This window comes from Gymnoscopelus microlampas, assembly GCF_963454915.1.
Source record: "Gymnoscopelus microlampas genome assembly, chromosome: 12".
NCBI lineage: Eukaryota > Metazoa > Chordata > Actinopteri > Myctophiformes > Myctophidae > Gymnoscopelus > Gymnoscopelus microlampas.
The window spans coordinates 14,214,413-14,274,598 of NC_139949.1; the positions used below are offsets into that span (position 1 = coordinate 14,214,413).

A 60,186-nucleotide genomic window follows, 5' to 3' on the forward strand; every position below is an offset into this window, starting at 1 on the left:
AGTGCTCTCTGCTTCTGTATCAAGGACAAATCAAACCCCGAGGAGAGGGAGGGTAGAAAGATGCCGAAGCCATGCATGCACGTTCTGATCGCGGTCGAATATTAAGGTAGGCCACGCAGTTTTCTGTATTTCACAAACTTATCACCACACGAACAATACGCTGTGAGAAAGGCTACTTGGGGAAAATGTGCTTTATATTTCTTTGTGCATTACAACTATAACAAAAGAAAAACAGATCTGATCTTAACTGTGCACTGCCTCCGTTCTGCAATCAATCTAAAGCATTAATCCTATAGCGTTTACCTACTACTACTACTACTACTACTACTACTACTACTACTACTACTACTACAGTACCACTATACCACACCTCTTCCTCCATACTGTAGGTGTGTTGTTGTTGTGAGACATGGCCATGGAGACCATGGTGATGGGGAGGCAGAGGCTGGGGCAGCAGGTGTTGAGCGTGCAGAGAGGCATGACCTTCCTCCAGCAGCAACACCTGCTCATGCTCACTGGTCTGCATGTGGAGATCTCACACCTGAAGAAGCGCTGCCATGGTCAGTCTGTGTGTGTGTGTGTGTGTGTGTGTGTGTGTGTGTGTGTGTGTGTGTGTGTGTGTGTGTGTGTGTGTGTGTGTGTGTGTGTCTCTCTCTCTCTCTCTCTCTCTCTCTCTCTCTCTCTCTCTCTCTCTCTCTCTCTCTCTCTCTCTCTCTCTCTCTCTCTTCATCCATCCATCTATACCAAGGGTCTTCAACGTTTTTCCCTCTAAACCTCTTTGCCGAAAATAGACGATCTACAAGCTCACAAGCCTTGCAGCGCCAGGCGTTGTGAGCTTGTAGATCTGCTATTTTCGACCTATGTTTTTTTTACTATCACACCAAGATTTGGGTATTGACTCTGAGGGGGTCTCGGACCCCCTGTTGAAGACTCCTGATCTACACTATTCTATATCGTATCGCTCTCACTCCATGTCTTTTGTCTGATTATTATTTCCTCTTTGCAGACCTTAGCGGTGAGCTGATCTCCAGGTGTTCTGATCAGAGCGCTGCAGGTATGACTTCACAACTCATCTTCTGATGCATCAGGCAGGGAAGACAAGTGGAGTTTTTTTTAATCAAATGGTATTGAGACAGAGGGAGAAACACTGATCAAAGTAACAAAACGCTGATAGGTCTATTAATAGAGATAATTACCCCACATATACATTATGGTGTGTGGTTTGAGGACACTAGCTGGAGCACTCCAATCCAATGTAATTTTGACTATGCATGCACCTCGTGGTAATCTAGCACCTCAAAGGCATTAAAAGCAAAACTTCAGACCTCAAAACAAACTGATCAGGTTACTACTAAACCTCACACCTAGGACTCACTTGACCCCTGCTCAGGACAGAGTACAGCCACTTGCAATGGGCCTGGTCTTCAGGATACTCAAGGGACCAGTGCCCATGTACCTGTCTGACTACTACAAAAAGGTGAGTGATGCCCACGGGCACAACACCAGAGGGAGTTTCACTGACTCATTCCCCCCGGATTCGGCACAAACATGGAGATTAATTCATTCTACTGTTATGCCACCAATATGTGGAATGCCCAACCACCAGCCATCAAAAAGTGCAACTCCCTCTCTTTCAAAACTGCCATAAAAAAGCAAGTCTTCTAGCTTGCCAAAAGAAATTACCCCCCAATGTTTTTCTGTAAATATACTTTTACTGCTCCTAGTATATACAGTAGTGATGATCTCTTGTATAGTATTGTATGTCTTTATGTCTTGATGAATTGAATACACAGGACCACAATGGAATTAAGCCCTCAGGGCATTTTGTGTTATGCTTTTAGCATTATTGTATAACTGTACCTCTGTACTTTTTGCGAACTGTTAATAAAGTATTCAATCAATCAATTAATACATGTTGTGATACTCGAGAAACCTTACTTGAAAATGTGAGTGTGTCTCGCTCTCTTTTTTCTCTCTCTGCCTTGGTGTGTGTGTGTGTGTGTGTGTGTGTGTGTCTGTGTGTGTGTGTGTGTGTGTGTGTGTGTGTGTGTGTGTGTGTGTGTGCCACTCTGTCTGCATGTACACACGTGGCTAACACCTCTCAGACGAGGAGGCGAGGAGGCTGTCCATGCGCTGCGAGGCAGCAGAGCACCTGCTGTGGGAGCGGCAGGGTGCCGTGGCGGCCGTGCGCGGGGAGCTGCGCGCGGGCCGGGCGCGGTCGTCGGCGCTGGGCCGCAGCCTGAGGGAGGAGGAGCGCCACTTCCTGGACGAGCTCAAGCGGCGCAGCCACAGGATCACGTCCCTGAGCCGCGACCTCCAGCGCCAGACGTCGGTGGCCAAGGCGCTCTCCCAGGAGCTCCACGACACTCGCATCCAACTCTTCGAGCAACACCTGAGCAGCGTGGAGGAGCCTGTGGGGGAGGAGGCCAAGGGAGAGACAGATGGAGGAGTAGTAGAGGAGGAGGAGGAGAAGGAGGAAGGCACTGACTCCCGGCTTCTGTCCCTGCCTCCTCCGGCATCTCCTGGGCAGCAGGAGGGCAGACACGCAAGGAGTGTTAGGGAGGAGAGGGTCAGGGCCTGCGTTCCGCAGGAGAGCGTGTCCTCGCCACAGAGGCCACGCGCCATGCCCGACCCCGCCCTCTTCCTGTTCCCGCTCCGGTACAGGCTCCTCCGCTGGAGAAGACAACAGGTCCAGGCGAGGGATCAGGAAGAGGAGGGTCTGCCGGAGGACGAGTGGGAGGACATAGACGAGGGGAGAGCCCCGAGGAGGGTGGACATGGGCGCCGGCGAGGGCGAGACGGCCCTGTGAGCCGACGCCGTCTTCCAATTAGATCCCACTGCCTGTTTTGATCTATAGCTGTTCTCAGACATGGGTTTGTAAGACAGGAGATCAGAGAGGTGGGTGTTTCAGGTATACAGTAGTGGTAGTTACCTACAGTACACAGCAAAATCCTCCGCGTTCCTTTACTGTAACAGAACACTGAGGATTTTGTTGCACAACGGCATTTGATGTCAACAGTAAAAACCCACATTGTAGCCAGGTACCTGAATTTAGTTCCTCAATTCAATGATATATACTGTACACGAGGATGTATGATTAAACGTTCACAGAAGCACAGATTGGTTTTTAGTGTTGTCTTAGAAAAACCCTTTGATTTAACACGGTTTGACACCTTTCTTTGCCTGTACTGTAGGTAGTAACCTTGCCTGTGTGTGTGTGAGCAGTTCATATACAGTATGTTGTCCAAAACTGCCTTCACAAACGCAGAACTAGCCTTATTTCAGGTATGAAACATGACTCTAGGAAGTTTAAAGGGTGACATTTTTATGTATGATTTGCACTTTATTAAACTCTTGCAATGTGCCTAGCAGTTGGCAAACGAAAGCAACTCCTGTCGTATTTTTTAAAGACATTGTGACATACTATTACAGCTACCGAATGGAGATTTGTTTAATGTACCATAGTCATTCAATTCCCAGTGCATCAGATCAAATAATATTAATTTCTCACTTTCATTGTCTATAAATATAGGACATTGTTTCTGAAACCGTGGGTCAAGGCACAAATGTGTGTCGTGACTCGTGAGATGTTACAGTACAAGTTCTCAGACACTTCCATTGACCATAATGGTCAATGCCAAAATCAGCTCTCAATGGGAATCTAGTTGAGAAATACTGTATCTAGGCCACTGGTTCTCAAAGTGGGGTCTGGGAACCCCCTAGTGGTCCTTGGGGCGGTTCCAGGGGGTCCTCAGCAGAATTTGTTAATATAGCATCAAAAACAGTTTAACCACTTTAACCCTATTTTTACTTAAGCTATGTAATAATAGCTGATTTGCAAGCTCACAACATGCCGTGGTGAGGCGCGTTGTGAGGTTATAGATCTGCTATTTGTGGAATATATAAAAAAAAACATGAAACATTGGGATACATTTTGAACAATTTTAACAACACAAATCTGGTGTCAGTGGGATTTTATATCAATGGCAGCCATTAGATGGCAGTAAAACCAAATCTACACTTGGACCACCATGTGTTTATCTGGGTTTGACTGTCAATGATTGTCAAGTTATTTAACTGGAATAAAACCTCAACCTGCATAAAACATACAACATACAGAAACAGGGAAACAAACAAATGGATTCATTCAAAAGGACAGACTGGACACATATTCTGTCCAAGCAGGGCAGAGCAGATCAATGATCAAACTTGAGAAGTGCATTGCTTTTCCTGGGGCTGCTGAAGTAATCCTGCTAACCATTTGGGGGGAAAAGCCTTATGAATGCATAGATGTACTGTATATGTGACATGTAACTGACTCTATTGACAATGACCTTGTCAAGGTCCTCTGCAACTGGTCCCCTCAAAAAAAAGTCCGCTAGAATGTTCCCACGATGGTCTCACTGCCACTGCTCAGAATGCTAATGTCTGCTGCTGCAGTGCTGCCATGGCAACCCGATGGCAGCTCCAGCTGAGAGACAGAGGGTTTGTAAGGGGGCGTAGCTGGTTATGGCCCCCTTGTCCTCTTACCATAGAGGACGAAATGAAGAGGTGCCAGACTTCTGCCAGGGAGCTATTTATACACTGGAATCTCTCTCTCTCTCTCTTTCTCTCTGTGTGCACGTGCTGGTAAAACAAGGTAGATAGAGAGTGCACGCATACAGGAAGTTAATCACTGCATGTTGGTGAGGCCGCCCTCTTATGGATCGACCCAGGTATTGACGATTGTGGTATTGTGTGACTGTATATGCTCAGAGAGAGAGAGAGAGAGAGAGAGGGGCTGAATGCAAGGCCTAGCCCGGAAGGCTCAGTCGCAGGTCTCTCCTCAGCCGTCTTCACATGGTCAGCAACATCCATGGGAAGGGCAGAAAAGGAGACACACACACTCACACACTTGTGTAATGTGGGGTGTCACAGCAGTGAGAGGGAGGGAGTCTCCTGCTCTGCAAGCAAACCTGGGAGAACTTAGCACTGTCATTTTGGCTGGATGAGGAAGAGGGGAAACCTGAAGATGATGAACGGAACGTGCCGTAAACCACCACACATCACGCCAGCTGGTAAGGGGCCTGTAGACCATAACAATCATGTTATATTTGTTGTGGCATTTTACTGTTTGGAATGTACCCATTGATTTGTGTGCTCCTCCATTTTGTGTTATTGTTAGTCTGACTAAAGTGCAGTAAAATCTGTTTTTATGTAACTCTGAGAGGATACATAACCATTGGGTCCATTTCTACACTGAGTTATATGAACACTGAGGTTTTTATTATGTAGTATATCTTTAAAGGTTTTATGATTTTCATATTGAATATATACCATTATCAGGCTTTATGACTTCTAAGTTGTCGCTGATTAAATCAGCCTGTGATATATTTTTGTATATCTGTCTTCTATTCTAAAACAGCATAACAAAGCAAACTGCGCCCGGGCTACCTTTCCGATTGTTATCCAGGATTCCCAAAATTCCAACATCATTCCAGGGATCTTCTGTTGAAGTCCAGAATTCAAGGTATTCCAACTCCACTCTGTAAAGTGACACCACTGCACAGCCTGAAAATGCTTTTGAAAATGCTAAGGGACATCATTTTTTATGATTACAGCTGTTTTGCAGACATGCAGGCATTCATCATACACACCCAAACAGACACTGACACACACCATCAGAAACCACACAATATATTCCTTGACCAACATAGCGACTTTGTTTTTGTGTATTAAACGTTGCATGCTTGTTTTCCATATTTCTCTGTAGAAGTTTGTATAAGTAGACGTTTTATTTATTCTTAGGAAGGATTGCTGTGTTGCTGTTCACCGGGGCGCCATGGGAAATGTGGTCCAATGCTGTCATGTCTTATCAAACTACATCAGACATAAAGATGTGCCAGCGCGAGGGGACGCTGAGAGGTCCCCGCTGCTCTCCCGGGAGGGTAGCGAGTGTGACTCCTTCACCCCGCTGGACAACCTGGACGAGGAAGAAGAAGATGACGACGACGATGACAGTGACCTGTCGACTGTCCCCGCCATGGCGGCGAACCCCACCCTGGAGCAAGGGCGCTTCCTGTTCCCGGACATCATCCTGAGCAGCAGCCTCGGGGGGGAAGTATCCGTGGTGGAGCCTGTGGTCTGCCTCCTGGTGTCTGAGGAGGAAGAGGAGGGGCTGGGAGAGAAAGGCCCGGAGAGCGGTGACAGAGGGAGGAAGAGGCTGTATACTGAGTTTGGGACCCAGACTGGAGCGTGGCTACAGACGCAAACACAACCCTGCCATGCAGAGGTGCAGACACAAACAGAGACGCAGACACAAACAGAGATGCCGACACACAGCAGCAGGGTGGCAGACACACAGAAATGCACCGAAGCAAATACACAAACTAAGGCAGAGATGATAAAAGAGACAATTACAGAACGGTTTGCAGGCTGTGAATTACAAACGCAGGCTGATGTACTCAGCGAGCTGCAGCCACGTGCAGACAAAGAAACACCTGTTTTAAGCACAGAAATAGGCCCTCTTGCAGAGACTATGGCATTGTCAGGAAAACAGCCTGCATGTATCCAATCGCTTGTACAAGTATCAGCAAAGGTTTGTGGACAGAGAGAGAGATGCACTCTGATCTCAGGTGAAGTAGTCAAAGATGTGCAGGTTGAACAGAGAGAGACTGGTATCCAAGACAGACTCACGGACATTAAGTATGATAAAGACACATTTCTAAAGGAACACAGTCATGACCCAGTGGAAGAGGTGATCACTAATACCAAGCAGATTGTGCATGAGATAACTACCACAATGGACCTGAACACGGCTAGTGAAGGTGAACAGTTAGACTGGGAGGAGCACAGCACTTTTCAGACACAGATGCATGTCAGAGGACTAGTACTGAACTCTGGCTCACCACAGCAGGGTGCTTTGATGCCGACCGAACACAATGCTGACGACATGGAACAGATCCCTGATCTGCTGCAAAAGGATACCAACAGATCACAGCAGAATGTGGACCTGCCTGAACACAGTACCGGCAACGTCCAAATCACGGAATGCGTTGACTATGCGGCTCCTTGTGTGAACCAGACACAACAGGAAACCTTCCAGGTGGCTGAGAAAGTTGAGGAAACTGTTGGACAGAGGGCTGTCTGGATACCTGAGAAGGTCCCTGGGGAGGAAGATTATGTGGTCTCTGCAAAATTGGAACCGATTGAACTTCTGACTGCTGAGTGCACAGATCAGAAAAATCCCAATGCAGGAGAAAGTGTTGATCAGGCACACCAGAACAGCATCCAGAAAGTTCAGAGCACTGTTAATCAACACGATGTTAATCAAACACATCAAAATGCCGTCCAGACAATTCATAGCACAGGTGAGTTAAATGACACTGCTGATCATGAGTCGGATCTGAATATTGTACAAACAGTTCAGGACATTGTCCAAGCTGAGCACAGCGCTGATCAGGCAGATGGAAACATTGTCCCGTCAGAAAAGAATGTTGATGAGATGAATAAGATCACTGTTGAGACAGAACGTGAGAATCCAGAACCAGACCAGAGCACGGCAGAACCCAAGACAGTTGACAACCTGGACGAGACTGCCATGCATGATGCCGTGGAGCTGGAAGGGTCTGGGTCACAGGTCAAAGAGGAACAGCCAGATGAGACAAAACAAGTAACCTTATTTTTAGTGGACAGGCTGTTCCTGGCAACGCCACACGTCAAAGGTGCGTGTATTTTATTTTGGCAGTTGGAGTAGCCTTTTGTAATGAATTATAAATGTGATTTATTAAATGTGTATTACATTTTTGCAATTTTTATTTATTTCTGTTGTAACTTCTGTTTATTATTTGTCAACAGTGCCACCATTAGAAAATGTAAAAACCTCTGTGGATGCTACTTCAAAAGAATTTGATGAAGACAAAGGGGAGGGGCTTAGCATCCAGGAAGTGGTCAGTCTCCAGGAGGCGGTGCTTACCATCAGAATCCAGTCTCCTGGAACAGAAACGTTTGAGATCCAGGTAGAAGCTTCCTTTTATCTTTGTAGAGCCCTTTATACTGACATTCATTCTCACTACATCCTTATTTTCTTAATGTATGATGATTCACAAGTATCTTTGTCTTTTCAGGGCCCACTTCAAAATCTAATCTTGGAAGTGTTCGAGGCCCACCCATCTGACCACTTAACATGGTGTTAAGTGGTCAGATGGCCGGGCCACGGGCATTTTCAGAGCATGTTTATTTTAATGATTAATCAATCGAATGTGTTCTGGCTTGGATCAATGGAACTAACATAGTATACTTCAAGTTCCTATTTATCGGTATCACAATGAAAACTCATGTATCGTGTCATTATCCACTTGCAATATCCTCACCGCCCACCAGTGGGCACCACTGCTTTATGCTATCCGTCTTTCCCTCCCTCAGATTTCTGGCCAGATGCTGGTAGCAGAGCTCAACCAGGTGCTAATGGACCATGAGCAGACCTGCCACCGCACCTGCTTCTCTCTGCATCTGGGTGGCGCTGTGCTGGACAGCCTCGTGGAGCTCCACTCTGTCCCGGGCATCCAGGACGAAGCGCTCATCAAGGTGGTGGAAGGTAACTGCTTTGGCCATTTCCCCCCTTTATGCTTTCTTCTCTCACTCACTCACTTTCTTCTCTCGGTGTGACCGAAGGCCAAGCTGTCTGCAGCACAGGTTGTCTGTATAGCTCTATATCAGTGGTTCTCAAACTTTCTCACGTCAAGGACCCCTAAATTAATGTGAATTTGGCCACGGACCCCCATCTGAAAAGATTCTTTGCCAAGGACCCCCATACAAGATTTGTGGTTTGTGAACATTTTCAAAAATATTCAGACGCTTTCAAAGAATGTCAAGATGTTTTGAAAATAGCTGATATATATAGGACCGTGATGGGGGTCCCTGGACCCCACTTTGAGAACCCCTGCATTAGACCACGGACCACCATAACACTCTCAGAGTTACGACCACATAAGGGTCCATTTGGTTCCTAACCATCCATCATTTATCTGGGGTCCCCCTGGAACCCCCTCAAGGACCCCCCGGGGTCCCCGGACCCCACTTTGAGAACCAATGCTCTATATGTACGTCTGTCCCCTCAAAAATCGACCAATCACCGCTCATGCCGCTATTTTATGACGTCACAAAATACAGCCACCTTCGGATGTTAAGGATTGAAATGTCTGGCGAAGTAAAAGTGAAAGTGAAGTTTGAGTTGTAGTTGAGAAACTATGTAGGTAAAAGAAAAGTATATGTTCAAATCTTGGTACGCCAACTTTGTTTGTGTGGTGGAGCACTTTTGTATTGTAGGTATCTATGGAAATAAATCACTATTTCCATTTGGCAAAATGAGGCACACAAGTAGCCAGAATGTACATTGCAGCTTTGCCCCTGAACACAGTATTGTGATTTGTGTGGCTTTATTCACAAACTGCACAGGCTTTGTTCAGACCGCAGACAAATCCGATTTGTTTCTCAAATACGATCTTAAGGACTGACTGTTCACACTTTTATTTTCAAGTGATCGGATCAGGTTCTCTTTCAGACATATTACAGCAATAATAACATACAACATGGTATAGATTAGGCTTTGTGTCCGAGGGTCCAGACTGAGAAACAGCTTTAGAAAACAGATTAAATCATATTACGAACTACCTAGGAATGTGGTTCAAATCTGATTATCAAACATCTTTTTCCTTGTGTTTGTTGTTCAGAGTTGATAAAAAAAAACGATTCCAATCTGGATATGTAGGCAAAAAAACAGATTTTATCTGCCAGTCTGAACATAGCCATTGCTCCGGTGGTAACAGAGTGGTGGAAAAATTACTCAAATCTTTTACTTAAGTATAAGTATCAATACAAAGTGGAAGTACTTTTTTACAAGTAAAAGTCCGGAATTAAAAATGTACTTAAAGTACCAAAAGTAGAAAGTACTCATTGTGCAGAATGTCCCATTTCACATGTTTTCAAATGTATAAAAATCTTTTGAAAATAGCCGATCTACAAGCTCAATGTGTCACATTGCGACGCATTGTGAGCTTGTAGATCGGCTATTTTCAAATGGCCAAAATGTATGTAGGGCTGAAGTGGTTAATGTATGTTTTGTAATAATAATACAAATCTACAAAGTAACTAGTAACTAAAGTTTTCAAATAATTGTAGTGGAGTAAAAGTACAATATTTGCCTCTGAGATGTAGTGGAGTAGAAGTAAAAGTATTGAACATTGGGAAATACTCCAGTAAAGTAAAAATACCTCAAAATTGTACTAAGTACAGTACTTGAGTAAATGTACTTAGTTACTTTACACCACTGGTAACAGACCACAACAATTTCTCTCATCATCTGTATCTACATGCCAAACACATCTCTCCTGCTGCCGTTACAGAGACTTACACGGTACGTGACGCCCGTCTTCACCTGGGACACGTGCGGGACCTTTTGAGGAGCCTCGACCCCACAGATGCCCATAACGGTGTCAATGGCAGTTCCCTGTCCTACCTCAGCATTTATACAGAGGGAGAGACAGGTAAGACTGTTCTCTCATCATTATCAAATAACTGTCTCATAGCGTTAAGTTAGAACTGGGTTACAACAGCACAATAGTTAGTACCATAGTCATTAACCATAGTTAGCACCATTGATTGATTGATTGATTGATTGATTGATTGATTGATTGATTGAATACTTTATTAACACTTTGCAAAAAGTAGAGATACATTTATACAATAATGCTAAAAGGATAACACAAAAGGCCCTGAGGGCTTCTTTGCATTGTGGTGTATTCAATTCATCATAGTCAGTACCATAGTCATTAAGCATAGTCAGCACCATAGTCAAAACCATAGTCAGTAACATAGTCAACACCATAGTCAACACCATAGTCATTAACCATAGTCAGCACCATAGTCAGTAACATAGTCAGCACCATAGTCAGTACCATAGTCATTAACCATAGTCATTAACCATAGTCAGTACCATAGTCAGTACCATAGTAAGTACCATAGTCAACACCATAGTCAACATCATAGTCAACACCATAGTCAGAACCATAGTCAGTACCATAGTCAGAACCATAGTCAGTACCATAGTCAGTACCATAGTCAGAACCATAGTCAGTACCATAGTCAGAACCATAGTCAGTACCATAGTCAGAACCATAGTCAGTACCATAGTCAGTAACATAGTCAGCACCATAGTCAGTACCATAGTCATTAACCATAGTCATTAACCATAGGCAACACCATAGGCAACACCATAGTCAGTACCATAGTCAGTACCATAGTAAGTACCATAGTCAACACCATAGTCAACACCATAGTCAACATCATAGTCAACACCATAGTCAGAACCATAGTCAGTACCATAGTCAGAACCATAGTCAGTACCATAGTCAGTACCATAGTCAACACCATAGTCAGTACCATAGTCATTAACCATAGTCAGTGACATAATCAGCACCATAGTCAGAACCATAGTCAGTATTTCTGTGATCGTTCAACCCTGTTTTTCCATACAGAAAAGGAAAGTGGGGGGAAGCGGCGGGCTTCAGAGAAGGAGACGGTTGATTGCAGCCCCCCTGAGTACATCCTCCCTGGATGCAAAGAGTGCCCCCTTACTCCACTGCAGCCAGTGAGACACAGTTGGAAGGTAAAAGCAATGTTTTTGTGATTCAATGTACTGTTACTGTATGGCAAAGAATAGGACATGACATCAAAGACATGAAAACCTGTTATCAAGGTACAATAGGTCTGCATGAAACCCTCATATGGAACTTGGAATTCTCCCCTCAAACAGGTACTTGCCATAATGGTTCAAGGTGTTTATTGTCACCTGCATGTACAATACAGCAAAATAGCAATAGGTATTTCAACCTGTGCAACAGGCTGCTGCAGATGTTATAGCCAGAGTCCTCTTCTTTGTTATGTAATTTCATGCTTAGTCATTTTCTCAACAAGCTGTTGTGGAATGATATGGGATAATTGTAGCTCTGACAATAACACATTATTATAATTTTCAGTGCCTAAACCACTTTGTCCCTGATGTCCCTATTTTGGGCATGTCATTATACGCATAAATTCTTTAAAAATAGGAAATCTACAAGCTCACATCACATCGCGATGTGGCATGTGACAGACAGACAGACAGACAGACAGACAGACAGACAGACAGACAGACAGACAGACAGACAGACAGAATGTAGAAATAAAACAGTTACGATTACATAAGACAATGGAATCAAATGAAACTTTATGTCTGGTAGCCTTTGCAGTGCCTGCGAGTCCTCACTATGAGCAGCTGGAACCCTCCTCCAGGAAACAGGAAAATGCATGGGGACCTCATGTACATCAACGTTGTCACCATGGAGGACCGAGACCTCAACATTACATCCTCCACACGCGGCTTCTACCTCAACCAGTGAGTATCTGGGACCATTCCATTTGAAGTATGCCTTCCAACACGCTGTGAACATAAAACATTATGACTACTTAAACATTAGCTAATTCTAATTGAAATTTCACAATAAAGACTCTTTTGAATATTCCACAACTAAAAACAGAAATCTTCTCTGACCAGAACATGCATATAAAGCTTATGAATACAAAGTGTTGGAGCTAGGTAGAACATAAAGGTGTCCAAACCAAGAAATGTACATGATTGCAGATAACAGTTAATGAGGCAAATTTGTCTCGCAGTCTTTTAACATAGGTGCGTTCCCATTTTTTCGATCATGTGCTATGCTAACGTTTGCAGGTCAACTGCCTTCACTTTTAACCCCAAGCCGGCATTGCCCAAGATCCTTTGCCACTCGCTGGTGGAGCTGCTGAGTCAAGTCAGCCCTGCCTTCAGGAAAAGCTACAGTGCCCTCCAGAAAAAGAGGTGAGAAAAGATATTTTTTAACGAATCAGGAACCTCAACTACCTTATGATAAGAATGAGAATATGAACAATAAGAATAATCCTGATCATCATCCTCTTTATTTGTGTAGTGTAGTGCCTTTCAAAACGAACTTACCAGGTATTGAACAAGACAAAATCCAAAGAGGCGAATGTAAATAAATTACCCCATTCTGACCTTATTTTATGAACGTATTTTCTACCACTGGTTGCCATTCATCCAGGGTCCAGCGACATCCGTATGAGCGGATAGTCACGCCTTTCCAGGTGTATACCTGGACAGCCCCCCACGGAGACCATGCCCTGGACTGGGTGAGGGCGGAGGAGACACACACCATCCGAATGGGCCAGGACGAGCACAATGCTGGACAGGTGGTGGACACATGTTCGGACAATAAGCACACACTGTAGAACTTGGTGATAGACACAGAAGGTGTAGGGGGAAGCACAGGACAAAGTACTCATGCACATACAAACACACAATGGAATGCGATTATTTTGGGTGGTGGTAGTGATACTGTGTGTTGTGGGCCTAGAGTCGGGACTGGAACGAGGAACTGCAGTGCTGCAGGGAACTCCCCCGGAACACTGTCCAGGAGCGCCTACAGCGAGAGAGAAACATCTTCAAGGTGAGCTTCCTGACCTTCTCTGTCCAGCTCAACTAACCTTGTGTCACCAGGCTTTCTGCAGTGTCTGGTTTCTATTCCAAATGAACCAGTCTGATATTTCCTAATGTTAACAGTTGCTCCCATGTCAGGTTTCAGGACATAGGCGGCGGGTGAGCCTGACAATTGGGAAGGCTAGGAGATCTGGCTTGAGGCTGGGAGGGTCGGCCGCATTTTTTGTTTTTGTTGGGCGGATTTTGTTAGTTTCTTTTCGGTTTTTGGTTACTTTATTTCGGTTTTAGGGTTAGGGCTAGGGTTAGGTTAGGGTTATGTTATTTAATTCTTATTTTTGCCTAATTTGCACAATTCCCAGAATTTCCCAGCATAACATTTGGGAAGGCTTAGCCTACCCTAGCATTCATTACCCGCCGCCTATGTTTCAGGACGAAATGCAAATGTGGCCTGTAAGGCACACATGAAAGCGTAATATAAAGACTAAGAATTGTCAGCAAATGCAAATGCCTTCTATAACATTTCCATGAATGAGACACTCCACATACTAGTATTATCAGCCATCTAGTATCACTGGTTACTTAGCACACCGTTTTTTTTAGCACGGTCTCCATCTCCACAGTCCATTAGTTAAGTCAGTTGATGCCTTTTATACTGCTTTCTACTTAGCACTTTGAAACCTGTTTGGTTAGAGTAACAATCTCCATTCAGACCAACAGCGATTTTGTTGGTGCCGCAACACGAGGCGCCATGGCGGTTGTCGATGGTAACGTCATGGCGATAAACCCGGGAGAGGCGCCCCATATGCAGATGTTCATCTGGAACAGCATGTTCTTCAGCCTGGGCTTCGACATATCAGACCACTACCGCCCCCTAGGGGGCAATGCTGCTGCCCACACAGCTGCCAACTGTGACCAGAGAGGGGTACAGGTAAGATGAGATGAGATTACATGAGAAGAGACGCCATCTGCCACTCTTCCCCACTCTTGTTTTTAATTGGAACTTTCAAATGAATCTATTCAACGTTATTGTAACCTTTTCCCATTGCAGTATCAACTTGGTTTTTCATTGCCAGAATTGTGGCATTTGTATCATTTGCCTTGCATCTCTGGTACAGGCATATGCAGCCGTCGACACAGAGGGGTTACACACACTCGGCACAGCAGTGGTGGATTACCGTGGTTACCGTGTTATTGCCCAGACTATAGTTGCTGGGATACTGGAGAAGAGCCAGGACGAAAGTGTTGTCTATGGATCCAATGACCACGGAAAGACTGTCCTCTCACACCCAAGGTAACACACACACACACATTATTATTATTACTTCTGTCGTAGCTCACTGGTCAAAATGTTGCATTCCGCGTGGGAAGCCTGGGTTTGAATCCTAGGAAGAATATTCCATAGGATATTCCAATTCCATAACTTATGGATTGCAGCTTTAACTACATTATTTTCCATTCTTTTCAGGTTTTTTTTTTGGGGGGGGGGCTTTTATGCCTTTATAGATAGGACAGTAGACTGACAGGAAATGGGGAGAGAGAGAGGAGTGACACTCAGCAAAGGCCATTTGGGAACTGGACTCGAACCCGCGACACGCTGCCAGTCTGGCACCGCAGCCCAGGGTGCCTGGACCACCACGCTGCGGCCCAGGCCATTTTCCGTTCTTAACCTGACCCTAGATGCACGCCTAATGTTAACTTCTACCCTTCTCTCTCCAGGTTCATGGAACTGCTGGAGAAGACGAGCGGCCCATTGAGACTTACTCGTCACTCAGTGATCGACCATAGCGACAGTCCCGTGGAGCTTTACTCCTCCATAGATACCAAGGGCATTCTGGGCAATGATGGCCGACACTACATCCTGGACCTTCTGCGGACCTTCCCCCGGGATCTCAACTTCCTGCTCTCAGAAGAGGAAAAGGGGGAGGTGCCCACAGAGTGCCGGAGCTTTGGTTACCCACGACAACACCGGCACAGCCTGGCCGGTCTGAGGCCTGAGCTGATAGACGCCTTTGTTCAACACAGGTCAGAGGTCAGCCAGAGGGATGGCATCCAGAGTACTACTTGATATATAAATCATAGTACATGTTTGGATCTAGATGAATGCAATTAACAACCTGGTACGATACAAAGCCAGCATTAGGCCTACTTTAGGATCCAATATTTTGGTGCCATTGGTGACCTCTAGGTCACCAATGGTTCACAGTACTGTGTACTGTGTGGACAACATTACTGAGAAACAGTCTCCCTTCCATCTGCAACTGTTGAGGTGTCACTAACCATTATCCAACAATTACACCAGTTGCCAACAGTAAGAAGACTGTAGTTTTACTGATCTTCAGCTCCTATATGTGAATAACAATGTAATGATCCCATTGTGAACAAGGAAATTGCTGTGAAAGAGCATCCATCCTCATGCTCACATCGAATGATAGATTTAAAAAATACTTAACTCCAAATATAATAAAAATGTTGTTGCTCACTTTTGTATGATTCAGGTATGAACTCTTCCTCAAGATGGTGTCTCAGGGGCTCAGACAACTGGCCGCAGGTCCCGAGAGCCAGGACGGGGTCGGCCAATCAGAAGACATGGCCCGGCGTGAAGACATGGAGGCTGAAGATATTGTCAAAATACTGGGGGAGACTGGAGATACAGCTCCAGCCACAGCTGGTCTAGGTGAGTCAGAGATGAGGACAGAGAGATGACAATAGGCTCTATGCACAGCAGCCATATTGGAAAGAAATCGGGCCTCTTCCTTACTTCCTTCACAGGTTTTACCAATGATACTAATTAAGGCTCTGTTCCATTTAGTGTGGCACAGTGGACCCCCATACCTCTGAGAGTGTACAAATGGAACCACATTTGTACACTCTCAGAGTTACACACCCGTCAGGGGCCATTTGAAACCCCCTCATGGAACCATGAGGGTCCCTGGACCACACTTTGAGACCCAGTGACCCAACATGCACAATATGGTAGAGGCCCAATTTCTTTCCAATATGGCTGCTGTGTATAGAGCCTATCGCACAAGGGTGTTGCGTGCAGAAAATAGCCCATCTACAAGCTTCTAGATCGGCTATTCCTGTTGTGTGACAAAGTCTAAATCAGGCTTAAATCTGATTGCTGCGAACTAAAAAGAAATGAGTGACTAATGTCTTACTCTATGCAGATGTTCAGAGGAGAGAGATGATCATGGAAGCATGCAAAGCCACCGGCTCAGTGAGCGACTCCCACTTTGACATCCGCTTCAACCCTGATGTTTGCTGTGCAGGTTGTCACTTTGTGCATGCACAAACACACATAGACACACAGCTGTGTTAACTCCCATACCTGTCACACATATCCAGACACAGACAAACCTGTCATACAAGTGCACATCCTCTTGCAAATACACTCACACACACACGCGCACGCGCACGCGCACGCGCATGCGCACACGCACACGCACACGCACACGCACACGCACACGCACACACACACACACACACACACACACACACACACACACACACACACACACACACACACACACACACACTCAGACACACTTACGCATAATGTCTTCTTGTGTGCAGTCCCTATACCTGAAATCTCCCCACACACTTGCATCTACATACAAAATTCTATTGTCTTTTTTATGTCCAATGTATTTGTATTTAAGTTCATAAAGTTAACATAAGAATAACTAAATGCATTTGAAATGAAATAAAAATGTTACTTTTCAGGATTCCAATTAAAAAATAGCACAAAAGAAATCAGGATTCCAATTCAAAAATAGCAAAAATAGCAGATCTACAAGCTCAAAACACGTCGCACTGCGACGCGTTTTGAACTGGTAGATCAGCTATTTTTGCTACTTTTGTGTGACATAGAATGGCCCGACAGTATATGCAATGTGGCCCTCTGGAGTGAGTGTGGAAATAATAGTGGCCCTCTCCATCATCAAAGTTGCCCAACCCACATGCATTGTCGCTCACGCGCATTGGCACGCAAAGAGTTTTCCTTCAACTTCCGTCGTGTGTTTCTGCGGTAGGCGTGCGTTTCCCATCCGAGTGTGCCGAAGAGCTACTGAGACAGAAACAGCTGCTCTGGGATGCTGCAGCCTTCCTCCTGTCCAATCAGATTCCAGCAGTGGTGAGTCTTCTTTCTGCAAAACAACATTCCACACAGGCCCCTTATGTTTTGAAGGAGACGGTTGGAAACAGAAAAGATTGCGGACCCCCCAGGGGTCCTTGGGGGGTTTCCAGCGGGTCCCCAGTAAAAGTAGTGTGTGTGTGTTTCTTGTAGCTGAGGGACTGTCTAGACCAGACAGCGGTGCCTATGGATGGGGCCACCTTGACCGTGGCCTTGCATCAGCGGGGTGTGAGTGTACGGTACCTGGGCACACTTCTAGAGCTACTGGAGAGGTCCGAGGAAAGAGAGAGGCTCAGTCACATAGAGGTAATTATCACTGCCAGACATCATTTGGGACCACCAGTAATTAATGTGACATCCAGACACAGACAGCGCTATCTTCTCGCCAAAGTATTCCTCTCAGCAAACTCCCCGAGTTACAATGAATACTGCTCCTACGCAGTGGTGTAAAGTAACTAAATACATTTACTCAAGTACTGTACTTGAGGAATATATATTTTCCAATGTTCAATACTTTTACTTCTACTCCACATCCCAGAGGCAAATATTATACTTTTACTCCACTACAATTATTTGAAAACTTTAGTTACTAGTTACTTTGCAAATATACATTATTATTATATTAAAAAACTCACATGAACCACTTTAGCCCTGTTTTATACATACAGTAGGCTATTTGAAAATACCCGATCTACAAGCGTTTACTCAAGTAACATTGAACACAGTCCTTTTACTTGTACCAGAGTACTTCTACATTGTGGTATTGATACTTCACTGTATATAAGTAAAAAAAATGACAGTACTTTTTCCTCCACTGCTCCGCCTGTGATTGTGTTTTGATTCATGACCAAACCCCAGTCTTCTATTAACTGCTGAAGTGTTCCCTCGCAGAGAATTGCCATCAGTGAGCTGGTCATCCGGAGTGCAAAACACATCTTCAAGATCTATCTGCAGGTCTGGTGCTTCAAACTGTTTAAGCCACTTCAGCCCTATATACATTCCGGCCATTTGAAAATAGCCAATCTACAAGCTCACAATGCGTCGCGATGCGACGCATTGTGAGCGTGTAGATCTGCTATTTTCAAAAGATTTTATACATTTGAAAGCTTGTGAAATGGGACATTCTGCATTATGAGAACTTTCTACTTTTGGTACTTTAAGTACATTTTAATACCAATACCTTCGTACTTTTACTCAAGTAAATTTTGAATTCAGGACTTTTACTTGTGACAGGGTATTTCAACATTGATACTTTTACTTAAGTAAAAAAATTGAGAACTTTTTCCACCACTGGACATTGGCTCGTGATGGACTATAAATGAAGAATTACAGTTTTATTTAAATTGTCTTTGTGTTTATCACAGTAATTACTTTCCCTTTCCTTTCTAGTCTACTGAATTGTTTTGTTTTGTTTTATATTCTGTCATTTCAACCTCCTTCCTGTTAACCTGCAGGATGTGGAACCTGCATCGTTCTCCGCCGCTGTCAGTCACTTCCTCAACTGCCTGCTAGGCTCCTCCTCCTCGTTCCCCGACTCCGGTTCAGACGAGCTGCTTTCCCGCCGCCGGGGCCGCCGGCGACGCACCGGTAGCCACGGGAGTCGCGCTGCCATGCTGGCGGACAGCGTGTGGGCTAGACTGACCCCCGGTGACCTCTGGGTTAGGCTCAGGAAAGAGGCTGAGGATTACTACCACTACACGCTATGCAGGTGTTTATGTTCGTGCGTGCGTGCGTGCACGTGTGTGAGATTTCCTCGTTGGGATAAATAGATGTGGAAAACCTGCCAGGCTATTTTAGGATTAGGATTATTAACGTGTGTGTAAAGTTTGAGGTTGGGCATATGATGGCTGGGTCTACGGTTAGGGGTTAGGGAATGATCAATAACTATTATTATTGTACAATAATTTTACCTTCTGTCTTTCTTTCTGTGTTTAGTGATAGTATAGATGACTTAATAGAGAAGTACAGTCTACAGAAGATTTCCCTACTACGAGAGATGACCATGAAAACAGGCATCCAGGTATTGTAATCTGTCTCGATCTGATGGTGCGGTGAGGACCCAAATGCAGACAGCCAGGCAGAATAGTGTTCGAAACCCATGATTGGGATTTTAATACAGGTGAACATGCAGACAAACGATTTAACACACACAATGATCCAACAAGGACTGACTGGGGAACAAGACTAATATACACATGAGGGCTGATTACACATGAGATACAGCTGGGGAAGACAAGAACATAACATAGAAATACAGCACCTAGACAGGCACAGTCTGTGACTGTGACAGTAATCAATCTCAAATTGAACAATCGAATTGTTCTCTGATTTGACTTGTTAGTCTCATTGACATTGTTCCAAATCATTTTCGTCACTCTCATCTTTCAACTGAGCATGATCTGCATTAAGAAATTCAATATTTGTCAGCAAAGCAAATGTGACAGACAATAATAACAATAAGAAGTAATCAAACATAACAAATTGCAATGATTCAATTCCATAAGAAGGATTAGTTAATTCACAACAACATATCTATTTAACTATGTCAGCTTCAGTTCATGGAAAATGCAGTCACTTTAAGCAAGCCATTTGAGCCTCCTGTTGCATTTATCACAGGATGTCAAATTAAAAGCATCTGGAATTCAACACTCCTTGTGTCTCTTCACATGCAGGTGCAGTTGAGGGAGTACGCGTTTGACTCTCGCCACAGGCCAGTGTTTGGCGAGGAAGATGTAGTGAACATGTTCCCTGTGGTCAAACATCTCCGGCCTACGTCATCCGACGCCACGCGACTCATCCAGCATGCCCAGGTCGCAGTACAGCAGGGTAGTACAGCACACAGACATACACAATTTAGACAAAGTTAGACACCAACTGGTTAACTAGATGTTGCGTCTCCAGTTCGACTCCAGCTGGAGACTTGTGTTGCATGTCCTTCCCTTTCTCTGCCCAATCTGTCTACTATCGTATCTAAATAAAGTAGACAACTGCATGAATATATACGATATACTGTATACTGTATGTACGATATGTATAAAAGACCTTAATGCACACATTTTCTGATTCACAGGCTAGTAGATGAACATTTCTGTTGCTTAGAAGAAATGGAAATTCAAAAATATACCCTCATTTATCAACGCGGTGTAGACCAAATAATGGGACGTGGGCTTTATCCTACCGTAGGCTGAAATCTCACGTCTGGTCGAGACCAGTTGTTGACGTTGGCTGCACCCGTTTATTCCATTCTAGACCTGCGGAGCACCATTGTCTGACTGTCTGACAGGCATCTGGACACATAATCCACTCCTAAATGTGTATATCTACACTAATAAATAATCGCTGTGAAAATATATCATTTTATAAAGTAATTTAAACAAACTGCTTTAACAGTCATTCAGATAAGATTGTAGATCTGTCTGTATTGAAAATAGCAGATCTACAAGCTCACAAGCCAGCATTGCATCAAGCGCGTTGTGAGCTTGTAGATCTGCTATTTTCAAAAATATACGAGCGCTTTTGCGCCGGGAGTCCCGCGGTCGGGACGGCACCTGGCTACGCTGGCTACAGACACGGACATGAAAGACAAAGTTGAGCGGGCGCGTGTGTGTGTGTGTGTGTGTGTGTGTGTGTGTGTGTGTGTGTGTGTGTGTGTGTGTGTGTGTGTGTGTGTGTGTGTGTGTGTGTGTGTGTGTGTGTGTGAGAGAGAGAGAGAGCGAGAGAGCAAGAGAGAGCGAGAGAGAGAGGCGTGTGCGTGTGCGGCGAGGCCAGCGGGGGGGGGGGGGGGGGGGGCGAGACTGTTTCTTATTGGCTTTTCATGTCTTTGGTCGTATTCTGGTTCGTCTTCATGTCGTAAAATCGGGGCGTTTTTGAGAATATTTAAGGGCGTGTTATTTAAATGACGCTCGTTTCAGCCGTGGCATTTATCAAGGCTGGGACCAAGTGTAAGCTCGGATCAGCTGTGTAGGATGCGTTGATAAATGTGACTTCGGCGTTGGTGTACGGCCGAATATATGGAAAAATATACGGCGGTTTATACGCTGCGTTGATAAATGAGGGCCAGAACAATGCATCGCCGAATACCTTTTCCGGTCTAAAGCAGTGACAGGGAGTATACTACACATGTGGGGAATTTGCATAATTACTAAATTGGGGTTATAAAATCAAGTAGTTGATCAAAAACAAAAATCATCTGATTTGCACACTAACAGTGGTAATGCACACTAACAGGCTGTCATGTAAGCAACAAATAAAATATATATATATAATATAAATGAGGACTCTTGAGTACCAATATCCCCTTAATGCTACCCATTGTCTATTTAGCCTCAACATAGGCTAGAGCCCTATTTTCGCCGGTGATTTACCCATTATCCCTAAACTTCTTTGCCATTTTTAACTATTTTTAAAAACATTTTCAAATAGCCAGTCTACAAGCTCACAGCGTGTCGATGCAGATCGGCTAGTTGAACTATTTGAAAATGTTTATAAAAATAGTAAAATAAATGGCAAAGAAGTTTATGGGTAAGGCTGGCGCCGGCGAAAATATGGCCCTAATTGGATGAGTCTGGTAGACGTTTGTGTTGCTCACCTCCAAAGAACTGTTTTTTTATTCTTCTTTTCTTTTTTTTCATCCAGGACTGCTCAAGGATGGCTATGAAATATTAAGCCAGGCCCTGACTCTGTTCAGCACTGTGTGCGGCGTCCTGCACGAGGACATGTGCATGTGCCTGCGCCTCCTGGGTCGCATCAGTTACATCCTGGGAGAGTATCAGGACGTAAATACACAATGCACAACTTGATGTGATGCACCATGACACTTGATCTGTAATGTATAAAGAGATCTTGAGATCCACATGGGAACAGCATGGCTCCCATGTGGATCTCAGATTTAATGTGGCCAGTAGACATCAGTCATCTACAGTTTGACATATCTATGATGTATTTGGGCAAGGTTTCAGCCGATCTGGGCCCCATTGACTTCCATTATGAAATTTAAGTTAAAGGGATAGTTCACCCCCAAAATGACGTTTTTCTATCGGTTAGTCACCCCATGGAGACTTGAATTCATGGATATTTTTTTGTTTTTGTCCCTGTCTGTCTGTCTGTCTGTCTGTCTGTCTGTCTGTCTGTCTGTCTATCTGTCTGTCTGTCTGTCTGTCTGTCTGTCTATCTATCTATCTATCTATCTATCTCTTGCTGTATTTCCCCCCAGGCTTTGAGCCACCAGGAGAAGGTTGCGATGGTCAGTGAGCGAGTGCAGGGCATTGACCACCCACAGACAACCCAAGACTATGTGAGTTTCCTTCACTTTTCCTCGTGGACTCGCAGCTGTATTGTGTTTGTATCTCCATCTGTATTCCACTGTTCTTTGAGATCCAAGATGTGTTTACATGAGTATATATCATAGATAGATGTGTTTTCTGTTGATGGATCCAGACGTACCTGGCTCTGTACTGCTTTGCGGGCAGACAGCACTCCACCTCCTTGCACCTGCTGTACCGCGCACGCTACCTCACCCTGCTTGTGAGTGGAGAGGACCACCCGCAGCTCGCGCTATTGGACGTAAGACCTCATTCTTTCTTTCTTTCATTCTTTCTTTTTCGTAATCTGAAGCCTCACCTCTTCAGACTCCACCTCAGCCCGTAGCACTTGCCCTATCCTTGACGACCTTGCAGGCTTATGCAAAGGCTAAAATGTAACTTAGATAGCATGTTATGTAGACAGATGCAGTGGCGTACCCACCATAGAGGCTGGGCAGGTGGCCGCCTGCCCAACTAAAATCTCGCCTGCTAAATGCCTAAATTGTAAATGGTAAATTTCAGTGATTGTGTTATGCAGTCAATTTTAAGGTGTTTCTACGTTACTTAGCACAATAAAAAGAGAGTGCATCGTAATAATTTATTCACTGTGCTACTAGGTGGCTGAGCCGCCTCTATAAAAGGTTGCTTGATGTTTAATGCCACATTCACCAGCTTATGACCGAAGGCATGTAGAATAGTAACGGTAAATACCCCTACAAACCTTTATTTTTGACAGCACACGACACGCGACAGACTGTACACTGTCCAGAATGTACTGTACTGTTGCGTTAGATACTGGTATTCAGTGGTGTAAAGCAACTAAGTACATTTTCTCAAGTACTGTACTTAAGTACAATTTTGAGGTATTTTTACTTTACTGGAGTATTTCCAATTCGCAGTACTTTTACTTCTACTACATCTCAGAGTCCAATACTATACTTTTACTCCGCTACAATTATTTGAAAACTTTAGTTACTAGTTACTTTGTAGACTTTGATTATTAACATACATTACCCACTTCAGCCCTATAAACATTTTGACAATTTGAAAATAGCCGATCCAGATCGTCTATTTTCAAAAGATTTACATTTTATACATTTGAAAACTTGTGAAATGGGACATTCTGCATAATGAGCACTTTCTACTTTTGGTACTTTAAGTACATTTTCATACCAATACTTTTGTGCTTTTACTCAAGTAAATTTAGAATTCCGGACGTTTACTTTCTACATTGCAGTATTGATACTTTTACTTAAGTAAAAAAATGGAATACTTTTTCCACCACTGCTGGTAATAATACATGGATATCTCTGTTGTGCTTCATTCTTTAGAGTATGCTGGGTCTGGTGCTTCATGGCCTGATGGAATACGACCTGTCACTGAAGTTCCTGCAAAATGCCTTAACTCTAACCTCCAAGTTCCACGGTGCCAAATCAGTCAAACATGCACACAGGTCAGATGTGATATTAGTTTTGTTTTTCAATTGATCTTATCTGAACTAGTCTAAAGCAGTGGTTCTCAACCTGTGGGTCGGGATCCCCGGGGGGTCCCCACATGATTTTTTTTTGGGGGGTGGGGGGGGTCCCCAGATGACAGTGAAGTGGCAATTTAAGGACTTTTAAGACCTTTTTGATAAAAAAAAAGAAAGAAAAGAAATTAAAGGAAAAAAGTATCAACAAACTATTCTAAATATAAAAAATATTGCTTGTAGATTGGCAATTTTCACAATATTTATCTGTGGAACCGAGTCAAACTACATGTAATGCCTCAACTCAAATATGATTATTTTGGGGGGTCGCAGCCTGAAAAGGTTGAGAACCACTGGTCTAAAGCTGCAATCCATAATATTCATGCCCTACCCAGGACTTGAACCCTGGTTCCCTGGTGAGTGCCACATTTTTGACTGCTGAGCTCAAACTGAAAGCGGTTTGATATTACATTTACAGCTTCATGCAAAAACTCTTGTCAAACTGTTGTGGTCCAGGATCTACATTTCTCAATAGAAGAGCAGAGAAACGGTTAGAATAATGTGTTATTCATCCAAAAACAAGTTATGGATTACAGTTTTTAAGATTGTCATGAAATGTTTACTGTGATCCTTTCATTCCATTGCAGCCAAAGTGTATTGTGTACTTAATGTTTGTCCTCCTCACCCCTCTCTATCTCTCTCTCTCTCTCTCTCTCTCTCTCTCTCTCTCTCTCTGTCTCTCTCTCTCTCACTGTGTCTTCCATACAGTCATCACCTGCTGGCCACTGTGTTTGAGAGCAAAGGAGAGTTCCGCTCAGCCCTGCACCATGAAAAAGAGGCTTACTCAATATACAAGGACCAGGTACATGTACAGTAGGTGCTTTATAGATGTTGGCGAAGATCGTACGGTGGGATGCGGAGAGAACTGTGATTAGTGGAAGATTTAAACAACATAACTTAAGCACACAAAGTGTCAACAAAAACTAGAAATAGAATGGACAGCATCTTCTGGGGGAAATACAGTATATACACAGTGAAATCCTCAAGTCCATTTGGCTACATTTGTACCGACTTACAAATGGTTAAATTAACACCCAGGATTGTACTGTGCATATACCATATATAATCATGCTCCTTGTTGTTGCCCACACGAAGGTGGGCGAGAGCCACGAGAGTACCAAAGAGAGCTCAGAGTACCTGAAGAGACTCACTCAGCAGGCTGTGATTCTCCAGAAAGCCCTCAACCACATCTACAGCAACACCTCCAGTGCCTGTATCCCACCCCCAAAGGTACATAACGCACAAATCATATACGTACAGTACAGATTATGATTTGTGTGATATACGTCATTTAACCCATTCAATCCGGGGACGCATCTCTGTCATTTTAGATTTCTTTGGCTATTTTTCAAAAATAGCAGATCTACAAGCGCAGATCTGCTATTTTTTGAAAAATCATGAACATTTTTGCAAATCTTTGAATATATATATATTTTTAAAGCAAACATTTGTAACTCAAATCTTTGCTTCTGGGGGTCCCTGGAACAAAACATTTTTTACAAATGTTCTATATATTTAAAGATTTGCACAACCTTTCACAATTTCAAAAATAGCAGATCTACAAGCTCATATATCTGCTATTTTTGAATAGCCAAAGAAATCTAAAATGACAGAGATGCGTTCCCGGATTGAATGGGTTAACTGCATCTCTCTCTCTCTCTCTCTCTCTCTCTCTCTCTCTCTGTTAAAATAACGTGTTATTCATCCAAAAACAAGTTATGGATTACAGTTTTTAAGATTGTCATGAAATGCTTATACTGTGATGTTTGTCCCCCTCACATCTCTCTCTCTCTCTCTCTCTCTCTCTCTCTCTCTCTCTCTCTCACAAATGTATATTTTAGCCAGTGGCTTGTCATATTACAGTGATTGATTGTATTTCTATTTATACAGTATGTACACAGCAGGGCTGTACAGTATATCAAGGCCTTTCCTATTTCTCTCCAGTTCTCCACACCGAGCCTTCCCATGATCCTTCAGCAGCTCAACCTGACCTGTGGAATCATTTTCATTCCTCTCAGGTAAACCCTCACATGTGGGGAAAGGGGAAGGGAGTGTTTACTGGTCCCCTCCTGTGGAGGGGGAAATTACTTTTCCGTATTCATCCAGCAGATGACCGCTCTGATGGCTCAGATGAGCGCACGGCAGAAGCTGTTGAAGGAGTAGTTCATCCAAAAAATGACATATTTTCTATCAATTACACGCCCCATGAAGCATTGAATTCATGGAGACTTTTTCGTTTTTGTCACATTCCTATAAGCCAATAATTTGATTACCGGCGGAGACTTAGAGTCTCTTTGAGTCTCCTACCGGAAATACACCTGGAGCCAGTTGCACCACCTCACAGGCTCACACTAAGTTCAAACTTATCCTAGTTATAGCTTAAATGGCTTTTAAAAAGCCATTTAAGCTATAACTAGGCTAAGTTTGAACTTAGTGTGAGGTGGTGCAACTGGCTCCTGGGTCATCAAATTATTGGCTCAGGAATGCGTCAAAAACAAAACAATCTCCATGAATTCAAGACTTCATGGGGTGTGAAATTGATAGAAAATAAGTATTTTTTTTGGTGAACTATTCCTTTAAGGGTTAAGGGTCTTGCTTAGGGACACTGCGGCATGTAGACTGGGCAGGCTGAGGGTCGAACCGACGATCTTTCGATCCCCAGACAGCCGTCTCCACCCACTCAGCTATGGACGACCCACTATGTAGAAATGTCTCACTCACTCATCCACTCATCTGCTGATCTACAGATTGTGGCAGCTTTAAGTTCTTATCCTCCTCCTAATAATACTGTGATGCCGTTTCAACAAAAACATGAACCAAACATTGATTTCCTAAGTCGGGGGTAAATGATGGCAATATATTTAAAACTTTACAAAGTGAATAGGCCTGTCACTATTATTACATAATCGTGTAATCGCAATTATTTGAGATAATCGCAATTATTTTTGCATAAGCATCGTAATCGTTTCCATGTTGAAAAATGTTCACACATTTTCAAAAAAAGCAAATAGCAGATCTACAAGCTTACAACGTGAGCTTGTAGATCAGCCATTTTTACATGTATAAAATTATTGAATATGGAAATAATTTCTTTGTATATTTTAGTTATTTGTCATATCTGCTCTGTGCCATTTTTTATTACTAAGCCTAAAAGGCTAATTTAAAGTGTATTCAATATGTTTCAATGTTCAATGGCCAAACACACAATGAAATTGTTAATCACAGTTCAATTCGTGATAATGGATGATAACTGCCACATGTACAGTATGTTCTCTCCTCACCATTGTTATTTTCTGCCACTCTATTCTAGAGCAAAGGATTTAGGAGATCTGACGAGTGAGTTGAAGGGAAGGGGCACGGCTCAGGCTTTGGATCATGTGGAAAACCAACAAACGCTAAAGGACTCAAGGTCTGCAGATGGCTGACGGCATCCCTGCATCTGAGCTTCTGAGCTGCAGTTACAACCTGCTTTGGTTGGCCATCCAATGAGCACTAACTATGAACAACAAAGTGACATTGAAGACCGGCATGCAATATCAGCTGATTAATTTAATGATTAATGTAAATGATAGTTATACTAACAATGGTCTTTTAATGGAAAATTAGGACATTTCCCTGCCTCCCATATAGGTGTTAAAGACAACCAGAGGCTTATACAGTAAGTAGGCTAGGTGTAGAGAAAAGTGTGCTATCCTATCTCCCTATATGCTTGCACTCTATTGTCTCACTGTGATGGACAGTGTGCAGTGCACTCAAAAGGTTATGTAACATTACTTGTAAAGAGGGAATAACCCAGCACTATTTTCTGTGAGAGAAATGTATAAATCCATAGGCCTGGTTATTGTATAACATTATGAATCATTGTGCAGAATGTGTTTGACCTACTATGTATGGAGCAAAATGGCAACAAGGCTGCTCTGCAAGCACATTTGTTTTGATTATAAACTGACATTCTGTGCTTTTGCAATTCCCTGTCATCACCCGGGATTTACACTCTTGTATTCAAAACCACTAAATGGAACTCACGATATGATTTGTCTATGCACAAATATTCCAACTATGTGTATGAATCATGAGGGCAGAGGATCTAAAGACTTTCAAAACAATGAAGTTGTTTTTGTTATTCTTGTTACGTAAGTATGTAAATAAGTAACATTTACCAAAGGGAGCAAAGACAGGCTAGATTATTAGGGCTAGGCGATATGGACAAAATCGAATACCACCATATTTTTTGCAAATACTTCAATATTGATGATGTGATGATATTGTGAAGATGATCAGTGATTTCACAAAATAATAAGGGGAAAGGGGAGGGTGGGGCTGAAAGGATTATGAAATATAGACAGAAAATGTACCAAATACATTTTTAGCCATTCAATAATGAATTGAGTGATGTATGGCTTACAATTCCAACAAAATGTCAATGGTTGTCTTTGTTCCCTTATTCAATTGTAAACACCACACCTTCAAACAACAAAAATCGATTTGAATTGCTTATATTGAAATATGCAAGTGCTGAACAGAACAGAATTTTAAACGTTTTAATAAACTAAATTAAGAGGGAATAAGAAATTGAACATTCTAAATAAGTTCTTGATTGCTCCACTATGCTTGTGTTCTTCTTCTCAATGTGATATCATTCCAACTTATTATACAGTAGGCTACCTGTTATCCTGTAACTTTAACGTAGCTAACTCACACGTAACATCATTATGAAGATAATACGTTTCTTGACTATTTCTAGAGAATGAAAAGCCACATACAAAATATCACAGATGAGCAGACATCCTACCAAAATAAACACAACCCATTGGATATGGGATAGAAGTATAGATTTTTAATAGATGAGCTATCACAGCCACACCCTGCCTATACCCTAGCTCTCAGAGAGTGATTACTATATTTTACGGTAATTTAAGGATTCTGGCAGCCCACTGGACATTAATTATATTAGTGTGATATCATTAGATTCCATAGCCTAAAGCTGTGTGTAAATATATCTGCCTGGTCTGTGTGCCATGACTCACCAGGCGCACACAATAACACAGTGGTTCTGGTTCTCAATAGTTTTTCATGTCAAGGACCCCCGAAGTGATATGTATTCATCCATTGTGCCAGTGACCCCCAGAAGAGGAGATATTTGAAACTGGCATTAGGGTGACAATGCACTCTCCATACTGTAGGTCACTCTCATTCATAATTGCTGCATCCCAATGAATCCACTATTCCACACAAACAGCTGCTAGCCATACATTTAGGGTAGTTTTTCAACATATGATGATGAATACGGGCAGCACTGTCTGATATATGTAAATCCTAATTAAATACACAGTTTTATATTATTGCTTTAGCAAATTCTTTAACTTTGGATGTACAGTAGGCGACAGTAGTTAATATTGTCATTTTATTCATGTATTACTTTCATAATGTTTCATGATGTCATTATTAATGTATTACAATTTGCTTTGTGCATAATGATGGTCAGTTCACTTTGTGGACAGTTTCTCATCTTTATGTTTTATCCTTAAAAACATGTATAACAGGATCTCAAACTGACTGGATGACTGGATGTGAACGCGGTACACCACAGCTTACGTAGTGTTGCCATGTCAGCTTATTATAAGTGACTTTGGGCTTGTTTTTCTGTAAAGTTGCTTGTAAATATTGGTAGCTGCGGGTTGCGCTTTTTTGGGCTTGTTTCTAAAGAGTTAGTTCAGTTGCTTTGGGCTTGTTGTCTAATGTTGTTTAAACCAGTGGTTCCTAAACATTTTTATGTCAAGGACCCCGAAATGAATATGTATTTGTCCGCGGACCACCATCTGAAAATATGTTTCCACCATGCCTCAAAAATATTCCAACATTTTCTCAAGATTTTTTGGAAAACAGCCGATGCATATGGGTTTAAATGTCTCATGTATAGTCTTTTGGGATAGTTTTCGTAGACCTGGTTTGCTTATTTCTCTCGCCAAACCCGGCAACGACGCTTACGTAATCACGTGCATTAGCGTGCGCGTTCACGCCACCAGCCGCCGCCGTAGAGTCATTGCAGTGAAGCAAAAGGGAGTAAAAAATCTGACGGCGCCGGCTGGTGAGAAAAGTCCCGTTTCCACCCGAAAAAGTGGATTTTTTTCAGCGCAGACTTCGACCTAAACGGGACTATGACACACAGCACTTATCAGAGGGTGAGTTTGACGGTGTTTTTAGGGGATTCGCTCGTTCTGTTGCGCTACTTGAGGAACAGTTGTATATATTGTTGACGACGCCTGCAGTCTCTCTGCGCTCTCTCCCGTTTCAACTCTCAAAATGGCGGAGAGGCCGTTAGCTTAGGAGGCTAACTAGCAGTGTTGCCATGTCGGCCTATTATAAGCGGCTTTGGGCTTCCTTTTCTGTAAAGTTGCTTGTAAAAAGGGGTGCTGCGGTTTTTTGGGCTTGTTTCTAAAGTGTACTTGCTTATTTAGGCTTGCATCCAAATTTAAACCAGTGGCTCTCAAATATTTTCATAACTATTTTGTGCCAGCCAGGGAGCATTTGTGGTGTTAGAATGTTTCGAAAATATTCCAAATATTCCACATTTTATTTTTTAGAGGTTTTGAATATAGCAGACCTACAAGTTCACAATGCGTCGCGATGCGTCGTGAGCTTGTAGATCGGCTATTTTCAAATAGCCGATTCATATAGGTAGGTTTAAAGTGCTCATGTGGCCTAGTTGCTTCTTTCGGGCTTGTTTTCCTAGTCCTCGTTGCTTATTTCTCTCTCAAAACATGGCAACACTGCTAACATAGCATAGCAGCAATCACAGGAACATCGATCCACAGGCTGAAGAACATGACCTTCTAGTTAATGTAACGATGCTACTACTACATTGTGATGGCCATGGATGTGGTCCAATGCATCTTAGTTAATCACACACTGAACTCGCGTTGATGATCGTGGATAAATGAGGCCCCGTCTATTACTAGAAGTTGTGTGAAGAAGACAACATGACTAGCTAACCAGACAGTGTTGGTCTGACAGCTCTGCTCTCTCAGGTGCATAAAGCACATTTTGAAGAAACGCAGCTTCTCGTGAGGTCAACACAGTTGTCGCATTGTTATTAAGTTTGTAATTATTATAAGTGGTCACCTCCTGTCTGGCTGTCAGCAGGTTAGTTGACCATTTGTAAACTGACGTCCTCCCAGTAAATATTCTCAGCCTCTTGCCATGTCGGCTTATTCTTTTTCTGTATATTTGCTTGTACAAATTGGTGGTTGCGGCTTTTTGGGCTTGTTTCTAAAGTGTACTTGCTCATTTAGGCTTCCAATATTTAAACAAAATAATTATTAAACCACTGGTTCTCAAATATTTTCATGAAAATGTGTTGTGCCCAGGGAGGAGCATTTATGTTGTTAGACTGCTCAATGTTTCAAAGAAATATAACTCATTTTATTGCAAGAGTTTTTGAAAATAGCAGATCTGTGTGAGCTTGTAGATCTGCTATTTTCAAATAGCCGATGCATGATATAGGTTTAAAGTGTGGCTCATAGCTCCTTTTGGGGTTGTTTTCCCGGACCTGCTTGCTTATTTCTCTCACAAAATATGGCAACACTGCCTCGAATTCAAACTTTGACTGCTCTTCTAATGATGAAATGGGTGTGGCAGGTTAGCATGGACTTCACGCTTCAGTTAGCTTTGCTCTGGACACGCAGTGATCCTTGTGATCCGATGCCAGTGTGTGATCCCTTGGTTTCAAATGATCATCCTCAACAATCTTGGCCAAAGGTGTACGTTGTGATGCTAAGCTAACGGGTTGTTAGCCTGCTAGAAAGGGCGTTGCTGAATGAGGAGGATCTGCTGCAGCCTTGCCCTTGTGGACCAGTGAAGCTGCCCAACACGTCACATTATGACACATTTTAGATTCGGAGACCTTCATTTAGCCTCTAGAAGGGTCTCATCGACCACTTTGACGTTTTATATATACATTTTAGTCCCCTTCATACGCTCCCAAGTTTTGAGGAAAATAACTTGGGTCAGCTAACAGGGTGGAGGCTAGTCGAAGACCTCTCCGGCCTACCGTTTTATGACTGGCAAGTATAGGCTAAACAATGCCTTGTGTGACACGAAATGCATCTTGGAGGCCCTGCTTTGTACATTGATTTTCTTGGCTTACTCAGTATCTGTCACTGATGATCGACGTTAGACATTTGCTGCTCTTAAGTATTAAACATGCTACATGCAGGGTGTAGTGACAGGAGAGGACTTGAAACTGTTGGTTTGCACAAGGCAAACTACACCCCTCCGATCTCAGACATTCTAAAAATGCACCTGAGCAGTACTTTGGAATTCTCTGACAGACAGGTGACCAGTGTTGTGTTCAAACTGTTCTATTTAGAAGAGTAGTCATACCTTCTTCCCACTGCTCACAGTTAGACCTGCACTTGTCCTCTATCTGTCCAGTAATTGCAGTGTCAGTGTGTGCAGTGACTCTCAACATTTTTACTTTCAAGGACCCCTAATTTGATATGCATAAGACCATGGAGCCCCATTTCTTTTATCTCTGGGACTATAATCCACACTGTAATATCCTCAGTGTTAATTGGATCTGTAATTATCTCACGTCTGTAACTTGTGTCTGTAACTCTTGTAGGTACAGACCTGTAAAGATCCAAATGTGGTTCCTAACTATCAGTCATTTAGCTGGGGACCCCCTGGAAGGACCCCTGGGGATCCCTGGATCCCACGTTGAGAACCACTGCTACAGAGAGAGGAAATGGTAAACGTGGAACTGAAGATGAGACTGAAATGACAGAAAGCAAGTTGCATTTTCCAGTGATGCGTTTTGGGATGTCAAAACTGGGTATGCATTTCTAGAAAAATGTCAATGGATTGAGTTGTAAATTGTGTGTGCCTGTATTGCATCTGCAATTCTCCATCACTATTTCCTTAACATAATGTTTCTTAAGCAAGATAAGGGGGGGGGGGGGGCAGCTATATGTGGTCCATGCCATTTGATGTATAATTACAGCATGTGAGCCTGCAGGGTGTTGTTTCTTAAGGAGGGACAACGCCGAGCGGGATACAGAGCTTGAATTAATGATTTCAGGAGCTTGCAGGGTCCCCACGGTCATGAAATTCCTGGAAATATTTTGAAATTAAAAAAGAAATAATCCAGTACTGGAAAAGGTTTGGAATTGATCAAACTTCATCAAAGGTCCTGGAATTTATCAAGGGTCCTGGAAAAATATTTGGCTATGCATTGTTTTTGGCTATTGATTTTTTTTAATACAAAACATTTTCATAAACATGTATAACATTACACGAAATATGTAACATAAGTAGTTTTTCGCCGAACAGGCTGTGTAACACCCCATCCGCACTGCCAGCGATGCGACGTGACGCGACGCGAGTGGGCGATGAAATCTCATTAAAATACATGTTTTTGAATGAGACCGTCCTGACCTACCGCAAGCGACAACGAACTGTGCAACGACGTCGTCCACCCCTCCTATTTTCGCTCGCAGGCTCTATTTATTGTTTTTTATTTATTATTTTGCTACACTGCCTATCTTTGGGCATTGTACATACGTAGGAGTAAGAGACACATTATTGCGCTGAATGATTGTTATATAGGCCTGGAAATTGGGCTAAATATTCTGGAAAAGTTTTGGAAAAGTTTTGGAAATTCATTGCTAAAAATGTGTGGGGACCCTGAGCTTGACACAAAACAATGACTGATTGCTCAATTCCGCATGAAATATTTGGTGACAGAAAGCTTGACATTACTGTGGGCAGTTGTATTGCCCTTTGATCATGTTTGGTTATATTTTGTTTTATGTCCAGTTCAGTTTCACTTCTCCATTATTTATTATTTATATGTAGATAGATAGATAGATAGCTCTAATTAGAAATTGCCAAATTGCAGCCTCTGCTTCTTTAATCTTCTCTTGCAATTACATATGTATAATAGAGGATCATAATGATGGTGGCTATTTGTATAGGCCCAGTCTTTAATCTTATTGTAAACATGCTGGCCCCTCCATTGAAAACCTAAATGTCAGACGTGACACTTTCTTATTGTCTGATAACTTTGTCTCTTGACAGAGCAACGACTCAACGGCCAAGTATTCATTGTTAGGGTGTTTTGTAAAATGCTGGTTTGCATGAATATCTCTATTAAAGTTTTCATTTTCGTTAAATATTATCGTTGGTGAATACAATGTATTGCCAGTGTTACCTACACAGGTTACACGAGTGGATGAATACCATGACGTGTTGTGCTAATTGTCCATCTATCTGTGCTGTTGTGATGATTTTTTGACGTGCAGAGATGGGAGGCTACCTCTGTCTTTCAGTGACACTTATGTCGTCGTGACCACTAGCAGATAATCAACGTATGGCCCACAGCCTTCTCTGATCTCTGCAACCCAAACACACGTGCATATTCATACAAGCTAGGAATTAAACACTTAAGCCCTATATGCTTCGTTGTACTACGAATAGACAAAATAGCCACACACGCATCGATTTGCGACCCGTTAAGAGCTTGAAGATTGGCTATTTTTTCAACGTGTTGTGTAAGCTTGAAGGTCTGCTATATTTGCCTTTTTGACATTTTTATCAAAAATCTGTGGCAAATGTGTCTTTCAAGCCTAAAGTATGTACACCGGGTTGAAAGTTGGAACTTCCAGATCTTGTAGTGGAGAAAACTATTATTGCCACATTTCTCTTGTCTATCCTGATTCTCTGATGAATTGAAGGAGGCATTTTGAGAAGAAAATTCAGGAAAGTGGGCAGAGCCGTTCTGGCTGAAAATAATGAGCATTGAATTTAGGAGATGGCACAGAGAGAATGCGTTTTCTGTGTCTTAAGATAGCAGGCCTTAGGCTCTAGAGTTATCAAGCTAGTGGTTGCTATTATATTATGGCATGGAACAGAGCTGCACACTGACCTCATCTAGCCCATTTTGGACAGTGAGCCCGCAAATGACTGGCCTTATTGTGATCTGCAGTTCATCAGTTGCTGCACACTCATCGTTGTATTGGAAGAGGCATTATTTTAGCAAAGAGGCATTATTTTGGCTAATAGCCACCTCACTGATGCGCGCGCACACACACACAAAGGACTTTGGATTGAAAGTTGTGACTCCAAGACCGAGTCTAATTTAATAATTCACAGATAATTGATTAAGCTTTTAGGAGTGATATGGGTGCGCCCTATGGTTCACTCATCCAACACTTACACTCTACTGCTGACCTGGCCTTTTCTCCTGGATTGTGAGCAGGTTTACACAAGGCATCCATCTGTATATTTGTCGTCCCCCCCCCCCCCCCCCCTCCCCGGCTTTATATTCTATATGTAGTCAAGGTGTAATCCAAACACTTCTACCAGTACCAGCTATGTGATCTTTAGGCCCTGGCTTCCAGTAGTGAGATATTCCTTCTCTACTTGACCTGTCGGGTCATACTTTGTCCTGCCTTAAGCTCTGTAGTGCTGTGTTTTTTAAAATTGGCACAAATGCGGTTTCTGCAGGTTGCAAGCTTTTATTCAGAGTAACCGGGCACAAGTGAAGGGGCTTAGCTATGCCCTCCTTTCAGGACACACTGAGAATTTTAACCACTTAAAAACCCAATTTGGTTGGAAGTCTATAGGCCCCCTCCTTTTTTCCCCTGTACACCAAATCTCTTGGAGGAAATAACAGAATTACAAGCTCACAACGTGTGATGTGCTTGTAGATTGGCTATTTTCACTGAATGTTCGCATCAGAATAAGGACGCCAGCGTTAACATGGTTAAGCACCTCCATAGCAAGCTGGGAGGGAGCCACACAACATTTTATACTGGTGCTCCACCAACCAGGTTTGGGTTGTTCCCCTGGAAATACACTTATAATTTACTTGACACATAGTCAAGGGAATATTCTTGATTTGAAATTTTGAATGGAAGAGCTGCTACGCTAAAAGCAGAATGTACAATTGTACATGCTTCAACTACGATCTCGGATAAGGTGTTGAATATACTGCAATATACACACACACACACACACACACACACACACACACACAGTATTATACTGTATATATGTTTTATACTTGGAACAACTTCAAGAGAGACCTTTTTAGCAGTCTCTCCGGGGATGGCAGAATGCCTGTTGAGCGGATTTTTGGGAAGCGTTTGTTTTTATTCTATCAGTAATCGCTCCCTGTCAGAACATTAACTCCCGCTGGGAAATCGCCCTAGATCATCTTCTCACAGTGTCTACAACATACTGTAGGTGATGTCCTTTCTGTTGTCTGTGTCAGTGGATGAAAGATGAATTGGAATCGCTTGATCTGATCACATGCTTGTTATTATAGCCTTATCTCTCCTATCGTTTTGTGCAACATGCCAATCTTGATTTTTTTTCGTTTGTGGTCCAATAATTCCTCATCTCAATATGTTTTGGTTTCATTTTTATGCACCTGGCACCTCACATTGTCTGTACATAACTTGTTTTGATAAACCCAGTACATAGTCCACACTTTGAACCTTTTTTTCATGTGTTTATGATCAGCTGGTCATTACTGATTAGGATTGGCTAATGGCTAGTACAGTACTTGACCCGGGAGGTTTGTCCTATAAACATGATGGGTGAAGGATTGTCTTGACTCCTGTATGTACCAGCCAGGGCCCCATACCCTTTTACCTGTTTATTTTGCATGTTGCATCAACCCCCTGCCCCTTCTCTGTCCCTCTCTCTCTATCTACGAGTTTCTTCAAATATTTCTCACCGGCACACCGTTCCTGGCAACCACTCAAGTGTTTCATGCAGGTGTAATAGCTAAGGCTCTGGCAGGATTACGTAAAGTGTAGAAAGTCTGTGTCTGATTGGGTTAGCCAGGGCTATTTCTGAGACTGTCTCTATGAGTGCAGTCAGTGTACTTAGAAATCACACATTCGCATGTCTGTCTTCAACCTTGAGGAAAGGAAGGACAGGTTTGTCATTGGCATGAAGGTCTCCAGGAGTAGTAAGTATCACGCTATAGAAATCTCCTGTTTCTATAGTGTGAGGCAGCTTGAAGTACATCCCCCAGCCATGATGTACAAGTACACCCCCTGGACATGAGTTATGACGCTAGTATGTCTTAGGGGCTGACCCCCAATCCAACCTCCAGGAGTAGAGTCCTTATTTACTACTGAGTTTCCATCAACACACAGTGTTGTCAAAAATGAGTCAAAATGTCTCTGGATTCCAAAAAAGTGTTTGCATCTAATCATTTGCTTAGTAGTACTTTTTTTCTTCATCTTATTGAAACATGTTGCAACAGTCAGCTGTGTTATCTTCATTTATTGAAGATGGACAATACGTTGCTGGCCTGCGAAAGGACAACAACCTAACAGACAGTGACCGAGACAAATGGACAAGTGCAGCTTCGTGTTGAAGGCTCCTCTCCCTGTCTGGGTTTAATCCAGTTAGCTCCCTGTCTCGAGCCTTCGCACTGCACTGTCAGCAGTATGGAGGACTGGTGGGCTCTAACACCTCGGACAAATGAAGACGCTTGTTTGTCTGGTCGAGCTACTAAGCTGCTTAATGCTGTTGTGACCTCAGGTGCACGGCAGTGTCCTAAGCTCAGGAAATGGCCAACCTGGTTTGCTCCCAAATCACGCTAGGCAGCATCCTGGGATTAATTAACTAATATCAATATGTTATACTATAACAGGGGTTGACATTGAGGCTTGTCCCACTTGTCCTGACAAGTAATACGTCTTTAAGGACAAGTCCATTAAAAATGTACATTTGACAAATTTTACATTTTCTTTTCTTCAGAATAATGTGACGCTCATGTGAAGCATAACACTCGGTTTCACACCGTTGTATGGAGAAACATAGCACTCTCTTGGTTACGCACCTAGACGTATATCACTCTCTCGGAGAAGTAGCACTCTCCCGGCTACGTACTGTGGTATCATGGAGAAGTCTATCCATTGTTATAGTTGTCCCATACATCATTGTGCTTATGCTTAGCTGTACATTTCTCAAGATGAAATTCAGAACTGATTTATTTTAGACTGGTGTGGTTTTATCTGTGGCTACATGCAGTTAGCGTTAGCTTTTAGCCACCGGCCAGTGTCAGTGTGTGAGTCTGGCAGAGAGGAGTGGTGTAGGGAAAAAAAACGGATCATGCAATGTCTGCTTATTTCAAGCCCTTAACTTATACTGTCATAACGGCCTACAATGTTTTTGCAGCTAAACCAATATAGTGCCTTACTCTCGGCTATTCTAGATCAAATGGATCATCATCCCTTTACATGAGTTCTTAACCCATTCAGACCTGGAACGCATCTGTGTCACTTAAGATTTCTTTGGCTATTCAAAAATAGCAGATCTACAAGCTCATAGCAGTAGATCTGCTATTTTTGAAAAATCGTGAAAATGTATTTTTTATATTTTTTTCAGAAAAATTGTTAGGATTTAGATTTTTTTTAGACGCGGCCTCAGGTCTTAATGGGTTAAGGCATAACTGTATGTACTGTAGTAATGTGCATGCACATTACGATTTATGAATAAGTGGCTATCCTCTCTAAACAGGATTGCTAGCAAAGTAGTGAGTAGCCTCGCGAGCCTCAAAACCCCCCCAACAAAGCCAGAACCTTCTAAATGAGATCTGAATACCAATATAACGTCCAACCCTACTTCCCTCCTCACTACTAGTTGTCACACTAACTGATTGTCTCCGTCTCTTCTCTCTCTCTCCAATAGATCGTGGGCATCTCTGATTGATGAGTTTTTCCTCTGCGGCTGAGCTGTGACTTTCCTCGGGAGTCCTCGTCCACACCTGTCCTCTTTGTCAGCCGTGCGTCCAACCGGTCGGTGTGTGTGGCACCTTTCTGCCACCCCCGCTACCCTCTGAAGTTTCACAACGCGAGAGACGAGCAAGGGACCAAACTACTCCCGGCCCCGTCAGCACCTCCTCCGCCACCCCTGACCCTTACCCCATCATCTCCCCCTCCACCTGGAGGTAGAGCAACGACAGGCACCATGGTGCTGTCACAGAGACAACGAGATGAACTGTGAGTAACACCAGGGAGCCTGTATGCAGTGGTGGAAGAAGTTCTCACATTTTTTACTTGAGTAAAAGTGTCAATACCACCATGTAGAGAAACTCTTGTTACAAGTAAAAGTCCGGTATTCAAAATTTACTTGAGTATAAGTACAAAAGATAGTTAAAGTACCAAAAGTAAAAGTACTCATTGTGCAGAATTTCACATTTCACGAAAAAGTTCAAAATGTCCAGTATACATTTCTTTTTTTAAGTAGCCGATCTACAAGCTTGTAGATCAGCTATTTTCAAATGGCTGAAATATATATAGTGCCGAAGTTGTCAGTGTATTTTGGTAATAAACCAAATCTACAAAGTAACTACTTACTAAAATAGTACAAAAGAATTTAAAAAAGTACAGTACATGTACATAATTACCACTGCATATGGACATCTACTTCCAGATATAGCTTTTCACTTTGGCTTGTAAGTGTGTTCAGTCATGACCAGTCACTTTGGTAGGTAACCAGCCTCACAGAGAGGTCCAGTTTTATTTTATAAAGTCTTATTTGGCTGGTAGAAAGGTGTAGGCGGCCAATTTTGGAATCTTATCAGACACTGGCTGCTGGATGGAGGAAAAGAAGTTGTGTCCGGATGCACAAAACCTTAGTTTTTCTGCTGAACATTTCACTAAAGGGCTTATTGAATAGAAGGGCTTAGCTAGAAGTCTCTGCTAAGGAAATCTTAAGATAAGATGCTTCGGGCAACCAGACCCTGGATATAACTAGAGATAGAAAAGTTGTTGTATACTAAACCTCCTTTCCTTCAGTCATGTGTATTTGGGGAAACGTGACTTTAAATCTTAAGCGTAATATGACCTCACTCTTTCTTTCGGATGTCTAGATGGATGTAGTACTCATAGGTCATTCACAATGCACTTGGAAGTCTTTTACAAACATGCACACGCACCAGCTATTTGTTTGAATGGGTTTTCAAATCAAAACTAGAAAAAAGCAGCACAGGTCTCCGCCAGGTCAGGTAGGTTATTGTGGGCCAGCAATGTGCGAAATTTGCCAATCAGGATTATGAAAAATCAAACGGATCCATCTTGATCACATGACTATAGAGATCATGTGTACCTCTAAGGAGGGCGCATACAAGGGATCAGTGCAGTTATAGGTAAAAACACAAATCGGCCTCTTATAGTGCCACCATGAGGCTGATTTGAAAAATTTCAAGTGCCATTTCTACCTCGGCCTAGTGAGACCATGTGTGCAAAATTTCATGGAAATTGCACGCTGTGTTCCTGATTTGAGGGCGGCATTTTGGAGCACCCCTGCCAATCTTTGCCAATCAGGATGGAATATGAAAAATCTGAAAGAAGCGTTTCGTTTAATGACTATAGAGATACTTTGTACCGATTTGCGTGATCTTTGGACAAAATCTGTAGGAGTACTGTCTAAAATTGTGTTATGCACAAATCGTCCTTCTGGTGGTGCTATAACAGGCCCATGTGAAAAATAATGCTCTGGCATCCAGGGAGTGTGTGTGCGTGCACAGTTTCGCTGCAATGTGGCCTACGGTGCCGGAGATTAGCAGTTCACAGACGGACGGACAGGGTGCAAAACATAGTCCCGGCCATGGATTTCGACCTGGAGGAGACAACAATTGGATTGTTGTTGAAATGTCCTTTTTTAATAGAAGGCACCCATGAGGAGGTTTGCACTGATGCCTGTGATAAAAGCGCATTTCCTTTACCAGGATGTGTGTGCTGTCGGAGAGACTGTGTGCACAGTCTGTGGGTGCTTGGTAGCATGGCTTGGCGAGTAGTGAATATTTCATAACCCACATGACAGGAGTAAAGATCAGAGGGAAGGTACGGCAGAGGGGAGGAGAGAAGAGATGAATGGAAGAAACAGACAGTCAGTTTTAATGCAAGGAGCCGACCCTAGCCCTTAATCCATCCGGTGCAGACAGTAATGGCAGTGATTTTACAGTGTTACCAGTTAGCTTTGGTTGGTAGCATGGCTGAGTGATATGTTTATGTTAATAAATAGGTTTAAATCCATTCATGTTATCACAATATTGATGGATAATGTCTTGATGTGTCTCATTTCCTCTACACTTTTATTTACTGTAGTCTGACTTCTGAATAACACATCTTAAAAGGGGTACATATACAGAGAAGAGATGATTTGTATCATATAATAGATAGCTTTGCTTAATTTATCTCCAAAATTGTAGATCTCATCCGATCTGACACTGTACTTTTTGTGTATCTGTAGTGAGTCTCCTCAGTGTTTCATTTTGGTTAAAATAAGTCCTGGCAGGTGAATGGAAATGACTAACTAGCACAGGACAAGGTCTATTTATATCAGCTATATGCATTACAAGAAACATTAAGAAATTACATTGACATAGTGTAATTGTTGCTAACAATAGTATACCTCTAATATTTCAATCATTTGGCTGGGTTGTAGTTCTGAATGCATACAAGTCCTACAGCCATGCTTTTTTCCAATGGTTACTCTAACCACGTCCTACTCATTAAGCTCTAGACAGGAAATGACACTCTTCAGCAGTCACTCGCTGTTGCCAAAGGTGACTTAATGCATAATGTTCTTGTGTGCTTGTCCATGCGTTTTACGCAGGACACATGGGTTACAAATGATCTGCCTGCCAGTCAAAGGGCACTGAAACCACAGCCTAAACTTAGCACTGCTGCTCATGAAATATTCACCCTTCATTTCAGAAAGGAACTGAACCGCACATTTATATATGTGTGCATGTTGTCCAGACCTTTTTCAGGCCGTAATTGAGAGGTTCCATCTGTGTGGTGGGTTTCCATGGTAACTCAAAACAGACCATCCCAGTGATTCAGACATTAGGGTCCCCTTTTCTCTGGCAGCCCACACACTTTTACTGACATTGAAGGTGGAATTATGTAATTCCATCTGCCAGACAGGGTGGGGTTCTCTTTTCTGTTGAGGGCGGAGCTTACATTTCTCTTGCCACTGAATAAATGGAACACTCGGAGGACAATGTGTTGCTATTAGTTGTGAAGTCATAAGAAGTCACATGACAACATGTTCATGCACACAATCCAGTCTGTTAAAAGCACAATATCACCATTTTCAACATAAGCTCAAATTGTTTTGAAATGTTACTGAGAAAGACGATTAACTCATAACAGCTACAGCCTGAGCGCATCTTTAGGCATCAATGGCTCACCCATTTGCAGCCGTAAAGCTGAGCAGTCTTCTTTTGCGTCTCTTAAACTCTGCTGGAGTTGTGTGAAAAGTTTGTCATTGGGATAAAATCAGTGAAAATGAAAGCACAACCTTTACTTCCTATTTCTTAGCTGCTACCGTCAGTGGCCATCGCATTGTCCTTGTTCACTGTGTTTACAACAAAATGGCAATTTGGGAAAATCTGAATTAGGCATATGTAATGCCATAGAATGTATGGGTGTGCCTGGCCTGTGCTTGCCCTTAAAATGCATTATGGGAATTGTAGAAACACTGAACGGCCGAATCAGACACATTTTTAATAGGTTGTGAACCCTTATTCATGTATCCAATCCTCCTACCCCTCTTCATTTTGTCTTTTCTCAGAAACCGGGCTATAGCAGATTACCTCCGTTCCAATGGATACGAAGAGGCATACTCCACTTTCAAGAAAGAGGCAGAGGTAGATATGGTAAGAACAAACACAGGGGGAAATGCCAAAGTCCTCCATATGTAAGAACTTGGTTCCAAGTTTTTACATATGCCCCTATGGAACTCAGCCCCCCATCTCTGACTGCTTGAACCATGGCACCACAGCAAGGATTCCCACTAGACTAGGATGACCAGTGCAGCAGTCTCCTCTGCTACCAAACAAAAGTTAATGGCGTATGTTGTAACTAGAAATTAAGCTCTGATGGCAGAGGTACAATGGGCCCTGCCTGAAGTTTGTTGATTTGCACTACTTTAACATTTTGTAAAGACGTAAGCATTCTTTAATCTTTTCCCAGTTATGTTCCCAGATTGCTGCAAGATTGACATGTGGCAAAGATAAATGTGCATATCTCTGCTCCTGTCAAAGCGGAAAGGTTAGGTTGTGTTATTTGACGAGAGCCAGAATCACTATTTACAGTCTAAATGGATGGTCATGTGAGACTATGGGATGGGGCTGCTGATTTGAAAACTAAATGTATCGTTCATTGGTCATTCGCCGGCCATTGATTTTGGCAAAAACAAATGTCATTTGCTGTCTGAAAGATACAAAAACAACCAGGGCCAAATCTCTAAGGATGGTCCAAACTTTCAAGCTGTTCTACATGCTTTAGTTGCAGTGCTGAATTTCCACCATGTATTGTATGTATATTCATGTAATGTTTGATCATGAACAATTGTTGTAAAGTCCTTGACAAGTCCTAGATGGAAATCCATATGTCAAAATTTGGTTGGCTTCCTGTGTTTGCCTAACTGCCTAACTTTTTTTCTTGTAGAATGAGGACGTAGATAAAAAGTACGCTGGACTTCTGGAAAAGAAATGGACCTCAGTCATCAGATTACAGAAGAAGGTGAGCTGTGTGTTTTGTGTGTATTGTACACTGTCCAATGGTGACAGCTTGCCAAATCATTCAGCTCACACACAAAGATGAATAAGCAACACTTTAGTCAACGCACTTTGCATTGCCGTGCAGGGAAAGTACTTCTCCAATCTACCACGGCATGTAGATTTATCTCACAATATATTTCAAATCCATTGCCTGTTGATCGTGTGTGTGAAGAAATACAGAAATGAGATTCTTCAACAAAAAAAAATCATCTATATTACATAAATCACAATTTTTTTGTAGATCATTGGTTCCATGTTCCAACGATTAACTTAATTGAAGAATGGACAGGTAAAAGCAAGTCAAACCGTAGTCATTTCAGATCAGACATGCCCAGCAGGGCTCCAGAATATGTTTTCCACTGGTAGCACTGGTGCAGTGAGATCATTTGAGACCTTGCAGATCTAGGGTAAGCAAACAACGCATCAACTTGCATGTCAGTTTGTAGATCTGTTTTGTGTGTGTGTTTTGGCACGCTTATGGAGCGTGTTTTGGCTCACATATACAGAGTTTGTTTTGTTAGTCTACGTGCGTGCCTGTATCCTCGCACACATGCTAACCAAAATCTAGTGAACGCACGTGATGCAAATCTGCTGAATTTAAAAACTTTAGTAGACAATCGATATGTCTGTCTTTTGTGCACCAGTGCTTTAATTTGAATGACATGACTCGTTTCTCGATGACGTCACGTCAGTCACTTTGAAGAACAGGATGTTAGGCAGGTTTCATCAACTTACTGATGATGAACATACAGCAGGGAGGGAGAGACCGACCTAGTGATTAACAACATGCACTCTCACAAATGCCATCAGGTAAAGTTTTAACTGGCACATAGTTGCACTCTTGAGCCCTGCTCAGGCAGTGAGGCTCAGAAAAGGCAGACAGAGGCAGCCCGCAACTGACAGGAGAAATCTAGAATGAAAACAAAACATGATAACATTGCGCTCAATTGATAATTGCCGGTCTGGGCAGGTCTAGACAGGTTTCACTTGCTCGCAGTTTTACCTGCCCCGCGCATCCGGGAATCCGTAAATGTCGGAAGCACCAGCCCTTCTACTCTTTGAGTCATTCTTCCTCATTATGTCAGCCGTACACCAGCCAGATTCACAAGGTTTCTTGTAAAAATGGGCATATCACGCAGATCCAACTCTCACTCCATCAGGGTGCAGAGATTTTACAGGGGAAAGAACATGTGTTTATATATGTTTTTAAATATTGCACAATGCAGCAGAACACACACAGAGGTACTGACACTCATTTCTCTCTCTCTTTCCTTTGTGTCTTCCCCTCTATTTCTTCCTCCATGTATCTGCCCTCCTCCGACAGGTGATGGAGCTTGAGTCAAAGTTGAACGAGGCCAAGGAGGAGATGACGCACGGTGGTCCCGTGGGACAGAAGCGGGACCCCAAGGAGTGGATCCCCCGTCCCCCAGAGAGGTACGCCCTGAGCGGGCACCGCAGCCCCGTCACCCGCGTCATCTTCCACCCCGTCTTCTCCGTCATGGTCACAGCCTCTGAGGACGCCACCATCAAGGTGGGTGTGTGTGTGTGTGTGTGTGTGTGTAGAATATCGGTTGTGGTGTTGGTGGGTAATGTTTTTTATTTGTCTCAATTTTGTTTTTAATTATACATGGTAGAAGGCTGAGCATTCTTGCTCTTTCATGGGGATGTGGAAGGAAGCCTGTGTGTGGGGTGATGAAAAATATATTACGATTGAATTAATGGCAAGCTCTGTAAAGTTTGAAACTTAAAAAAATAAATTACACAATTCTGTCTGTAAAATTTACCTATTTTATTATTTTGATGGTAAAATGGAAATAAGACCCTTTTTGTCCACAGCATTATTTAGAATGAAATTGACCATTCTTCAAGCTGTACTCCGATGAAACACGCCGTTTCTTTGACAAACCCAAGCCAAGCTAAGACGTTGTGCAATATATTTAAAAGTCCTTCTAAAATCACAGCTGAATTTAAACATGAACATGATACCTAGACACTCGAGCCTATAAATCAACTATCGCTCTGGGAGAGTTTAGTTATTTTATTCAAACTGAGCACTTTCAAATCATTTTTTATGTTTGGTAGTAAAAGCTGTTTCACAACTGATCTGACCTGTTCAACTCAACATCAGGGCCTCTGCAGCTCTGATCCTGCAGATCACAGCCATGCTGTGGATCTGAAGGCTCTTTGTCTTATTGCTCTCATACGCCTTCCTCCACCCCTTCACTTCCTCCTTGCCCTCCTCCCATGGCTCTGTTTTCCCTGCTGGTTTTCTGCTGTGTCACCGCTCTGCGTGGATATCGACTGATGCTCTTGTTGTTAGGGGCAACGCTGGCACAACGCTCCCAGGGCACCCTGGGAAGCATGCAAATGGCGGTTTCTCTTTCAGCGTTCTCACTCGATTTTCATTTCCTTCATCTTGCTGTTGATCAAACGCCCTGTTTGGTCATGATCACTTTGAATTAGATAGTCTAGTGTTAGTGTGTTGTTTATTTGAAAGAGACAGTGGCAGTCCACTCAACTTGTATGGGTTTTCCCCTCTGTAGTGATACTGTGCATCACTACAGAATGCTGGTACAGAAATGGCATTTAGTGCCCAACTCATAAAATATTCACCCCACATTAACATCCAGTCGTCAAGCAACACTGCCAAGTGAAACATTGTTTTTATCAACTGTGAAGTTTTACAATAACTTAGAAAGGACATGAATATATAAACTACATAAATGTGTAATAAATCTAACTTAGAAAATAAATAAAACATGCAACCCAACATAAATGCCCCATGCTTGCAGATAGAGGGACAAACATTTTGTGCATTTGCAATGCATCTGCCTGTCTTAAAGTGTAAAACTGTACAATCTGAACACGCTGTCTGTGTGTGTGTGTGTGTGTGTAGGTGTGGGACTACGAGGCGGGGGACTTTGAGCGGACCCTCAAAGGCCACACAGACTCTGTCCAGGACATCTCCTTTGACCAGACAGGAAAGCTGCTGGCCTCGTGTTCAGCCGACATGAGCATCAAGCTGTGGGACTTCCAGGGCTTTGAGTGCATCCGAACAATGCATGGTCAGTAGACCCGCTCATTGCTGTTGTGAGAGCCATCACAGTTCTGTGGTCATTCTGCGACCTGCATAGTGACGCTAATTAAGATGCCATCTCACGGTCACGTCTTCCTTTTTTTTTTCTTTACGCCATGATCACGAGGTGATCATGAGCTGTGTGTGAACAACAAAATATGATGCATTTGTATGATGTATTTGGCGGCGGCGAAGAGAAAATATGTGTTAAAAATGTAAAAATTATTTAAAAAAAATTAAACACTTTCAAGGTTTTTCAAAAATGATCAAAAATAGAAGATGTACAAGTTTGCAGCACGGCACAAAGTGACACTGCTATTTTTGAATAGCCAACGCTAAAATCTAACATGCACAGATGCTTTCCCGGTTTTAATGGGTTAAAATCGTGACTCATCGGCTGCATAATGGCTGATACTGATGTCATTAACTCTCTCAGTGCCAGAAAAAAAGTGTTCAGAACCCAAGATATCATTATCTGAAGATTTGCAGCTCCATCCACTCCTTGTTTAACTTACAACTGAAAAAGGCTGTATCTCGCTTCCTAAGCACTTTTTTTTTACTTTGAAAGAAACTAAAAGAATCTTGGCACTGAGAGAGTTAATAAAGTCAAATAATGATATTTCGGCCAAACAGTTTTATGCGTTTGTTAGTAGGGCTTTAATTGTCTACCTAGTAATTTCTGTCTTCTGTGTTTTAGGTCATGACCACAATGTGTCGTCTGTAGCCATCATGCCCAATGGAGACCACATAGTGTCTGCTTCCAGAGACAAGACCATCAAGATGTGGGAAGTAGCCACTGGGTGAGAATTCTTAGATCTACCATTATTTCCTTATAAGTGCATCTCAAATGCCCTGTTTGGTCATGATCACTTTGAATTAGATAGTCTAGTGTTAGTTTGTTGTTTTCCTTATAACGGTAAGTGCATCCCTATGTGCTTCATAAAAGAATACAAGAGGCATGTAGACCTTGAATTTTTATGCTGGGATTTCAGGTTTCCCTGCATTTAACTTCTTTTTGTTACTGTCTACTAAATGAATATCTGGAAGGATGGGAGACCCTTGTTACTGAACAACTATAGCAATGATTACTATCAGAACATAGAGCTTTAACTCTTAAACAACTATTTTTATTTTATTGTTTTGCAAAAAAAAAAATCATCACTTAAAACACTTTTAACACATCGAGTGCCAGAGGTTTTTTAAAACAGGGTCATCCAGTGCCAGCGCTTCTTACCGTTTACGCCGATCTGTTTAGAGCTGTAGAAGCCTCCACGAGGACCCGGATGTAAACAAAAGGTGTCTGCGCCATGGTCGAGGGTCCCGTCTAACGACTGGAACAATAATATTTCTAGCACGATCCACCATTGCAGAGTGATCGCGTGTCGAAAATGGCTTGTTTTGACCACTGTAAAAAGATATGGAGATATGGGCCTTTTTCTCAAGATCCTATCGTTGGAGCGCCCCTTGTGGAAAAGGGGCACTCAATGTGTTACTAGCCAATCTGATCCACGTCAAGGTGTGTCTATTAAGCGTGTGTGTATAACGGATCCTCCTCCTCCCACAGCTATTGTGTGAAGACATTCGCGGGCCACAGGGAGTGGGTGCGCATGGTGCGCCCCAACCAGGACGGCACACTGATCGCCAGCTGCTCCAACGACCAGACGGTGCGCGTGTGGGTGACCGCCTCCAAGGAGTGCAAGGCAGAGCTGCGGGAGCACGAGCACGTGGTGGAGTGCATCGCCTGGGCCCCAGACAGCGCGCACCCCACTATCCTGGAAGCCACTGGCTCGGAGGTATGTAGAACACACAGGACAGTTGTCTTCTGTTGACCTCTGAGGCCTCTAGTTTGACGGTGTTAATGGTTATCAGCCCGGGAGTGTAAATGAACCATTTTACACTCTGTAGTTTAAAGATTAATTCTCAGGATTTTGCTTTCACACAGTTGGGGCTATATATCAAATGGATTGTGCATAACTGTAGTTCCCTTTCTAACTAGAAACACGACACCTTCATGTGTTTCAGTTCAAATCTGCTGCTGAGCCAATCAAATAAAGCTATGAGAAACTGACCCGGAACAGGAAATGTTTATGCCACCTTTTGGGATAGGGAACCACAGTTATACACAAAGCCTATTCTCCAATGCGATAGGATCCGTTTTAATCAACAGTATGAAAAAAGAATGTTGCTTTCATTATTGTATTTTTCAATAATGTGTGGGGAAATTAGTTCACATTAACCTGTGTCATTCAGTTTGATTTTAGTGATTAACACAAAGGAACATGGATGTATGTCGTTGAATTGTCATTATGTAGCTTGAGTGAAAACATGATGATATAGACACATGGCATTTTAAAAGGCATTGAAAATAAGAATATATTTTTATGTCCAATATAAAATTGTTCATATTCATTCAAATATATTTCATATCGCAGAGTTAGAACCACACATTGTCTAGTAAGCAGAAGTTCCATTTCACCATGTCTGTTTCTCCTGCAGAATAAGAAGAGTGGGAAACCTGGCCCCTTCCTGCTCTCTGGATCCAGAGATAAAACTATTAAGATGTGGGACGTCAGCATTGGCTTGTGCCTTATGACCCTGGTATGTGGTGTGTGTGTTTGTGTGTGTGTGTGTGTGTGTGTGTTCTTGCGTTCTGTTTTTCATGACAAGGGTCATGGCAACAAAGTTGGTTGTCTTTTTTCGTTGTCTGTTTGCAGTCCACGAGTTTGTTTGAGCTTATTTTTATGGCTGTCCTGGTGTCCATCCTATTTTTTAAGTGAACAAGGTTTCTTATCTAGATACACTCGTATCACTGTTGACATCCTAATGTTATGTTGGTCATATAGCTACATCTTTAGCTTTCCAATATCCGTTTTTGGATGTGTCAGCAAATAAAACAAGAGTTACGGATGTACTGTAACTACGGTCCTACGGAATTCTTTCTATGAATATCCATCCACCTGCTGTGGATGTACTGGGCATACTGTATATAACTCTTTTGCATAAACCGTGAAATCCAACAATAAATGGGACAGTATAGGGATATTTCTGGCATCGTATCCCTGCGTCTCATAGATTTACCATGTTATTATAAATGGGTCGTTGTGTTCATAGGTGCCAGTGCATGAAATGGAATACTTGGGAATCCTGAAAATGAAGGGGATATCAGTGCACGTAATTATAGCTGATATATAGCTGAAAAATGTCTTATTCCCCTGTAGGTGGGTCATGACAACTGGGTGCGTGGGCTCCTGTTCCATCCTGGAGGCAGGTTCATAGTGAGTTGTGCCGATGACAAAACGCTGAGGATCTGGGACTACAAGAACAAGCGCTGCATGAAGACCCTGTATGCCCATGAACACTTTGTTACCTCTCTGGGTAAGATGCTACCGAAAGCCCCAAATCCCCTTTTCCACAACTCTGACCAACCAGCTGTACCGTTCCTAGCAGGGACAACCAGTCATGTGTCACGTAGTAGACCAGTAGGTTTAGCCCACGCAGATTTTTATTCCAGCAGATTACTACAGTTAATTTCCTGATCGTAATTTGATGATAAATTAGGTTGAAAGAGTTATTTTTAAATTAATCGCAGAATCTAATTAAAGTGCTGACAGTGAATTCTCACATTTGTTCTGCAAAGTAGTTGCAAAGCTTGCATTAAAACTACAACGCTGTGATTTAGTGATTAAAAATTAAAGCAGTCCAAGCGCCATTTGGCATTTCTGCACTTGTTTTGAAAGGCATCAAGTATAATATGTAAATTGGATTGGTTTTACTTGGAAGTACAGTAAACTGCTTGTGGTAAGTGCAGCTGAAGAATCTGTATCGCAAAAGACTCAACATTGGGGGACTTGGAATAGACCTAAAAGCGAGTGATGTGAAATGCAATTGCCTCCAGTTGGAATAAATGTACTGTTCTTTAACACCATGGCACTGAACTGGCATTTCTCCTCCGCTCACCCCTTACAGATTTCCACAAGACGGCTCCCTACGTGGTGACGGGCAGCGTCGATCAAACAGTCAAAGTCTGGGAGTGCCGCTGAGACTGCCTCTACGCCCCCATCCCCCACCCACCCAGTCCAACAGCAGCCCTATAGCCCCCAACCCCCTGGCCCGCTACTCATCTTCCTCTTACTTCATCCCCCCACCCTGCCCCCGACACTTCCCTCTCATAATTCATAGTTTACCTTGCTCTCTCCCTGCCCCCGTCCCCAACTCACCTCTCCTCTCTCCCCGTCCCTCCCTCTACACTGGGCCAGCCCTATTAAGATGACTATTTGTCCTTTTTATGTAAATTATTCTGGATGTAGGGTACGCTTAAATAAATGTCACGCAATCTCAAGACACATAAACATAAACACGACATCAAAAAAGGAAAAAAAAGAAAAAAAGAAAAACAAAGTATTCTTTGCATGGTGAATCAAACAAAAAAAAAATTGTATACTGTTAAATTTGCATAATTTGCATACCGTTGTCATGACCTTCCCTATTGGGGTCAAAGTTTAAATGATCCCTGTGTGCTGGCGCAGGTGGATTCTGGGTAACTGACGGTGCACGAAAAAATTAATTGTGTCCCTTGTCGAAGGGATTTGTTTAGGATTTTCTTTTTCTTTTTTTTGGTTTAGTTTTATTTCATGCCTCCACTGTTATGGTCTGTTGCTGCCTGTGTGGTGAATGAGTGAAGTAAAAGAAAGGGAACAAAAAAGGAGGGCAAGGAGCAGTAGAGAACGGTTGGATTGAAGTAAGGGAGAAAGACCAGAAAAAACAGAGCAAACGCAGGCCCTTTAGTCCGATTACACCTCAAGGTTACACGGGCGAGCGTATGTGTGTGTGTTCACTGTGTGTGTTTACCTGTCCGTCTCTGTATATTACGACAGGAGAGTCTCCGTCCCGCAGTCGCCTCCGCAGGTTCGACAAGCGGGGGGGTCGGGGCCCGGGACGCGAAGCCTCTCACCCGCTTTGTTCAAAGTCACGCTTCTTCATCTCTTTGACAGCTCTGCTTTTAGTAGATGACTCACAGGACCTTAAAAATCCCTATTGCTGCTGAGAACACAGACACATACACAGCCACAGCAAAGGTGTGTTTTACCTTTAATGATGTGTGTGTGTCTGTCTGTGTGTGTGTGAATGTAAGTGTGTATTGACTCCCAGAGAATCCCCAGCGCCCTCTTGCTCTCTCTCTCTCTCTGCCTTGTTCACCCTGCGAGGGCCTCCCCTCATGGGATTTTACATTCTGCTTTCTGTGGTTCTGTCTCGCCACATGCTCTCAACGCATACACATACACTCACAAATGCACATACACACGCACAGTACAAAAAAAAAGTTGTGTATCAATATATCTGGATGTCATTGTTTGCAACATAATAAAATAAAAATCTGTAAATATAACATTCCTTTTGTTCCCTCCTGTGGATTTTGTTTGGTACAAAGGCATAGGGCATAATGGAACTGAAAGGAAACCTGAAATTCAAATGTGTTACCATTACGTGACTGAGGTAAGGCCAATCCAAATGCATCCATTCAAGTCCATTAAGGGCCATGAATAGGAATCAAAACCATACAGTGCCCTGTAGCGTATTTCACAGGTTCTGGATTTGTCGTTTGGTTTCATAAGGTTATCAGAATCTAATCTCTCAAACAGCACCACTGCCTTAAACATGTAATGTTCTTAGTAGGAATAAACACAGAAGCATCCAGGAGGAAGTGGACTAAGAAAAAATAAAATCCCCTTTTTTCTTACCGAATGGGCTCCCAAATTGCTCAGAACCTAATTTTGTCCCTGCTCAGGAGATGAGCACTGACCCTTCTACTGACCCTAGAAGCTGTATTTTGTAATGATGATAATTTAAAAATATCTACAAGCGATGCGACACGTCCTGAGCTTGTAGGTCTGCTATTTTATACACATCAGTCAATACACTTAAAGAAAACATAAAATGACAGAACCTCACAGGTTCTGCAATGTTTCAGATGTGGCTTTCGAAAAGAGCCAAAACAGAGTTATTGATTACTACAGCATTGTTATATTGAGCTATGTTTGTCCAGTAGCTTAATGCTTTTCCTCAGCTATAGGCCTTGGTCTAGGAGCCAGGGACCATTACACTTCAACAGTATACCTGGCTTTTTTTTATCTTGCTCCAGTAAAGCCTTCTGACTACAAAAAAAAACTGGCAGGGTGAAACGGGCATCAAGAAAAGGCTGTGAAGAGATTTTCAGTCTGTCCCCCTTTATCAATTATGTATAGTGCGTCAGCTTACGTCTAAACTCACATACACAGCTATTTCTTCCTTCCCTGTACTGTATCCAGGCAACAGTTGCCAAGACGGCGAGTGCCATCATGCATGATCCTACACTGATGTCCATCCACCTAAACAAAACGAACTTGAAGTGGGGAGTTGTGAGTGGCACATGTAGCGTATGGATATTCTTAGTGATTATTGATAACTTTAGATGAATCGAATAATCGAGAAACGCGTATAAATTCTAGATTAATTAATCAATGTGACAATAATTATGCATTGATTTATTTTAATCAATTTGTCACTTAAGCCCTGCCCCGTTTTATACTTTTCACATGAAGTTGTGCCCATATGCAAATTCTTTGTTTTTGTATTTATAGGGTGTGATGCTGAACAATTATGTGCATGTTTCATCTATCTTTTAATTTGAAGCTTTGAAAACTAGGCACAAAATCAAGTTCTTTGCAAATGTGCATCATGCAAAAAATTAATCTGATTCTGGTGGGACACTAGAGCAGACGTTGGCTACAGTACAACTAGGAAGCCGTTAAACTAGTGTGGTGCTGCTAGGTTTATGAATAGAGGGATACAAATAATATAGGAAGTAATGAATCAATAATAACCGTCTCAGACTTCAACTCATGTTTCTAAGCAGAGCCACCCAGCCAGAAACATTGGCCTACTTTCTGGGATCACGCACTCACTGTCTAGTACACACATTCTACTCATGTCATGCACACACACATACTACATGCACTTCCCTGTGCACGATAAAAACCATGCAAGGTGAGGTTCATCAGGTTTTTATATTTGACTTATCTCTGTTCTAAAACCATTTAAATTGGGAACAAGGTGAACCTGACAATAGGAGGAAATATGTATATGTATGAAGTGTGTGTGTATATATATATATATATATATATAAATAAAATTGCTTGCCCGCATTGATGGGGGGTAAGCTGGTAAAATGAGATACTGCTGGAAGGTTTCAAGGTCAACGGATACAGAGCAGACAGACGTCATTACATCCATTCCATCCATTCCATCCGAGGACTTAATTGTTTATGACAGTTAAGTACTAAATATAAATACATAAATTCACAAGACATCCTCCTGATAACGTGTTGCTATATATATTGAGGTGTTAAGAATATTTTATTTTCTGATAGTCAGATATAAATGTGTGAGTGACCAATTCCTTGTCAATGGACAATAGCCTGATAATAGTGGTTGCATACTGTTAGGAAGACATACTGTTCTTTGCCCAGGCAGCTACTGGATCTCTGTATTTATTTAGGTTTGTGTGTCATCCTACTGCAGTTTACGTGACTAGCAATCTAATCCCGACAGAGCCCCGTAGTGGTGGAACTGGATATAAGAAGGGATGTATTTGGAATGTCAGGGGGGGTGAGGATGTCGGAGACAACTTTGGCACAACAAGGATCATGACGCCCTCTAGTGGTAGCAAGTACAATGACAATCTTCAGTTCCTGTGTAGATGGTGGTCAGGGAAATTCCCAAGCATACACTTGCACAGTGTGCACAAAATGCAAGCAACACCTTGTCTAATATTGCTCTGCAGTCCCTTTTGGCGCAGTATAATAAGAAACAACAACACGAAAACATTATACTCCTCTTTTCCCATTCACATGCATCTCCCCTCCATGACTGAAGTGGAACAGCCAAATAACTGGAATAGCTGAAAGGAACTGCATGCAGCCTTCGCCTGAATTCACCTCTTGGGTGCATTACATGAAAAGTGTTGTGTTGCGTTTCTCATATTTCATACACTCACTACTGTTGGCCCTTAAAGGCAGTACTACCATAACCAAAATGCTAATTTAGCCTACATAATATTGTTGGCTTCTTAATTGTATTTCCCTCATTGTTTGTCAAGCTACACCCTCTCTTTGTCATTTGAACTGTTCTCATTTGTTCCTCTCCTTTGTGGTTTTCAGTGTTTCATTTCTCTCTCTCTCTCTCTCTCTCTCTCTCTCTCTCTCTCTCTCTCTCTCTCTCTCTCTCTCTCCCCCCCTCTCTTGCTCTCTTGCTCTCAGTATTTCTCCAGTGATGCAGCACTTCTAAATGGGTCAGTGTTTCCCACCTCAGTTCTTGTTCTGCCCCCCTCCCTTTAATATCTAGGGTTTATGCCCATCTGCTCACTGGTCACAGCAACTCTCTTTTCCTTGTCCCCTCTGTTCTTCAAAGACACCATACCTCTCAAAGCATGCTGCTGTTACATACATTGCCTGTTGCAAAATGACTTCATTTAAACTGATCAGTCTGTTAAGTTCACACCAGCATTTATGGTCAGAGCATTTGACTGCATGGGTAAGGCGTTAATCGCGTGTGTGTGTGTGTGTGTGTGTGTGTGTGTGTGTGTGTGTGTGTGTGTGTGTGTGTGTGTGTGTGTGTGTGTGTGTGTGTGTGTGTGTGCCTGTCTCAGTAGGAAGTAGAGGACATTATGGACATTATACCACTAAGCAACATTTAATCAAAATTACAGTTACAGGCAGCCACAGACTACACACCTATACACAGATTACGAGTATAGGTGTACAGTATGTGTGTAGGTATGTATACATGTACAGTATTACAGTGTGTAGACAAATATTGCACTTTTAATATCTCGAATTTATATAGCGCTAGTACCCAAAGACACTTTACATGGGGGCATGAGAAAACAACAAATAAAGTTGTAATAAATCATTTCTGCATGTCTTTTTTGGAAAATGTCAATATTTCAATACAGTAATCAATGCATTGATATTAAAAAGATGTACTTTGTAATTTTCACTTTTAAATACTTACGTATTTTTTAAATGCATGAAAATTGAAATTTAAAAGCAAGTACTCCAGTTAACTATAGTTAACTCAAGTTGACAGAGCAACTTCGTCTTGTGATTGAGTAATATTTGACCAGGAGCATCTACTACTATCTAGTACTGTGGTTGAGTACTTTGTCCACAACTGTGTATGCATACATACTTATGTATACGTATACAATCACACCATTCTAAACTGCTGCCATGGTGTTTAAACTCTCTCTCTCTCTCTCTCTCACGCACACGCGCGCACACACACACACACACACACACACACACACACACACACACACACACACACACACACACACACACACACACACACACACACACACACACACACACACACACACACACACACACACGGTCTGTCACTGGCTCTCTCACTCAATCACATTACACACTTACACACTGAGAAACTGTCTGTCATTTCATGCCATGTTCTCTGCATTCTGTCTCAGGGAGAGGGAATTAGTCAGGAGAAAATTGTCGAAGACTGGCATCAGCTAAGAAAACGTTTTTTTTGTGTCAGGTAGACTGACATTATTTAACACAAGGGGCCAACAGTTAGCGCCACAACTCAAATACAATGGTGAATGATATAGTTATAGTTATAGTGTGTTACAGTTATAGCCCTCAAGTCAACAACCACCTTCAAACCTATGTATATATATATATATATATATATATATATATATATATATATATATATATATATATATATATATAATATATATATAATATATATATGTATATATATATATATATATATATATATGTATGTATATATATATGTATATATATATATATATATATATATATATACATATATATATATATATATATATACATATATATGTATATATATATATGTATATATATATATATATATATATATATATATAATATATATATATGTATATATACATATATACATTATATGTATATATGGTTATATATATATAGGTTATATGTTATATATATGTTATAGGCCCTATGTTATAGGCCTATATGTAAACAACTAATAAACTTTCTGATGTTGATATTTGATAACTTTTTTTTTGTGTTTGATGTGATTAATTTCTTGAATATTGTGTATTGTGTATTTATATATCTATAGTAACAAATTGGCAACATAAAATAGTCTAAATGAGTCAGTAGTTGACAGGAAATAAACTTGGACCCAAGCTGTTCCCTAGCAAGTTGCTAGGGAACAGCTTGGGTCATGCTAGTAACGCAATTCCACTGATGAAATTCACAGACTTGCATGATGTATCTGTAAAAGCAGTGGTTCTCAAATTGGAAAAAAAGGGTTTGTTTGTTTTAGTTTTTAAACACAAAGCTTCTCTTTGCAGGCAAAGCATCTTTTCAAAAGGGGGTCATTGGCCTCATAGCTTACATCAATCAATCTGGGGGATCCTTGACATGATGAACATGTTTTGAGAACAAACCAAATAACCACTGCTGGAGTGCAAAGACATCTGGAAAGTAATTATGTACTCAGCTACTGTACCTACAAAGTATCTACAATTTTCAATATTGTTTTACTTCTACTCCACTACATCTCAGAGGAAAATATTGTACTTTTACTCCACTACAATTGTAGTGGAGTAAAATCTACTTAGTAGATTTTGATTATTATTACAAAACTAACCACTTCAGCCATATGTATATTTGAAAATATACATTTGGCTGAAGTGAAAATAGCAGATCTACAAGCAAAAGTTTTTTTTTTTTTTTATAAATAAATAACATTTTGAATACGGGACTTCTACTTGTAAAAGAGTATATCTACATTGCAGTATTGATACTTTTACTTAAAGTAAAACATGGGGATACTTCTTCCATCACTGGCTGAAGTGTAAAAGACACCTCAGTTGAGGCCCGTATAATGTATAATAACACAAGGCCATGAATGCAAGGCTGGGAACTAAACCACGCCCTCGCCGTGGTTTGATTGACAGGTGGGATCCCGAGACAGCAGGGTGGCCAGTCACGCTCTCGCCATGCAAATGAGTCAGCGTCGGGCCGGGCGGGTGCCCATGTGGACCAGCACCATGCCTTGTTGTTCTGCACGCTCATTGGTCCGCGTGCACACACATGTCTGAATGCACTGCGGCCCTGCGAGGCTGCACACAAACCCCGGCGGCTGGAGTTTGGGAATGGAATGGATCACAGGTACGTGTTTTGTTTAACTTGGGAGACTGAGTGACTTCCGAGGGTTTTATTATTCTCCTACACATGCTGCAAAAAGAGCAACTTTTTCCACCACAGAACTCCTTAAATCGCTTCTGAAAACATACCTCCACGTTGGCTCTGGTCCTTAGCGTTAGAAGGAGTTCTCCTTAACGCTATGTTACTTTTGAACCGTTGCCCGCACACCCGCGGTAGCGCAGCCTCTCGTCTGTAATAAAAATAAAAAATGCACTTTTGCTACTCACCAAAACAAAGACGCATTAAGATGTTGAAAGCCTACTTTCCTTAGTGGGAATGCTCGGAGCCCCCCATCTCACGTCTAAAATACACTTTAAGACCAGAAAAGAAAATATTTCACCGGAAGGAAAAATCTGGTCAGTAGAAAAATTCCATCGACCAGATCTGTAGGGGGCGCAGTGGAGCAACTAAAAAAAGAACTCTTTCCGGTGAAATATTTAATTTTCTGGTCAAAAAAGTGTATTTTAGACGTGAGGTGGGGGGCTCCGAGTGTCCCCACTAAGTAACGTAGGCTTTCAACATCTTAATCCGTCTTTGTTTTGGTGAGTAGCGAAAGTGTATTTTTTATTTTTTACTACAAACGAGAGGCTGCGCTACCGCGTGTGTACGGGAAACGGCATAGCGTCAAAGAGAAGTCCTTCTAACGGAGTGGACAAGAGCTACCTCTATGTCAAATGCTTTTCTTAAGTGTATTTGCCCATGACCGCTCTAATTTCAATGTGTGTCTGTTTGAGTAATTATGGTTGTTGTATTCTGCTTTTGCTTTGTTGTTTGCTGATTGATTGATTGATTGATGTACTTTATTTAGTAAGACATGAGAACAACAGTACATGGAAGTACAAATTCACAATACAAGGTCTACTAAACTGGAAGACTCATAAAAGCACAGAGCTTGTTTCAAATGAGTTCCCCATGCACACAAATCATGATGACATATAAGAGACAGACAGATATACACAACTACTATAGAATGTCATACAATCAGTTTACAGGTTACTGGTATGAAGAGTGAGAAATATGTACAAAAGGAGAGGGAGAGAGGGGGGGGGGGGTAGGGGGGTAGGTTAGGTTAGGACTTAGACAGGGGCCATTTTCCAATTGCAGCCTCCTGAAGGTGTATCTTTAGGGCTGTTTTGAAAGAGAGTAGGGTTTTACACTCCTTTACTCCTTTTGGTAGGGCGTTCCACATTTTTGATGAATAGCATGAGAACGAGTTACTTCCCTTTGTTGAGCCAAAAAAGGGTTGGACAAGGTTTGTGGAGCTGCCTCTGGTATTGTGATCGTGGACATCATTAACATTTTGGAAGTATTTTGACAAATACAGGGGGATCCCAATGTTGTGATATATCTTGAAGACCAGGCCCATAGCAAGTTGCTGTACTCTGTCCGCAACCCTAAGCCATCCAATCCTATCAAAATGATCAGGGGTTAGATGGATTTTGTAGTTGAGGCCAAGAAGTAGCCTTACAAGTTTGTTTTGGGATGTTTGGAGCCTTGTTTTTAAAGCACTTTGTAACTTTGTTTGGGAAGGCATAAGTGTGAGTCAAAAATGTCAAATGGACAGGGAATAAAATAATAAAGCTAGAGAAAGTAGCCTAGTACTGATAAACTGTTCGTTTAGTTCAAGGGGTCCAGGGAACCCCGGAGAGGTCCTTGAGGGGGTTCGCCAGGGGGTCTGCATCTAAATGATGACAGAATATTGTTGTGCAATTGTAATTAATTAGTATCTAAAAAGTGTAGATTGGGGTCCCAGAGATTAAAGAAATT

The 60,186-nt window shown here is 42.3% G+C and overlaps 3 protein-coding genes across 3 annotated transcripts; all 3 read left to right on the forward strand.

Moving 5' to 3' along the window:
• The first annotated feature begins 31 nt into the window (after positions 1-31).
• Positions 32-3,158, forward strand: LOC311056984 (uncharacterized protein). Its single transcript, XM_084073851.1, has 4 exons — positions 32-106; positions 390-560; positions 1,007-1,054; positions 2,106-3,158. The coding sequence occupies exons 2-4, from the start codon at positions 410-412 to the stop codon at positions 2,807-2,809; spliced, it is 903 nt and encodes a 300-aa protein (XP_083929977.1). The 5' UTR covers positions 32-106; positions 390-409; the 3' UTR covers positions 2,810-3,158.
• A 2,663-nt stretch (positions 3,159-5,821) lies between these two features.
• On the forward strand, positions 5,822-28,518 carry LOC311057219 (clustered mitochondria protein homolog; the record flags this gene model as incomplete). The annotated part of the gene is made up of 28 exons (XM_084074168.1): positions 5,822-7,703; positions 7,837-7,997; positions 8,404-8,575; positions 10,383-10,523; positions 11,514-11,644; positions 12,258-12,412; positions 12,749-12,874; positions 13,116-13,263; positions 13,428-13,520; positions 14,220-14,438; positions 14,626-14,801; positions 15,227-15,532; positions 16,006-16,184; positions 16,678-16,779; positions 17,542-17,642; positions 17,796-17,948; positions 18,534-18,596; positions 19,097-19,350; positions 19,578-19,662; positions 20,315-20,468; positions 22,278-22,417; positions 22,855-22,935; positions 23,079-23,204; positions 24,274-24,395; positions 25,179-25,272; positions 25,566-25,700; positions 26,415-26,488; positions 27,781-28,518. The coding sequence occupies 28 exons, from the start codon at positions 5,822-5,824 to the stop codon at positions 27,893-27,895; spliced, it is 5,688 nt and encodes a 1,895-aa protein (XP_083930294.1). The 3' UTR covers positions 27,896-28,518.
• Positions 28,519-30,510: 1,992 nt separating this feature from the next.
• LOC311056954 (lissencephaly-1 homolog A-like) lies at positions 30,511-52,534 on the forward strand. Its single transcript, XM_084073816.1, has 11 exons — positions 30,511-30,652; positions 39,183-39,493; positions 43,077-43,161; positions 43,955-44,029; positions 45,392-45,598; positions 46,964-47,132; positions 47,841-47,943; positions 48,708-48,936; positions 49,640-49,741; positions 50,362-50,518; positions 51,110-52,534. Exons 2-11 carry the CDS (start codon positions 39,462-39,464, stop codon positions 51,181-51,183), a joined length of 1,233 nt encoding a protein of 410 aa, XP_083929942.1. The 5' UTR covers positions 30,511-30,652; positions 39,183-39,461; the 3' UTR covers positions 51,184-52,534.
• The last annotated feature ends 7,652 nt before the right edge of the window (positions 52,535-60,186 follow it).

Coding starts and splice junctions, on each gene's coding strand:
- LOC311056984 (XM_084073851.1), top strand. CDS start 410: ATGGCCATGGAGACCATGGTGATGGGGAGGCAGAGGCTGGGGCAGCAG. Junction 561..1,006: donor CCTGAAGAAGCGCTGCCATG/GTCAGTCTGTGT, acceptor TCCTCTTTGCAG/ACCTTAGCGGTGAGCTGATC. Junction 1,055..2,105: donor TTCTGATCAGAGCGCTGCAG/GTATGACTTCAC, acceptor AACACCTCTCAG/ACGAGGAGGCGAGGAGGCTG.
- LOC311056954 (XM_084073816.1), top strand. CDS start 39,462: ATGGTGCTGTCACAGAGACAACGAGATGAACT. Junction 44,030..45,391: donor TCATCAGATTACAGAAGAAG/GTGAGCTGTGTG, acceptor CTCCTCCGACAG/GTGATGGAGCTTGAGTCAAA. Junction 49,742..50,361: donor GCTTGTGCCTTATGACCCTG/GTATGTGGTGTG, acceptor ATTCCCCTGTAG/GTGGGTCATGACAACTGGGT.